The following is a 72089-nucleotide window of genomic DNA, read 5'->3' on the forward strand; positions in this document are numbered from 1 at the left end:
ATTGGCACATGTGGCATGGCATGCCTTGGCGCGGTTTGGCGTGGCCAAAACTAGGGTTTTGGGCCAAAGGTTACCATGCATTGTTTGGCGACCTTGGACTGTTAGGATTTGCATCTAGGATGGAAGGGTGGTCGTTGATCGTCGCCCGCCTTCGTTTTGGTAGCCGCATGGGGAAGGCCGGCATGGTATGGCGCGACAAGGTGGTTGGCGTGCCATTGGCACATGTGGCATGGCATGCCTTGGCGCGGTTTGGCGTGGCCAAAACTAGGGTTTTGGGCCAAAGGTTACCATGCGTTTTTTGGCGACCTTGGACAGCTAGGATTTGCATTTAGGATGGAAGGGTGGTCGTTGATCGTCGCACGCCTTCGTTTTGGTAGCCGCATAGGGAAGGACAACATAGTGGGGCTAAGGCCAATGGCGCGGATGGCTTGGCATAGTCGGGGAAAGGGTTTGGTACGGACGGCTTGGCATGGTGGGGCCAAGGCAAGGTGCGGTTGGCTTGGCATGGTGGGGCCAAGGGATTGGCATGCCATTGGCGCATGGTGCGGCTAGCATGGTTGGGGCCAAGGCAAGGTGCGGTTGGCTTGGCATGGTGGGGCCAAGGGTTTGGCATGCCATTGGCGCATGGTATGGTTAGCATGGCTGGCATGCCTTGGCGCGGTAGACGTGGCTGGCATGGTTTTCCATTGGCACAGTGGTGCGACTGGCATGGTTGGCATGCCTTGGCGCGGAGATGTGGCGGGCATGGTTTTTCATTGGCACAGTGGTGCAGCTGGCATGGTTGGCATGCCTTGGCGCGGAGATGTGGCTGGCATGGTTTACCATTGGCACAGTTTACCATTGGCACAGTGGTGCGTCTGGAATGGTTGGCATGCCTTGGCGCGGAGATGTGGCTGACATGGTTTGCTATTGGCACAGTGGTGCGGCTGGCATACCTTGGCGCGGAGATTTGGCTGGCATGGTTTTCCATTGGCACAGTAGTGCGGCTGGCATGGTTGGCATGCCTTGGCGTGGAGATGTGGCTGGCATGGTTGGCATGCCTTGGCGCGGTAGCATGAGAATTAGGGTTTGGCATAGATGATGTCGGTCAATGTTAAGGGTTCTGCCGTGGAACATGACACATAAAAAAAAAGGTACCCTGGTAATTCTTACGTAAGCATGCTGATCGATTCAATAAACGTGTTAATGTTCATAGTGACGTTATGTCAGTTGTACGGTTTACGATTTTAACCCTAAGCTAAAAACCACCATCAACACCCATATATATCAAAAGTGAAGTACATTGTGTTATTATGCAAATAGTGATGGAAAATAGAATGAACTTTTGAAATGCAAAGATTAAGTGTATGACATCATTATGCAAATATTGATGAAATATAGAATGAATCTTTGAATATTTCGCAGTGTTGATCTTTACTTGATCCACTTCTATGTGAAAGTATTGTATGGCTCCGTAAGTTCTCTTATGTTGAGCATTTCCGACTAAATCAACCATGGATTCTCTTGTGGTTAATTTAATTGAGTTTTCTGGATACAAATTCATGTTTCATGTAATTTGTTAATGTCCAAAGAAATCATTCTTTTCTTGTGAAAGTAAGGTCGCTCTTGTTGTTCCTTTCGGGAATGACATTTGATGGGGAAGAGTTCTTATTTGAACATGTGTTTAATTGCCAAATCTTTATGGGGAATGCGGTTGTGGAATATTGTAGGAGTTTTCTTGTATCTTTATAAACTCCTTGATGAATACACTAAGTTTTGACTATGTGAAATCATCGAAACAAAGTTGATGTGTTCTCTTTTAGTCATGAAATATCTCTATGAGAATTTCATTATGATCCCACTGGTTTTCGTACCTTTGCCAATTTATATTGACAAAATGGGGAGAATTAATGTGTAGTTCACACTACAAATACATATGGTTTACAGATCATTATGTAGGGGAGGGGGGTTCATTGTGAGATGAAGTATTGACTAAGGGGGAGTGATACATATCATCGTAGTATTATTGTCAAAGTTGTGATACAATTGAACTTTGATACTGTGTAATAATACTATGACACTGTATAACAATAAGAAAACAACGTTGTGGAATTATTGTTATGGCTACGAATCTTCAACAACTATGATGCTGAGTTGAACACGTTCAGATTCACTGGGGTACTTGGAAGTGACGAAGATTTCGAATAATGTTGAAGAACCAAGGAAATCAAGCATTTGGATGAGAAACTACAAAATTTATTTATTTTGTAATCCATATGTATTGATAGTTTTTTCACTAAAATTGATAAAGGGGGGGATTGTTAGAGCATTGCTCGGTCGAACTCGCAAGCATTGTTATCTCAAGCTTGTTTTTCAAGTTTAGTTGTCAAAACTATAAGTCTTGATTTCTAGTCTACTTATATCTATGTCTCAGATTAGGATAAAATGTGTAGCTGAGCTTTAGACTTCACGGTGTTCATCGATTGAAGACGAAGAACTACTAAAGGTATGTGGAGACCTGAACTCATATATCACTCAGAAGTATATTTCTATTCTATTTCCTTCATCAACAAAAGGTATGTGGAGACTTGAACTCATATATCACTCAGAAGTCTATTTCTATTCTATTTCCTTTTGAGATAAAAATCGTATAGTTATATAGACTTTATATTATACACATTCGATAATTCGAGCTGAGTTTAACTCGCTTACATATTTCTCGAAATATGTATTGGTAAGCTTTCGTTTTAACAAAGTTCAACTTTATTCTTGACGAAAGTCAAAAGATGATCATGTGAAAATCTCCTGGTAACATCTTACATGATTTGTATGAGACAGTCATTTGATGTAGACTCAGAATGTTTCGTATTAATCTATTCATCACTTGAAAATTAATTTGAAGCTAATAGTTTGTGTGAGACAGTTATTCCCATCTTCCAAGAATGCTTCAATGATTAATATAGAGTATAGGACGATTAACCATTGATTGGATATAGCACATTATGCGTACTTGTGTGCTAACTATTGCAAGTTAGTCAAAGTCCGTGAACCATAGTATGCTTACCTATATGCGCACTGGTTTGATAGTTAAAGTCCGAAAACTTAGTATGCATACCCATATACGTACCAGATTAAAGTTTAAGTCTGGGATTCTAACTGAGTTTGGTCACGTATGATAGTATGCGTACCCGTTCGTATAATGGCGAACCTAGACCAAGTCCGGAACTCTAAGTATGCGTACCTGAAAATGCGGGGGTCTAACAACCACACCCAATAATTCGTTTGGCAATCTGAGAGGACTTACTCCAATACACTTTCCAGAGAATCAACTAGACAGTCAAACTCAATCTAAAATAAAGTATATCAAAGAGTTTAATATCTCTAACTATTAATTCAATCCGCAATCACCACATAGAAATTTGCGAGCCCGATTGAATAAGAAGAGTAACTTGAACGGTACCAAAGACCAATGTTCAAGTGTCAATCAATATAAATCAACAACCAAAGGTTGGATATTCTAATTGTTTGATATTAACGCACAACCTGTGATATTTCAATTATATAGCAAAATATAATGCGGAAAAGAAATAACATAGACACCAGAATTTTGTTAACGAGGAAATCTCAAATGCAGAAAAACCCCGGGACCTAGTCCATATTGAACACCACATTGTATTAAGCCGATACAGACACTAGCCTACTACCAATTAACTTCGGACTAGACTATAGTTGAACCCTAATCAATCTCACACTGATTCAAGGTAAAATTGTGCTCCTTACGTCTCTGATCCCAGCAGGATACTACGCACTTGATTCCCTTAGTTGATCTCACCCACAACCAAGAGTTGCGATGACCCAAAGTCGGACACTTGATAGACAAATCCGTCTCACACAGAAAAGTCTATAGGATTGAATAAATCTGTGTCCCACAGAAATACCCAAGAGTTTTTGTTCCGTCTTTTGATAAATCAAGGTGAACATGAATCAACTGATAAACCAGACTTATATTCCCGAAGAACAACCTAGTATTATCAATCACCTCACAATAAACTTAATCGACTAGCGAAACAAGTTATAGTGGAATCACAAACGATGAGACGAAGGTGTTTGTGATTACTTTTCTATCTTGCCTATCGAAGATATAAAATCTCGAGCGAATTATTTCAATTGTACTCAACACGATAGAAGCATCAAGATCAGATCACGCAACTACAAAGATAATAGTTGGGCCTGGATTCACAATCCCAATGAAGTCTTCAAGTCATTAACCTACAGGGTCTCGAGAAGAAACCTAAGGTTAAAGGAGAATCGACTCTAGTTATGCAACTATTAAAACACACGAGGTGTGGGTATTAGGTTTCCCAGTTGCTAGAGTTCTCCTTTATATAGTTTTCAAATCAGGGTTTGCAATCCAAGTTACCTTGGTAATAAAATATCCAATAATCACCGTCAAACGGAAAACCTGATTCAACCAAGCTAATATCTTTCAACTGTTAGATCCAACTTAGCTTGTTACACACAAATGAAATGTACCCTTATTTAGGTTTATGTAACCGTACCTAAACATGTACACCATGTTGGTTCACAAATAGTTAACTGAGGTTAGCCATATGATTACTCTCATATCAACCTTATTCATCTCAACCATAACTAGTTCAAATGACTCAAATGAAACTAGTTAAAGAGTTGTTCAATTGTTATAGAAAACACAATTGAAACCAAATCGGTTTGATTCACTTGAATAAATCATGAACATTATAGCCACGGTTTGCAAAGATTGCATTCCTTATGATTTAAATGTTTAAGTCCATGAACTGACCGATTTGACAAAGTAACCATCTTAAGTATGTGTACGGGTATGCGTACTTAAGCAACCAGTTTTGAGTTTGTTAAGTTTCCAAACTCAGCAGAAATTTTTGGTTCGAAAACTTCCGTTAGTATGCGTACGGTTATGCATACTTAAACTGACTAGTTTAGGAGTTTGTAATTCCCAAACTCAGCAGATATTTTCTGTTCGAAAACTTCTGCCAGTATGCGTACGGGTACGCATACTTATCTTGTCTCCTTCACCATATGCATACACTTGGTTCCCGATTTGTGGATTTATACACTAATGTGCGAACACACTATATATGCTTATATCCAAACATGGTTACATTCTCAACTCTTTATTTCAATCATTGAAACATTCTTCTATAATGACAAAAATAGCCGTTTTCACACATTATTAGCATCAAAGAAATTTTCAAGGTATTGAAATAATCATTATCGAAACATTCCAAGCATACATCAAATGATTGTATCACACAAACCATGTAAGATGTTACTCAGAAATTTTCTCATGATATAAGATGAACTTGGTCGAAGCGAAAGCTTACCAACACATATTTCGAGAAATATGTAAGCGAGATCTACTCAGCTCGAAATCTCAAATGTGTATAGAGAAAACTATACTGTAACACGACTTATGTCTCAATATAGGAGATATTAGAAATAGACTTTCCAAGTGATAGATGAGTTCAAGTCTCCACATACCTTTTGTCGAAGAAGTTCCACAAGCTCCCCTTAGTAATTCTTTGTCTTCAAGGGATGAACTCTGTGAAATCTAAGCTGAACTACACTATCCATGTCCTAGTCCGAGACATCTATAAATAGGCTAGAAATCAAGACTTATAGTTTTGATCACTAACATTGACAAACATGCTTGAAATAGTAACGCATGCGAGTTCGACCGAGCAGTGCTCTAACAGTACCAATTTGCATACTTGAGAGGATTGAGTTCTAAAATCGGTTTGTTCATGAACAAATACATTTATATATTAAGGAATGCAATTTTTGCAAACCCTGGCTATAATGTTCATGAATTGATTCAAGTGAATCAAAATAGGTTTTGTTTAAATTGTGTCTTGTATACTTTTATGATAATATAAATAATTGAAAAACTCCTTAACTAATTTCATTTGAGTCATTTGAACTAGTTGTGATTAAGATGAACAAGGTTGATATGAAAGTGTTCATATGGCTAACTTCGGTTACCTATTGTTGAGCTAACCATGTGCACATGTTTGGGTACGGTTACTCATACCTAAAGGAAGTCACATTTCATTTGTGTATAACAAGCTAAGTTCGATCTAACAGTTGAAAGATATTAGCTTGACTCTAATAAGGTTTTCATCCAACGGTGAATATTGAATTCTTTGTTACCAAGGTAACATTGATTGCAAACCTTGATTTGAAGACCATATAAGGGAGAACTCTAACAACTGGGAAACCTAATCCCCACACCTCATGTGTGATACTAGTTGCTATTAGAGTCGATTCTCCTTTAACCTAGGTTTTTCCTAAAACCATTATAGATTAACGACTTAAAGACTTCATTGGGATTCTGAAGCTAGACCCAACTATTTTCTCCGTAGTTGCGTGTTCTGATCTTACTTTGTTCTATCGTGTTGAGTACTATGTTCTCTGAGATTTTCTTGAGATTTAGTCTCCGATAGGTAAGATAAAAAGTAATCACAAACATCTTCGTCTCATCGTTTTTGATTCCACAATATCTTGTTTCGCTTCCATACGATTAAGATTATTGTGAGGTGATTGATATTACTAGGCTGTTCTTCCGGAATATAAGACCGGTGTATCAATTGGTTCATGTTCACCTTGATTTATCAAACGACGAACAAAAACTCGTAGGAATTTTTGTGGGAGACAGATTTATCAATTCAATGGACTTTTCTGTGTGAGACAGATTTGTTTATCAAGTCTTCAACTTTAGTTCGTACCAACTCTTAGTTGTGAGTGAGATCAGCTGAGGGAATCAAGTGCACAGAATCCGACGTGGTTCAAGAGGCGTAAGGAACACGACTGTACCTTAATCAGTGTGAGATTGGTTAGGGCTCAACTACATTCTAGTATGAAGTTAACTTGTAATAGGCTAGAGTCTGTAGCGGCTTAATACAGTGTGGTGTTCAAATCTGGACTAGGTCCCCGGGTTTTTCTGCATTTGCGGTTTCCTCGTTAACAAAATTTCTGGTGTCTGTGTTATTTCTTTTCCGCGTTATATTTTTATATAATTAAAATATCACAAGTTGTACGTAGTTCAATCAATTGATGAATCCAACCTTTGGTTGTTGATTGAAATTGATTGACGCTTGGATATTGGTCTTTGGTTCCATCCAAGTTATTTCTCATATTAATCCAGCTCATGGATTTCTATCTGTTTGATATCAGATTGATTTGAGAAATTGAGATATAACTCTTGGATGTAGTTTCCTTGATTTATTCTGACTGTCTAATTGATACTCTTGGAAATATATTGGAGTTAGTCCATACAGATTGCCTAAACGAAATATTGGGTGTGGTTGTTAGACCCCCGGTTTTTCAGGATTAATACCCAACAATTCTAATCACACTAAAACTTCTTCCAATTCCAAATTACAAACTTAATGTAGTAAGCAATCACACAAAACCTCTAATTTTATAAATGAATATGAAGTGGTACCTCAAATTCAGTTTCAGCGTCTTTCACAATTCCATCTCTTAACAGCAGCAATTATATTTTCATCATCAAAATTAGATTTATAAACAGATCCAAATCCACCCTCACCATAAATATTACTCTCATTAAAATTTTCAGTTGTTGTTTTCAATAACTAATAGCTCAATCATTGAAACATATCCCTTTTTGTCACACATCTTCATTTAACCAAACTTACCCAAAACAGGACCTAATGATAACACTTTCATGCCATCCTCATAACAAAATTTGCAACAAAGAAAATGTAATGAAATCGGAATCATCAGTGAAAATGTCTTTTTTTTTCAAGATTAGGATGAAAAAAACCCCTTTTGGGTTTTTTAGGATCAGAGTGTTGGGATATATGCCGCTAAATCCGCAAACAATAAGAATGACACAATTTCACAAAACACAGTAGACAGAATAATCGGTGTTATTAGCATTTTGTTGTTTAATGGATAATCATGTATTGTATCTCTTAGATTCGGATGAGGAAGAACGAGAACGATTAGTTTCCCTTGGTAAAACTTGAATACTGGATTTCTAGTTGGCAGTGATCATGCAGGTGGACTGATGGAGGAGTTTCAAGGTTGTAATGGAGGTGGGTGAAGGAATCTGGAGAAAAACTGAAACAGAACTTGACGGTGGCATTTGGGCTTATCTGGTCAATCTTAACCATACATGTTTTCACAGAAAGTAATGACAAAGTTGGTAAAATAAAAGGAAACTTGAGTTTTAGTTGGACATTTACGTATTTAACCTATTTATATAACGGTCATGGCGGTCAAGTTGGAGCCTGTGACCCAAACTCTAATTAAAAAAATTTGTGATCCAAATGCAACTCTGGTCACTTTTTTGTGACCCGAAGTCAAAATATCCCTTAAATTAACATCAAATTGCTTTTAGTTCTTTAGAATACTTGCCAAACCAAAAAATTATTATACACGGTTCCAGAACTGGTCCATAGTATATATTTTTTTATTGTATATTCAAGACCTAAAAGTGTTTGTTTGATTCTCAAGATATCTTAGCTTGAATTCGAAGCAACCTCTAGCCTTTGAAAACTATAAATTGAGAAGCTCTTTTAACTTGGAAAATCAGTCCCAAAAGATTTATGTCTTAGTTGATTCAATAGTCGTCCTCTATAGACCTAGGTTTCCTTTGAGAAACATAATTAACTCTACGACTTAAATACTTCGCCTTGGGGATTCGTGAAGCTAGGTCCGACTATCTTTACTTTGATAGTTCGTGTATCCTGGTCTTGTTTTTCTATTATCGAGATTTTCTTAGTCTCCTTCAGGCAAGATAGATAGTAATCGCAAAGTTCTCTTCATCTCAGATTTTGGGATCCCTTAAGATAAATATCTGAAAACTGATCTTAGTTGATCTTTTAAAGATTATTCTTGAGAGGTGGTTAAGAATCTAGGCTGCTGTTGGGAGTCGTAAGTTCTGCATTTGTGAGGTTTACTAACTTTGTATATCACAAATAGATTTCATTTCCTCACCTTGATCTTTGATTTAAACGAAAATAAAATAAGCTCATCTGTTAGAGGCAGATTGGTATCAAAAGTCTTCACTTCGTCTGAAACAACTCTTAGGATGTAAAGGACGTCCGCTAAAGGAATCAATTGCGTAGATCCTTACGAGGTTCGAGAAACGTAATGAGCGAATCGCTTAGAGGGTGGATTCGTCTCAACTACATTCCAGTCCGAAGTCTGATAGTAGGCTAGTATCTGTAGCGTCTTAATTACAGTTTGGTGTTCAAATCTGGACAAAGTCCCGGGGTTTTTCTGCGGTTGCGGTTTCCTCATTAACAAAACTTCTGGTGTCTTATGTTTTTCATTTTTCGCATTATATTATTTATATTTATAATTGGATTTACGCTAGTTGTACGTATTCAATCCTAGTAGATAGGTCCATCTAATTGTGATCGATTGCGAAACTCGTTTCTTGTAGAATTCGTATCTCGAAAGATAGATAACAAGTTTAATTACTTTGTAGAGTTCCGATTGGATTATTTGGATATGACTAGATTTATCTTGGATATTGATTTTTCAGATCATCCAAGTACTCTTTTCTTAACAATCAGGTTCGCAGACTATTGTCTATATACATACTGATTGAGAAGCAATAGAGATGTAAACTTTATATTCATATTTTCAAGGATCATTCAGTTGGTTTACTTGCAATTCTATTAGGTTTGGTCCATAAAGGTTGCTGAACGAAAAAGTGGTTGATAAGTGCATATTTTACATATATTTTAGTGTTCATTCCATGCCAGTAATTTCTTATTTTATTGCGGATTATTGTATATTACGTTTTTTTTTTGTGGTTCATTAGGTGAATCATCCAAAAGAAGTGAATTGGCACTTAATTGTGCAATACAAGAATTTAGCTACAAGTGGAGAAAGGCCAAAGGAAAAGTGGAACTCGTAAGAATCTAGAAGTTCTCACTATCGTCTCGAAGAGAACGGAAAGACGAAGCTAATGGCGAAAGAATGAAGTCATTCCGAAGTCGTATGAAGATTTTATGAGTGTTTGAAGCAAAGCAAAGTTGCGAAATTATGCACACGCATAGAATTAATAAGCGTACAGGTTTGCGTTACTCAAGGCAGCCACAAAAAGAAACTGAATTATCAGTCTTGCAAGACTGACAGTTGAATTGGGATGTTAAAGGCACCTGTACTATTGTTCAAGGCACTTCATCTTCTTCCAATTATTATCACAGTCGGTGCAGGGAGTTTATTCAAACCCAGATAAACTGGTATAGTGGAGATGGCTATCGAAGAAGAATGTCTGCCATTGAGGTGAAGCATGAAGAAGCTGTTGAGGATCTCCACCGATATAGAGAAGTGAGACAAGCTCGAGATAAAAAAATAGGGAAGGAAAAGTCTGTTATGGGATTGTGGTGGTGTTTGTTATACCATAGTCTGGTCAGTTGAGATGATGGAAAGAATTTCAGGGGAGCTTCAACTGAGTGGGGCAGTTAAGAAGAGATGGGAAAAGAGGTTGGGAATAAATAACAAGCTAGCTTGGAGCTGTATTTGTACAACGAGAATATAGAGTAATGTGATGATGGTTCTCGGCGACGAAGGTTGCTTGATGATGCTATTATACGATATGGATATGAGTGATGGAAGTGAGTTGTCTGCTATCAATGAAACTCGAGTAGGAAAACATGGATGTGTATTGTTTTACTAGGATACGAGTCAGCGAAGGAGTATGAAAGATGGAGTGAGAGTTTGAGCTCGACTAAGAGAAAATACTGAGGCTGCTGTTTATGGACAAGTAAAAGAAGAAAAGTCAGGAAAGCATATGTACGGAAAACCCAACCGTATTGACTCTCAGGGAAGGAAAAGAGGAGTAAACTATTTTGACAATGACAGTTTTTGATTTCTCAACGATTACAATTTTTGGGAATAAACTGCTATTCCATAAGATTTTACTTAAGGATCGACTTACTTCCTTGATTGTATTGACTAAGGGGGAGAACATATCACCGTAGTATTATTGCAAACTTGTGGTGCAATTGAATTTCGAGGAAGGCAACAATACTATGTTTCTATATAACGACTATGGGTAGAGTGTATTTACCTCATTTATAAAATATCTAAACGAGTATTTCATAAATTGTTATCGTTATGGATCTTCAACAACAAAGTGTTGAAATAACACTTGCAGAACATTAGAAGAACTTGAAATACGAAGAATTCAAGAATTATGTTGAGGAACCAAGGAAATCAAGCATAGTGGGATTGAGTTGAAAAGTTTATTTATTATGTCCATATGTATTGAATAGTTTTGTCACTAAAATTGACAAAGGAGGAGATTGTTAGAGAATTTCTCGGTTGAACCCACAAGTTTTGTTATCTCAAGCATGTTGTCAATGTTAGGTGATCAAACCTATATCTTGATTTCTAGTCTACTAAGTCAAGTCTCGGATAGCTTAGAGTTATAGTTTAGTATCAGAGATCACACTTAAAGAATGAAGATCGACAAAGACATTAGGAGAACTTTTGTATCAGGTCTGTGAAGATTGAATCATTCTATTTTACTCACTATACCATCGTTCTATCTATTGAGAATATGTCGTATGACTTATGGTAAAATTACACAGAAGAAGTTCGAGTCAAGCTTGTCTTGTGAAAAATCTCGAATATGATTTAGAAATTAGATGTTCAAAGGTCCTTAAACAATATTAGTTCTATGAATTAGTTTGTGGATCAGTTCAAAATTGTCGATGCAAATGATCATATCATTTGGGAATGTTTCAAACATCATAAAAGAGAGTGAAAAGACGAGGGTACCCAAATATACCTCAATCTAAAACTTTTCCACCTATAAGTCCTTTCTCCGAAAAAGTGATTATTTATGGACTGAGTCGAGACAGTACAACTAATCGGTTCACACTTCGTGTGATCGTCTATGGATACAAGATCGAGACAACACGAGAACAAGATAACTTGTGTGATTGACTATGGATACAAGATCGAGACAATACAACAACGAAGTATGTTTACTTGATAAAAGGTTCGGACTTAACCAAACATAATAGGATTGCTATCAAGTAAATAGGAATGAACGTTTGTGTAATTTACTTTAAATTATAATAACAATAATTATAATTGCAGAAAATAAAAGTAAATGACACGGCAAGATTTTGTTAACAAGGAAACCGCAAATGCAGAAAAACCTCGCGACCTAGTCCAGAATTGAATACTCTCAGAATTAAGCAGCTATAAAAAATCAAACCAACTTTGTATAGTTGAGACCAAGAAACTAAACCTATAGTTCACCAAGTTCCCTCAGTATTCCTGCGCCCCCAACTTGCAATGAGTCACGCACTTGGAACAATTCCTTTGGTTCGTATTCCAAACAGTAAAGAAACAACAAATCTATTCGGTAAAAACTCTTTTCAAACAACGTGATATGAGTTTGACAAAAGGCTCTTTCGTTTATCCCAATAAACTCTTTTGTCAAGTTTTTCAACAACTACCAAAGTAATTGTTAAGATTATGCAATCAATACTATTAATCACCAAGAATTGTATTGATGCCGATCTACTCAACTAATCAATCCAATCTATCACAAAGATAAACCGATTATAGTTTGATCCCTTTCCAGCCGAAACAAGTTTTGTGCACACCAATTTATGAACCCAAATATCTTCTTTGTCTTCAAATCTTCTTTGATCTTCAATAAACACCTGCACACAAACAACTTGAATCTCTTGTGATCAATCACACACAGAACGGAGTCTGTTAACGATGGATTATCACAAGACGTCTTTAGATCTACAAACAGTTCTAAAGATCCCCGTCGACACTTCGATCTAGTTTGAGCGAATCTTATATCAGAAGAGAAGATTCTCAAGCATAAACAAACTAGGTGCAATCAAAGTTCAACAACCGTTAGTCAATCAAATCAATCGAAAACTAATAATAAACTGCAATTATATAGTTTCCCACCAACGGTACTCGTAGAGCTTCGCAATCCCAAAGAAGTCTTTAAAACGAGCGGTCGTAAGAGATTTCGCCTAACTAGGGTACTTTCCTCTCCGAATAGATGGCTCCACCATTAACAACACAACTAGGTAGTTTTGCTGGCTCTGAGGATTAGTATGCTTGAAATGCAAACTTCAGTATTTATAGACAAGGAAGTTTGGACACCAAGGAATTTCCAAAACTGAATATTCTCAAAGATATGCAATAAGGGGAAAAACGGTTTTCATAATTCCTGGAAATGTTTTGCCCAAATATTGATCGAAATCTCAGTAGAAAATCTCCAACTAGTAAATGCACATTACTAATTTTTACTTTCTAAAGATATGCATTTTAATTGCTGAAAATTAAAAACATATAAAACTAAAAGCCTTAATTAAAAGATTCTCAATTTATTTCGATCCGGGATTCTCCTTTAGCTATTAAGGAATATCTTTGAACAATAAAAGATAAGAGTTATTGCATATGTTCAAAGTATATCGACATCTTTACTTTGTAAATCCTTTTTCATATTTACAATCTTGGAACCGATTTTCCACACTTCCAAACAAGTTTAGAATTGGTTCATCTGACTTCCAAGAACTATGTGATTGATTATCCTATCAAATCACCATTAATGGGTTTCACGGTTCTACCTCAAAGTGGGTACTAGGATCGGTCACACTAGTTACCATAAAATGGCTAACTAAGTACTAGGATCGGTTACCACTTCTTATGGTAAAACTTGTGATCAGTTGACCAAGTTATAGGATCGGTTACACCAACTTACTAAAACTTGTTAAACCTCCTACAAGGATTGATTACACTCTCTTGTGGTCGGTCACACCTCTTACTAGGATCGGTTACCCAATGGCTAGTATTTAGTCACACCAATTTCAAGATATCGATCTTACCATCTTAGGTGATTACTTAAAATCGGTTTCACTAATAAAAGTCATACCAATACAAAAGTCAGGCCTTGTGAATAGTTTTACCAAGATACATAAACAAGTTATGAGCGGCTATACTAAACACACATATTGGTAATTCAAAAGATTTGTAGTGAATAACAATACCAATAACCCTAGCGATTTCCCTTTCGATTCACAAAAGTTTATGAATTTACTTCTTTTAAAAGAATGTAAAACATTGTTTCCTAGGACGAAATCTTCACCCATACCCATACATAATCACAATAGCATTCATACGATTATGTCGATGTCTTATATACGAAGTTCAAAAGATAGACGTTATACTTCGTATTGTAATTCCTTAATATATGTCTAACTAGAGTACAATATTCACATCTTCGCAGTTATGTTTTCAATATGCACGAATTGAAAGATACGTTAGGAATGAAAAAGTTCAAGTCAAATATTACTAACCTCAAGAAGAAGGATGAGCGTCGATGTAGCTCTTTACTTCTTCATATTCTTCAAGTCTTCACATAATACTTGTAGGTCTCATATCCTAGTAACTTTCTATCTAGCCTATACGAAATTGACTCTAGCATATAATCAAGCGACTCTTTAAATGAGTTTTGGTTCACTAAAATATGACAACCAAACTTGACATACCAACGCTTGGTGGGTTCAACCGAGCTATGCTCTAACAGAGGAAAATATGTACTTACTGATATTTTAACTCAGGGTAGGTTGGAGAGCCAGTTCGCGAACCATATATATCTGGATATATAAATACAAGAAGGTTGGTGAACCAGTTTGCAAACCGCAAGTGCAGTTGGGAACACAATTCACGAACCAGTTGGCGAACCGTGATGAAATTAATTTTATAAGTTGGATAAATAGGCTAGCAGTTGGCGAACTCGGTTCACGAACTGTGGTCAACTGAGTTCGGTAGTCTAGTAGGGTTGGCGAACCCGATGCACGAATCGTAGTACCCCGACTCGTGAATAAGCCATGCAGTTGGCGAACCATTGTACAACTGTCCCGATAATGTTTAACAGATGCTCAAAGACTTATAATTTTAATATGTTTAACATTGCTAGAACTCTCTTAAACACTTCTATGACTTCATTGATCACTTAAACACTTATGTGTGTGTGTCATGATTAACTTCTTAGGTGTTTAAATGAACATTAAATAACTTTCAGTTCTAAATTTAGCTAACTTTCCAAACCACAATCATTATACGCGGTTCCATAACCGAACCTATATGTATAGTCTTCTATTGTATTTTGAAGAGATAAAGTATCTGCTTGATTCTCAAGTTATCTTAGCTTAAATTCTATTCTAACCCTGGTATTTGAAAAGTACAAATAGAGCATCTTTGTCAACTGGGAAAATCAATCACCGACACTTTGTCTCCTAGTTGATTCTAGAGATCCTCTATTGACCTAGATTTCCTATGTGAAACGTTATTAGATCTACGACTAAAAGACTTCACTTTGGATATTCGTAAAGCCAGGTCCGACTATCTTTATCTTGATAGTTCGTGAATCCCGAAATTACTTTTCTGTTATCGAGGTTTTCATAATCTATTTCAAGCAAGATAAATAGTAATCTCAAAGTTCTCTTCATCTTATACTAAGTGATTCCCCAAGATAGATATCTAAAGAATGATCTTAGCTGATCGTTCGAAGATTATTCTTAAGAGTGGTTAAGAATCTAGAATGTTCTTCGCGAGTCGTAAGTTCCGGATTTGTGAGGTTTGCTAGCTTTGTCTATTGTAAACAGATTTCCACATCTTGATTTTTTGATATAAACGAAAATCGAATATGCTTATCTGTTAGAGCCATATTGGTATCAAAAGTCTTCACTTCGGCTGAAGCAACTCTTAGGTTGTAAAAGACGTCAGTTGAGGGAATCATGTGCGTAACGCTTTGCGAGGTTCAAGAGACGTAAAGAGCGCGACTGTAACTGAATCGCTTGGTGGATGGGTTTGGTATCAACTACATTCCAGTCCGAAGTTTGATAGTAGGTTAGTGTCTATAACGATTTACTACAATATGGTTTTCAATTCGGACGAGGTCTCGGGGTTTTTGTGCTATTGCGGTTTCCTCGTTAACGAAAATTTTGATATCTTGTGTTTTTCCTTTTTCGCATTATATTGTTTATCTTTATAATTATATTTACACAAGTTTGTACGTATCCAATCTAAGTAGACTCTTCCGTAAAATTGTAATCGTTTACAAGACTAGTTTCTTTTAAAATTCGTATCTTGAAAGATAGATAACATGTTTAATCATTTGGCAGAATTCCGATTGAATTATCTTTATACGACTAGATTGATCTTGGATATTGATTTTTGGGATCGTCCAAGTACTCTGCTCAACAATCAGGTTTACGAACTTTGTGTCTATATACTTACTGATTGAATAGAGGTTGAGATATAAACTTTATATACATGTTGTCAAGGATCATTAAGTTGGTCTACTTGCTATTGTATTAAGTTTTGTCTATACAGGTTGACGAACGAAAAAATTGTGTGTGTTTGGTATCCCCTGCGTTTTCAAAACACACGCGGAAGCAGATGAGCTGAAGATGTATAGTCAAGCAAATTCAAAGCTAGTCTTCATTATAAACACTATTTGCATCCAGTGCGGATGTTTACCTTAGTGAATCAAATGTATTACATATAAGTGATTCCTAATTTATATCTTGTATCACGACATAAGTAAGAGTTTTTTTTTTTTTGGTATTGTATCGGCCCAAAATCTCACTAATTGATCTTTATGGCGTTTCCTTTTCAAGTTGTTCCCTGTATCCAGAGATATATATTACAAACTATGGCCGGATGCAATTTTAGTTTGGACCTTATCATATTTGGTAGAACAGATTGCGAAATACAATTTGTTTCATTCCACTTCTCATAAAAGCAAAATTTGACTTATCTAGATACGAGTATCACATGCATTTTAATTTATTTATCCGGGAAAAAAAATCAGGCAAACAATCGACATAGTTGCTAAACTATATTGTTTAACTTTCACAATCTAGTTTAAATCTTCTCGGAAATCGCTAAATTTAGCCAAAGTGGCCTCACGGCAAGTCATCAAATTTAATTTTGTACACTGAAAAATGTAAATTTTAACATTTTTATTTGATTTGTCAAGTAGTTAATGGATGATCCTACTACCAGGCGTGTCAAAAATCTTAGCCTCGTTAAATGATTACGAAAATTAAATCAAAGGATGATATAAAATCACGTGAACACTTGTTAGAGAATGTGCACAAAATCAGATTTCATAACATCTACCATCGTTCCTAAAGTCTGTAAATTACCCTGAAAACAACTCGACTACATTGTTAATGGAAAACACATTCCAACAAGATTTAATTCAACCGTAGGCTATATGTTATTATTTTTAACTTTGCTATATCAATTTAAATTATTGCCATTTTTTTCCAGACAATATGTACAATAACCACCATTATGCTTGGCACTTCCGAATCTCTCTCCCAATAAGTGGCATTATCTTGGACCAACAAGTATTCCATCCCTAAGAAGAACATGGGACACATTTTTATGTGCTTTGTAAGTTGAAAAAAAAAGTTGGGGAACGGATTGGGGGTATGTTGCAGTAAACATATAATAACCCGATTTTACTGCTCAGGATTTTTGCGGTAATATTTATGGGTGTTGTTGCATCACTTTATATACCCACAAAAAAAGGGTAATGATGCATCATCATTTATCATTTTACATCAATTTATCGCAAAGTTTAAAATCCCGGTGGCATCGTAATTTTTTCCGCCTCAAAATATTTGTTTTCCATTGGAAAAAAAGAAGAGAAAGCTCGAATTAATAATATATTTGATAGATAATTACTGTTGAAAACAAATACTGTCACGAAATGCCATAATTCAGAATTCTGACCGTTTAATCTCCGCCCTTCCTTCCTTATCATACCCCCTTCTCTCTATATTTCCTCTCGTTTCTCACTTCACTTCTCTTCTCCTCTTCCTTTCTATCTCCTTTTTTTCCCCCTTCTCTCTCAATCTTATTTCTATCTTTCCCTCCCTAATGAGAGCTCGAAACGTAATTTTTAATGGTGAAGTCTTTGTTATCCTCTTTTAGTTGAACAAAGAGCGACCCTGCCTAAGTTTGCAGTTGTACTCATAAGTAACTGTTATTAATTGGGTATTGCTGTTACTACTTATTTCAGAGGTTTAATGGTGGATTTGAATATTCATTTCTGTCAACAAACCTAGTTTTTATCTAAAAAGCTGCAACCATTTCTGACTTTTATCCGGTAATTTCTTTCTTCTCCTTCTTCTTCTTCTTTTTTGTCCTTAAACTCCAACGAGGTACTATTGCATTAAGTCTTTTCTTTTTATCTACAACTGCAACCAAGCAGTTTGTTTTCTATTTTGGGTACTAGTTTATTTTCTTCTTTCCTGAAGATAAGGTTACCCTTTTTGGTTGTTTTCATTTTTGAAGTCTCTGCACACGAATCCCCCCATTAGTACATGAATCCCCATTAAAGAGTTGAATTTATTAAATGGGTTCTTATAAAGATTCTCTTTCAATTCACTGGTTTCTTTCCAAATATAACTCATAATTATCGTTAGATAGTTGACTCATGAAATGGGTTCCTTCAAAACTCTGTTTTTGCTCAAAATTTTGATTCAGTATTGAAGATAAGGGGTTTCTTAAACCCTGTATTAGTCATAAAATGAGTTCAAATAAAATGGGATTTTCTTAAACCTTGTGTTAATTCAAAATTTACATCAAATAAATCATGCTTAATTCATTAACTATAGTGTGAATTAAATTGAATATATTTAATATAATAAATCCCAAATTAGCTCGATGAACTAATTTACCTAGGGGTGGATACTAATGCACAGGTCCGGTGGCTAGTTACTTGAAAGTGATAAGCATTAAATATATTCACCATGCATATTCATAAATACATCAAGTGATACCAATTACCGTGTCTCTGTTGCAGGAAAAAAGTATAAAGCTAGATTAGTTAATAGCTGAAAATGGCGCCAAAGGCGGGTAGGGGAAAGTCGAAAGGCGAGAAGAAGAAGAAAGAAGAGAAGGGTAAGTTTTGACAAGTAACTTTTAAATATTAAAAACTTAACTTTTAATAAAAAACTGTAATTCTTATTATATATTTTTGCGTGTGAATGTTGTAGTTCTTCCCGTGGTAATGGATATTACTATAAATCTTCCCGACGATTCACGCATCGTTCTTAAGGTTAGATTCTGATGGAATTTTACTAGATTAATTGATATTCCATTTCTTGTTTTTTTTCTTCCATCGAATGAGGCTTTCTTATGCAGATTTATTATCAGTTCAGGTTGGACTTGGCAGGTGATTTATCATTTAAAAATAAAAAATACTTACAAAAAAAGAAAAAGAAAAGAAGCAGGAATATAATTTCACTAATGTATTTATTTTTTATCAATTTTTTTTAAAAAATGGCACAGCAAATAAGTGGACTTTTGGTGCATTTTAAATCCATTGATAGTACAAAATCAAATTTAAATGAATTTTCACCTAAAAACAAATCAACTCGGTTCAGTTGAAATACTTAGTATTCAGAATGTTACTGCAGTTAATGACCAAGTTTGAACAAAAAAGACAATTTGAATCAGCATTAAATACCAATTTGCTAAATTTAGGATATCTTTAAGACATGATTTAATTAATTACTGAAAAAGGGTATTAAAAGATTGTTGTCTTTTATATAGGAGTATTTTGAATTTTTTTATAAAAGTGAAGGACAGTTTGGTACTTAACGATATTTTGAAACAGGGCATATCAACGGACAGGATTATAGATGTTCGTCGGCTTTTGTCTGTCAATACGGTCACGTGTTGTGTTACCAACTTCTCGTTATCTCATGAGGTAAACTTCAAGGCGCATCTTAGTACAACCAAAAGTACTGTATCCAGGTTTGGACGCGTGGCACGTGTTCCGGACACGAATGTGTCAATTTGTTTTCATATTCCGCACGGATCTTAAACACGGTTTTCTCAAGATCCAAGTTTTAAGATTTACACTGGAAATTAAAAAGGAAAACTATTCCAATAACATCCGATTCCAAGTTTGAAATTGAAATATTCAATTTTTTACTTCCCGATTCTAAGAGGATATGCCAGCAGTAATCGGATCCACGAATTATCATATTATTATCTTCGCGAGACAGAATTAGCTTTAAGATTTCCCGGCATCTAATTATGGATCATCCGCACTAGAATCCATTTTGTGCGTGTTTATTTTGTGGTCATCGTATCATATAAGTTTGTCTAGAAAACCATGTGTGAGGTTGATTTATATCATGGTTTACGTGAAGCGGTTTAGTGGGACTTTTTTAATCAAAACGTATAAACTTGTTCAACTTCAATGTATGTAGATGTAGTTGATGGAACATCTTTTTCTGTATGTATTGTTTTTTAGTCTGAATTTGCGGAGCAAACCGTGATTACCATTTTCAAACTTGTTGGTTTGTGGTCTATGACTTCTTCTTTTACACAGACAGGTGCTTTTAACTGCAAGCATCACAGGGGACCACTATCACTCAAAATGACATTTTAGCTTGTTTAAGATTCACCTAATACAGTTCTGTCTTTCTTTTTCAGGTTAGAGGTCATCGATTGAAAGATACTGTCGACGTTTCTGCTCTGAAGCCCTGCGTGCTAACCCTAGTTGAAGGTAAAAAAAAATACTTATCTGATATCCCACTCTTGTCCATTGATGAACTTGCATTTCATGCCAAATTTGGGGACACAAAGTGTTACTTTCCTTTTACATGCATTGTAATTTTGAAAATAATAATGGTAAAGAACAAAGAATTTACAAAGGAGATGGGATCAATCAAAACCGAAAGACAAACAAGTGGAGAAATGGGGATAGAGAGCTAGTTGAATTTCTATATCATATCATCCTAACATAAACAACTATTAAACTTTATCGGACACAAATAATCAATGATACTACTTCGGTTTCATTTTAGCCTATTCCAGAAACCGATGGAGTATGGTATAACTACTGTCGTTGAATTACTTTTATTTTATTTTTTTTGCCCACAGAGGATTATGAGGAAGAAGAAGCAGCAGCACACGTTAGAAGATTACTGGATATTGTGTCATCCACCACTTGTTTTGGTCCATCAGGAACGAAAGAAGTGGTGGCGTCACCGCAAGGAAATAAGGATTGTAAGTGTGAAGCTTCTGGGAAAGTTGGCGGAGGAGGTGGTGCACAGGATAAGACCAGTACTGCTGAGCCACAATCTAATAAATCCCAGACGAACAATAACAAAGAATCTCTATCTTCGTCTCTAGGGAACGATGGTTCTATGGAAGCTGAAGGAGAGATGAGTAGTGCTTGCCCTAAGCTTGGAAGCTTTTACGAATTCTTCTCTCTTTCTCATCTTACTCCTCCCATTCAATGTTAGTCTACCTGTTTCTTTACTTGATTTCTTGTTTGTTTAAGAGTATGTCTGGTGATTTCAAAGTTAGTGTGATGTACGTTATGCAATTTGGTGCATTACTCTTTGTATGTTTCAAATTACTCATTACTAAACCTTATGCTGTAAAACAAATGCAGTTATAAGGAGGAATACGAGACAACGAGTAGACGGTGTATTGCTGGATGATCATTTGTTCTCCATGGAAGTGAGATTTTAAACATCGCTAGGATTTTGTTCCATGTCACTGCTACTTCTTAATCTTTAATGATATTACTTTCCAATTTTCACAGGTGAAACTCTGCAGCGGGAAGCTGGTTTTGGTCGAAGCATGTAGAAAGGGATTTTATAGTGTTGGGAAGCAGCGGATGTGGAGCCATAACCTTGTTGATTTGTTACGGCAGCTTAGTAGAGTGTTTGATAATGTTAGCCTTTTGCTCTTTCAAGCTGAATTCTTCTGGTTTTTGCATTTTGCATAGAGGGTCTTTCTTTTCCTTGCAGACTATTACAATTTTCTTGCATTTCTAACCCTTGACATCGAGAAAGAACTAGGTTATTGTGACTCAAATAACCCAAAAATATATGCAGCCTAGTTTTCTTGTTGATCATTAGTTTCAAAACCATCCGCTATCTATCATCTTCAGATTTTTGGTAGAATGTAGTTTGAAGAAGATGAAATGCACTGTCGGTATCAGTATTGTTCATCGTTGCTGTTCAAGTCTAAACCACCAAGACACCAGGGTTTTATGGATGCGTTGCTCTATCCTCTAAAATTTAAATACTACACCATATATGTGATTTCTTGCTTTACTGTTAATTTTTTTGACGTATCTAAAATGCCTTCACCTCTTATACATCAGGCGTATGATGAACTCATGAAAGCATTTTCAGAACGCAACAAGGTAATAAAAACCTCTTTACTGTTTCATCCTTATCTTTTGTGTTTGATACTGTTTAGTAGGATACGTAATTTCACTTCTACTTTCGGTACGATGTCTTTCATAATAGATACATACTTACACCTGCTTCCATTATTTCAGTTTGGAAATCTTCCATATGGTTTCCGTGCCAACACATGGCTTGTTCCTCCTGTTGCAACCCAACTGCCGTCAGTGTTTTGTCCGCTTCCCATGGAGGATGATATATGGGGAGGAAATGGTGGTGGCTTAGGAAGAGATGGCAAAAGTGATTTGATTCCTTGGGCTAATGAGCTGTCGTATCTGGCATATATGCCTTGCAATACTGCAGAGGAGAGGCAGATCCGAGATAGAAAAGCCTTCCTCCTTCACAGCTTATTTGTCGATGTTGCGATATTCAAAGCAATATCTGCTGTACGCCATGTAATGGAGAAGTTATCAGCGGCCCATTCTGTCAGAAGCGGAGTAAGCCTGCACAGTGAGACAGTAGGAGATTTGATCGTTACTGTCACAAAAGATGCTTCTGATGCAAGTGATAAGGTAGACACTAAGATTGACGGAAACCAAATGACAGGGGTTGAAACTAGGAACCTTGTCGAAAGAAATCTGTTGAAAGGAATCACAGCCGATGAAAATACAGCTGCCCATGTACGATCCTTATAAATGAACAATACCAATTCATTCTTGAGAATTATTATCTGCATTTATGATGTTTGTTTAATTTTTATTTGTTTTAAGTCTGTGTGCATTTCTGTTTTTCGCTTGCAGGACATTGCCACTTTAGGTGTTGTTAATGTAAGATACTGCGGATACATTTCAGTTGTCAAAGTTGTAAGGAAAGAACATACTGAAGAGGGTCATCCATTTGAGAGCAAAACTGAGATCATTGATCAACCCGAAGGAGGCGCTAATGCCCTAAATATAAACAGGTTTGTGTAGCCAGAAGTACTAGAAAATTTTGCCTCCCCTATTGGCCATTAAATTTTTGCCTAACCTTGCTCTTGGAACTTGCTAATTAATAATTATGCCGATTTTTGCATTGTTAATGGTTCCAGTTTGAGGTTGCTTCTTCACAAAAGATCAACTTCAGAACACAACAAAACACCATCAAATTCTCTAAGCTCTGAAGGCGATGAACTAAATGTAGCCCGGGCTTTTATTGAAAAAGTTTTGGAGAAGAGCTTAGAGAAGCTTCAGGAGGAGGAAGCTGACCAGGAAATATTTGTGCGGTGGGAGCTTGGTGCATGTTGGCTACAGCATTTGCAGGATCAAAACAATGCTGAAAAGGATAAAAAACCTTCCACAGAGAAGGCTAAGACTGAGACAAAAGTTGAAGGCCTTGGGAAACCTCTTAGGTTCCCTAAGAATCCTAAGAAAAAAACAGATGGAGCCAATCCGAAAGTGCCTGATGATGGGATATCAAAAAGTGAAGTTGTTGGAGATGCTGATAATGCCTCCACAGTAGAATCTCTGGGTGAAACCAAAGCCAGTGAAAATGAGCTTGCACTAAAGAGTGTGTTATCTGATGCAGCTTTTACACGGCTGAAAGATTCTGAAACAGGACTTCACCGCAAGGTACAGTAAACTTGTTGTTTATTACTACGTTTATATTTTACTAGTGTTTTGTCTTTTTGAAATATATGATCAAATGAAGCTTCTCGTACTAACATCAGACATGTATAACAGTCTCTGCAGGAACTAATTGAGATGTCTCAGAAATACTACAATGATGTTGCTCTTCCGAAGCTGGTAATTACTGAATATGCTTGTAATAGCTTCTGTGTTAACGAAATATATCGCAGTTATGTCTATATCCAGATTTCTGGCTGTCTAAATGTTTTCATTTGTACATACATGTGTAAATATATATGTAAATAGGCTGGAATTTTATCTTACTGGTACTCCTAAATTATCCATTACAGGTTGCTGACTTTGGCTCGCTAGAACTTTCACCAGTTGATGGTCGGACTCTAACAGATTTTATGCATACTAGAGGTCTTAGGATGCGCTCTCTGGGACAAGTTGTAAGTAGCTTCTCTCCCCATTCCTTTTGCTTCTATACCATGCAGTTATGTATATCCAAATATTGTTTTTAAATATAACACCAAGATATTCATACTCCTGGCTGCCCCATTCAATATTAGACGACGTACATTTCTGTGCCTATATCTGACAGTTTGAGCTGTCATATCAAGTGATTGTTAGCAAATAGATGCAATTCAAATATCTGTGGAACTCTCAAAAAAGGTGCATTTAGGGTCCTAATTTAATTGCTGCTTGCCTGTATATCTTCTCTTTAATCAGGTGAAGCTCTCAGAGAAGTTATCGCATGTGCAGTCTCTGTGTATTCATGAGATGATAGTAAGAGCTTTTAAGCACATTCTTCAAGCGGTGATATCTGCTGTCACTAATACTGAAGATATGGCTGTGTCAATAGCTGCTGCTTTGAATCTGATGCTTGGTATTACAGAACAAAATGCTGAAGCCAATCTCTCGTTCAATGTGCATACCCTTGTACGCAGATGGCTGCAATTGTTCTTGTTGAAGAGATTTGGCTGGGAGTTAAGCAGCATAAATTTCCGAGATGTTAGAAAATTTGCCCTTCTTCGGGGACTTTGCCATAAGGTAATTCTTTATCCAGTTACATAGACAGCGCAAGAAATATAAGCACTTCAACGTTTGAGATGGTGTTTAAGAAAGCTCCTGCAGTAAGTAATAGAAACTAAATCTGTCTCCTTTAGGTGGGGATTGAGCTGGCTCCTAGGGATTTTGATATGGATTCTCCAGATCCTTTCCGGAAAATAGACATTGTTAGCTTGGTACCAGTGCATAAGGTAATAAATCTTGTCATAACTGTAGTGATATAGGGGCTTTTAAACTATATCCAGATTCACTCATCGTCTCTGATTTTGTTTGCAGCAAGTTGCTTGCTCATCAGCAGATGGGCGACAACTCTTGGAGTCCTCGAAAACGGCTCTAGATAAAGGAAAACTTGAAGATGCCGTCAGTTATGGAACTAAGGTATTGGGTTCTAGAGACATTTCTTTTTAGAATGTCAATACTTATCATATGTTCATTTAGTCCTTAATCTGTTATGAATCTCGTGCGATCTTTGAACGGAATTAAATGCAGAACAGGATGTCTATCCCCAACCCTAAATTTATTGGATATGGAATCGAATATGATGTGCATTAACTCAAAAAGATTTTTTTACTGTATAAGAGAAGATCAAAATTTGCGGTTTTCAAATGAACTGGTTTGAATATGTGGTGTCTGCAGGCACTAGCTAAACTGGTAGCAGTTTGCGGACCCTATCATCGGATGACAGCTGGAGCCTACAGTCTTTTGGCTGTAGTTCTCTATCACACTGGGGACTTCAATCAGGTATAGTTAATTGAGGAGACCTCTTCCATGTTAAAATAATAATAATCTTACATTCAGTTAACACAAGTACACTCAAGTCATCTTTTGACTGTCCCAGGTACTTTATGTTAATTCCCAATCTTGGAAAAGTTTGATTTTATTTTTAGTACAAGTGCAGTGGATGTAGAGTAATTTAGAAGGTGTTCCATTCACAGGCTACAATTTACCAACAAAAAGCATTGGATATCAATGAGAGAGAGCTTGGACTTGATCATCCAGATACAATGAAGAGCTACGGAGATCTGGCAGTGTTCTATTACCGTCTTCAACACACTGAGCTGGCTCTCAAGTACGCCTCTCTCTCTCTCTATATATATATGTGTGTGCGTGTGTGTGTGTATGCGGTGGGTGCATGCGCGGGTGTGTGTTTGTGTTTTTTGTTATGAAGAATTTTTAATTTCCATTTGCATAAAAGCTCTAAACTTAGTTATATGCCAGGTGTTTGAATGTTCTCTTTTAGTTTTTTATTTGTTCTCACACTTTTATTTTGCATCTGTTGGTGATCAGGTACGTTAAACGTGCACTATATCTTCTACATCTGACTTGTGGTCCCTCTCATCCCAATACTGCTGCTACATATATCAATGTTGCTATGATGGAGGAAGGCCTAGGAAATGTGCATGTTGCATTAAGATATCTCCACAAAGCGCTGAAGTGCAATCAAAGATTACTTGGCCCAGATCATATTCAGGTCTCTTCCCTTCTGGCTAACCTTTCAATCTCATTTCATGCAATCCCAGTTACTTCTTTGGGTGGGATGGGGTTATATGTGCATTGCAGTTTGGGAATGTTTAGACCTTATTGGAGCTAAGCTCTTTCGTTTTCAATGCTCTCCAGACGGCTGCAAGTTACCATGCAATCGCAATTGCACTTTCCTTGATGGAGGCCTACCCGTTGAGTGTTCAGCACGAGCAGACAACTTTGCAAATTCTCAGAGCCAAGCTTGGCCCAGATGACCTGCGTACTCAAGTATGCTCTCTCTCTCTCTCTCTCTCTCTCTCTCTCTCTCTCTCTCTCATATTTACTAGTAAACTACTTTTACCTGTCCTCATTCCTAAAATTCAATAAAAACATTGTAAAACAACGTAGGACGCTGCTGCTTGGCTGGAGTACTTCGAGTCTAAAGCTTTTGAACAGCAAGAAGCTGCTCGCAATGGGACAAGAAAGCCTGATGCATCCATAGCTAGCAAAGGCCACTTAAGGTTTACTATCTATGTTGTCACTAGTTGAAAAGTCAGACATCTTGGTTGAACCTGGGTATTGTTTGCGTCTTTTTTGATGTCATCCTTTTTTATTTATTTGAACAGTGTATCAGATCTGCTTGATTACATAAACCCTAATCAAGATACTAAAGGAAGAGATGCTGAGGCGATGAGAAGGAAAAGTCTTAGTGCGAAGGTAAGGGGAATTTATCCTTTTCTTGCGGTTCTGTCCATCTATATTGACTGAACATCAAATACCTAATTAATGTCCTGGCTACTATTTTTCTGTTGGGTCGTGAAGGTATTCATTGTTTCCCTGTCTTATTATTCATGGACTGATTATAAATGAATTTTGTGTTGTGTTGGTGTTTCTCTATTGAAAGTTGTCCTTGAACTTCAATTGTTTTTGCAGGTTAAGGTACAGTCCCCCCAGAATACCAGTGTGGCAGGTTCCGATGAATCTCCAAAATATACTCCTAAAGAAGTTTCAGATGAAGAGAAAGAAGTCCTTGAACCTATCAGAAATGAGGTGGTCGCTCAGGAAATTGGCAGTCCGCCAGCTCTGCATGAGCAAACTGCTGTTCAAGAATCTGCACAAGAAATCCACAACGTTGTCCATGAAATCTCACCAGAAGCAATTGCTGGGGGAGAAGAGGGTTGGCAGTCTGTTCAACGGCCAAGATCAGCTGGATCATCGGGCCATCGGATAAGGCAAAGACGTGCAAACATTGGCAAGGTGCATAACTATCAGAAGAAAGATGCGGTTGTGGATACAGATCATTCTAAAGTGAAGAACGTTCACCCAAACAGCCGGCACTACCTGTTAAAGAAACGGGCAGTAGCTCCTGGAAGCTATGCAGAGCATCAACCTTTAAAGAGCCCGACATCAAGTGCTAAATTCAGCCGCAAAATAGTTAAGACTGTTGCTTACAGAGTCAAGTCGGTGCCACCTGCTAGCAATACTGAGATAACAGATAATCCCAAGGCTGGAGGTGAGAGCAAAAATCTTCCTCAAGAACCATCTGTAACTTCTGCACCAAGTGAACCAGCTCCTCAAGTAGCGGGTCTTGGAAAATCACCATCTTACAAGGAAGTAGCGCTGGCCCCGCCTGGCACAATTGTTAAGATGCAGGTCAGGATATCACAGACTGATCTTCCAAGGAACGGGGAGCCGAGTCATGATAAACTGGGAGAGACTATAAATGAAGCCAAGGATGTGGAATCTGTGACCATGGAAATGGAAAAGGTCAAAGAAGAGAAAGGCGAAAAATCAAAATATAAGCCTGCAGTTGACAGGAAGCAAGAAGAAAGTGGACCCCAGGATGTGAAGGGAGATAACCATACTGAGGTACCATCTTTAGAGATCAAAATTCTTGCACCTGGTGCCAATGAAAATAACAAGGGGTTAAGCATCGAAATTGCTAATAATGATCCGAGTTCGAATAGAGTTCTCATCGATGAGCGATCTGAGAGTTTCATGTCCAGCAGCGTCGATGCCACAAGCACAATTTCTAATCAAGGGGAGGATCTTAAAGAAAAGTCCTTGGATTTGGGTTCAGCAGACGTCAGAGATATGCCGAACAAGAAATTATCTGCATCCGCAGCTCCATTCAGCCCATCTCCAATCATTGTACGTGGTCCTCCCATTCCCATGATGAACATCAGTATACCTCCTGGTGCCTCTGTTGTTCCAGCTGTCACAGCGTGGCAAATGACCATGGGCCTTCATGCTGGATCCCCAAACACTGCGGGTCCTGTGTGCACCTCTCCTCACCACCCATACCCACCCCCATCTCGAAGTCCAAACATGATCCACCCTATGCCATTCATGTACCCTCCCTACTCTCAAGGCCAAGCAATACCGACAAGCACATTTCCCATCACGAGTGGACCATTTCATTTAAATCATCATTTAGCATGGCAATGCAATATGAACCCTAATGCTTCAGAGTATGTACCAGGAACTGTGTGGCCTGGTTGCCATCCAATGCATTTCTCTGTAGTCCCACCTGTCATCGAGCCTATTTGTGATCCTATTATGGGATCAAACATGCAGTCTGTGGTTCCCGAGGGCCCACCTTTAACTTCACCCGTGCCATTAGAGACAGAGAGCGGGGTAGTCAAAATGGAACCTGGTGCTGCATTGTTGGATTCAGTGGATACAGGGACCACGATAGCGGAAGTCGACCCAGAAAATAAGTCAGATAATGGTAACTCAAGATCTTGTAGCACTGGTAGAATGGGGAGTGAAATACATTACAAAAAAGAGAAGGTCGAAAGCAGTCATAATAAGCATCATGTGTTAGGACACAGTCGGAAGGCTGATGATGAAGGAAGTTTCAATATTTTGTTGAGAGGAAGAAGAAACCGGAAACAGACACTTCGAATGCCAATAAGTCTATTGAATAAACCATATGGGTCACAATCCTTCAAAGTTATTTATAACAGAGTAGTGAGAGGAAATGAAGTTCCAAAAGCTGTGGTGGAAGATCATTCGTCACCAAGTAAAGACATAAATGCTACTGTCATGTAAGAGGATTTGCCAAAACTGTTAGAAAGTAGAAGATACATTGTTGTGTTTCAAGTAAAAGAAGAAGAAAGCGAAAGAGTCTAAAGTACCAAGTTATTTCGAACAAGTTAGGCCAAAAAAAGTGCAGGTAAATTGGCTTTCATAGATTTATAGACTCAAGATATTACTGCCCTCCTGTCTTAATATGACTTGTGCTATTCTGTGCACAGTTTACTGTGTTTGTGGCTTTGAACTGATACCTGCTTTCTAAATCAATGGCGTAGGATTTTGGTGCTTCAACCCCTTCTCGACTGCACAATCTACAATGATGTTTTTTTTTTTGGTGAAGCAGCAACACTAGGCTAATCAGGTTTTTCCATTTTTATTCCATTCTTTGGCACAAATACAAACATGCTTGCTAGTATATATACACTTACAGTTTTACAACATCACATACTTGTTCTGAAATCAGCCTTTTTCTGAGGGTCCGGAGTAATTTTTTTTTACTTTATTAGCCGAATTGTTGCTAATTTCTTGAGTTGCAGTCTGTACACGATTGACCTATGTTTCCAATTGATCTGCAGGTTCACAACAGTAAATTCTTTTTTTCTTATTTGCTATCGCGAGAAGTTGGAGGGAGTCTGAAGAACCCATTTGGGTTCCCAAGGGATGGCGATTTTTTGATATCAATATGATTAAGGTTTATTTTGAACTTCCACAGTAGAATATTTTTGACAGGTTTTTTGCAAAATTAAACTAATAAATCTAGTTATTCATATTAATTATTTACCGCAACAATGTTGCCCAAAAGAAATAATGTTGAAACAGTTTAGTTTATTGAAAGTTTTCATTGTCTATTTATAAATGCATCAGAGAACCCACTTTTTTTGTTACTGTTTCTGCAGTTACAGGCATGATGAAATGTCCGATTATTCCATTGTTAAGTTCCACAAATGGCACATTGCTGATTTTGAATTTGTTCCAAATAAATTTGCAAACTGAGTCTGCTTTGTTTACACCTGACTTTCTTCTGCTGCTATTATACACCAACCTGTTGATCTATAAACAAATGGTTGATCCCCTTAACATACAACTCAGATGCCTTAATATTTATAGGTTGCGGACTTTCTTGTTGGTGGTTGGCCATCTTGCTTAGTGTCACACCCGCAAATGCACCTTGTAAATTTCTGGCACGGATGTACACGGCAGCAACGTACATAGTTCAGTGAATCAAGCTTCACCTACTATTATTTCAGCCTTTTGCACCAGTGCAAATAACACTCACTTACATAGTTCTGCAACGGAAGTCTTTAGTCTTCTTTCACTTCTCTTTTCTTCTCAAATGCTTACCATAAAGCATTACTTACCAATAAAAAGAAAAAAAAAAGAAAAAAAAGTTTACCATAAAGCATTCAAACATCGTCGTACATTCACTAACACAATCAGCCAACCAAGAACACTTAGAACATGACACAATTAACCCATTTTATTGCACCAAAGGGAAGATATATAAAACTTGTCCACTTAGAAACTTACACAGACTTGTTCCTCTTGAATCAAGCATTAACCTTCACAAAACTCTCTCAATCTCCTATGTAAGCATTAACTTAACAAAAAAAAAAAAAGCCTGCCGATTTTCCTATGCCTTTGTACTATTTATACAACAGATACAATGGCCAAAAAAACCATGCACAACACTTGTACACGCATGGGACATCCATCTGTCCCATAGGGTAGTTCCATAACTGCCAATAACTATGTCAACTGGCCAGTTTCTTCTCTAATTCGAGCCAGCCTTCTACTCTTGTTCTCAAGCAGTTATAAACAGTCGCTCACGCTTATAAAATTCCTTTATAACCATTCTCCTTTATTTCACACATTTGGCACACTTGTAAAGCAAACAACCAACTCCTAACCGTCACTTGAGCTTGGCATTACTGAACTTGGTCTTGAATCAATGCTCAGCCAACATGGTCCTGTAGTTGTTTTGGCCTAAGAAAATGTACAACTAACATTGCGCTACAATCCTCTCGGCCATTCTTTTAGCTCATTCTGGTTATTCATGCGTCATATGCTTCACTTAGCCAATTTGCTCGACAATAGCAATGCCTACTCTTGCATTACTAGTCTGTTTGCACTGTCCAAGCTTTAGCCAACCTTGAACTAATGCATAGGCCAACTCTTGGCCTATTCTACAATCTTGCATCATCCTTGAGTTTGGGCCAACTCAATTCCATGAATATGCCTTATGCCAACATCGCATGTTGCATTTGTCACTTTGGCCTTGTCTTTCCTTTCCCTCAATGAAGTTTCATTGTGTCGGCCAATAAGCTTCATTACGTGGAAAATATCCTTACAGTGTAGCGTCATCTTTTCACTTCACTTGCCATGCGGGGTACCATATCTTAGCGCTTAACAGTCTATGCAGTGTAGTGCCATCTTAGCCATTTACTGACTAGGCCGCTATGCTATAACGCGCCATCTTGGATGTTCATTAGCCTGACCGGTCATAGACCTATCCCACCCAATCTGTTCAATGTACTCGTTGAACACGACCTAGTATAAACACTATACTTGTCTTAAACCTTCGATGCATGCATTCTCGGAAACCTCTCTGAAATTCAGCAATCTTTGTTGACTTTCGCAAAGCGACCTTAGCCAACTTTCACGCCTTAGTATCAGCATCACTTAGCTTTAATGCCTTGTTATTGATCTCACATACTTGCGCCACTTCTCGGCATCGTGCACTACGCTTCAACTGCTACTCAAATCATGCATCAATACCCAATTGCAAACTTGAAATTTCTTCTTATCCAATTCCTTTACTAGGATTGAATTTCATTTGAATCATTTACGCCTAAGTGCACGCACGAAATTATTCTTCCCAAACTAACCACTACGATCATTGACATAGTCTCGCCTCCCAACTTTTCCTTCTCCATCTAACTCAACATGACAAGGACTTATAAACGACTTGGACTTCATCTTCAATCAATTTTTCTGGCGCATACCTTGGACTGTTTTCCTCTATGCCCTTCGTTAAGCACGTCACAAAGTGCACAATGGTTTCCTTTGCATAGTTACTCGAATCTTACACTTCATGCCTCGCAAATTCTGATTATGAAAAAACCATTCAAGAACTCATTTCTCTGAATGTGGCCACTAAGTATAAACTCTCTATACTTAGGCCATTTTGCATACCCGAATCAGAAACGTGCGAGTTTTCTTTGCCTAACTCGCTAAAGCAAAACTATTGAGTTGGACATCCCATCTGCACAACTGTGACTAACTATCTTTGGGCATAACGTAGCTAACCCTTTAGTTTGTCCATACGCCATGTCTTCAAAGCCAATATGTCTCCAACTATTCCTTTGAACTGCATTGCTACGTTGCCTGGAAAAAGTGTGTCTTTCTCTAGGCCATGAGGAAGATTCCTAGACGGAGAAGAGAAGGAGGAAGAAAGAAACGAAGTCTGGAAAAGAAAAACCCTAAAATTCAAATTCTGAGTACTTGAATGATCTTCAAACTTCTCCATCATGTTTCATGGTTTGTCGTCTGTGGAAGGAAAACAGACGAAGACGATGGGAAATAAAAGAGGGAAAAGAAAAAAGAAAACTGTCCGTCAAAAAAGAGTAATACGAAATTCGATGAGTGAACCTCCGTTTCTCTATTTGACAAATATACCCTTCACGATTTCGAAATATTACGCATCATATAAAGTACTCAGACTTTTAATTTGAGGGTTTATCTTGTATTATCAAGTAGACACCAAGTTTGTGACCAACCAAAAAAAAAGGCTTCAACAAAAATACCTCATTTCTTTATATTAGTAAGATAAATGCATATATTTATTGAGTTCAGCCAGGTGAAGCTTGCAAATACAGCCACATACATATGTATAAGAAGTGAGGCATAAGAATTCTCTAGGTTCCCATTATATATCTTAAATCCCTTACGGAATGCAGATACATCAAAGTATAATATTATGAATACTGGAGTAGCAATATTGATTTTACGGTTTTCACCCTAAGCTAAAAACCACCATCAACATTAAGTCTCATGCTTAGCACGTAACAGTGACATTGTTGCGTGGTAAGCATTAGATGGTGACAGACGAAAAATAAATAAATAAATACTTTTAGCTAAGTCGTAGGATATTACCACAAAGGCAGGCTTGAACTTCCTTAGCAGTCGCGCTGGTGAAGAAGCTATCAATCCGCAAGAGGAGAGGTGGCAGCAAGCATGTCAGGAGAGTCCATCATAGGTGGCACGGCTTGTTAGGGATTTCTCAGGTGTGCGTACGTTAAATGAAAACCTTCTTTTCATTCTTGGATTAGGAAATCAGTTTGGCATAAAGATGCACTTGTATTCCTTTATTTATTTAGCAAAAGTCTTCCAAATCATGTAACGAAAGTATGGACGCTGCTCTTTTACGACGAATCGCGTAGCTGAGATATCGCCTACGATAGCTGAGATGTGTGTTATGGCCATCAATTAAGAGATGATGGTAGATCAAGAGTACCACTTGCAGGCGGTATCAGGTAATTTTAGATAAAATATGGAATACCAAATGACTATGGGATAATGGCTCAAGTTGTAGCTCCTCTTATTGTAACGGTAAGTAGTACGACGATATATATGAATTGAGCGATTGAATCAGCAACAACAGGCTTACATGATGGTAATAACGTCTTGTTAATGTTCCCGTGCCCCATCGCTCCTTTACATCTAGCAAGTATCTTTTCATTTCCGAGTCGTGGGTATCCATCTAGGGTAGTCCTCGTCAGATATCATCGTCGACGGAGTAACTAATATAACAACACCAACTAGTTGTCCCATAAAAGTAGTAACGGGTAATGGATATCGTTCATCTTGTTTCTTAGAGCTGGTAACGGACAAGCATTGAACAACAACAACGACACGAGATGATGACTTGATCCATAGTGGGTTAACACCAATGCAGAAAACAAGAGACGCCGGAAGAAGATGGTGGTCATCTTAGTAACCTTCTTGATGTAGACCGAGGCATATAGGACTCTGGTGTAGAAATTTATTAATATCTTCTCATGATGTTGATCAACAATTGTTAGAGCACTGCTCGATTGAAATCGCAAGCGTTTCTATATCAAGCTTGTTTGTCAAATTTAGTTGATCAAAACTATATACTTGATTTCTACTCTACTTATAGTTATGTCTCGGATTAGGATAGAATGTGTAGTTGAGCTTTATACTTCACAACATTCACCAATTGAAGACGAAGATCTATTGAGGAGCTTGGGGGAACTTCATCAACAATAGGTATGTGGAGACTAAAACTTATCTATCACTCAGAAGTCTATTATATTCTATCTTCTAATGAGACTAAGTCGTATAGCTATATAGACTTTTACATTATACACATTTGATATTTCGAGCTGAGTTTATCTCGCTAATCTATTTCTCGAAATATATGTTAACTTGGTTAGAGATCAACTGCATTCCATTCCGAAGTTAACTTGTAGTAGGCTGGTGTCTGTAGCGGCTTAATACAGTGTGGTGTTCAAAGCTGGACTAGGTTCCGGGGTTTTTCTGCATTTGCGGTTTCCTCGTTAATAAAATTTCTGGTGTATGTGTTATTTCTTTTCCGCATTATATTTGTTTATATAATTGAAATATCACAGGTTGCGCATAGTTCAATCAGTTGATAAATCCGACCTTGTTTGTTGGATATAACTTAATTGACACTTGGGCATTGGTCTTTGGTACCGTCCAAGTTATTTCTCATATCAATCAAGGTCACGGATTTCTATTTGTTCGATTTGTTGATTGTATTGAGAAATAGAGATAAATATCTTAGATATATTTCTCGATTGAGTCTCGCTTTTAAGTTTGTGATCTCGGAATTATATTGGAGTTTAGTCCATACAGATTGTCGAACGAATTATTGGGTGTGGTTGTTATACCCCCGATTTTACAGCAAAAAATATAGATATTGAAATTGAACAATGTAGTCAATATCAGCAGCAGGCTTAGAGCAGATAGATAGAAATCACAAATATCCAGAGTCGTCCTCTCCGGAATCCCTTTTAGGGTTTAGCGACTATCAAAAACTTCATTGGGATTCGTAAATCCAGGTCCAATTATCTTTTATCTTGATAACTTGAGTATCCTTGTTCGGTTGTTGACTTATCAGTTGAACAAGATAAATATTAATCATCAAATTTCTCTTCGTCTCGTACTTTGTTGATTCCACAGGTTTTATACTTGTGAGGTGCATAATAATCTAGGCTTCACTTCGGGTTGCATAAGTCTGGATTTTGAGGATAGCCAGACTTCTGTCAAGTTGCTATCGATTTCCATCACCTGGATCTTTCATTTGATCTGATCATCCGTTTAGATCGTAAATCAGGAAATCAATTATAAGCTTAATATGTGGGAGGCAGATTTGGTTTCAAGTCTTCAATTGAGTTGAGGCAACTCTTAGTTGCTAGGACTCCTTCTAAGGGAATCAATTGCGCGGATTCCTGCTGGGATTCAAGAGGCGCAAGGAGCGTGAGTGTATCTGAATCAGTGGTATACTGAGTTCGGGATCAACTACATTCCAAACCGAAGTTAATGGTAGTAGGCTAGTGTCTGTGGCGGCTTAATACAGTTTGGTGTTCAATCTGGACTAGGTCCCGGGGTTTTTCCGCATTTGCAGTTTCCTCGTTAACAAAATTTCTGGTATATGTGTTATTTCTTTTTTCACATTATATTGTTTATCTCTATAATTGAAATATCACAGGTCGTGCATTGATCAATCAAAGTAGATACGTCCGAGCTAGTTTGTTGGATAAGACTTGATTGATCCTTAGATATTGGTCTTTGGTACCATCCAAGACTCTCTTTGTAGTTAGGTTTACGGATTCAGTTCTGTAAACGTTCTAACAACAAGAGAGAGAGATATAACTCTAGAAACTTTCCTTGATTGAGTTTTAACTCTCGGAGTTGTGTTGAGTTTGTCTATACATATTTGCCTACGAAAAAGTTGGTGGTGTATTTTGGTACCCCCAGTGTTTTCAACTTTATCCACATAGTAGCTTGTGACCGGTTACACCTTGCTTCCCAAATGTAGCTTGTGACCGATTACAACTAACTTCTCAATTCATCTTGTGACCGGTTATACCTTGGATCCTAAAGTAACTTGTGACAATTTACAACTTGCATTCCACTATAGCTTGTTATTGGTTACACCTTGATTTCCAAAGTAACTTGTGACCGATTACAACTAGCTATATTGTATAGGCTATGACCGGTTATACCATAAATCTCAACAAGTTAGGATAGGTTCAACCTTGTCATCTTCTATTGGTCATTCAAAATATATTCAATAAACAACCTGACCAGTCATGATTTCTTTTCGATTATGAAACAAGTTCATATATGTAATTCCTTTAAACAAATGTTATAAAACATTGTTTCCTAGGGTAAAATCATACGTACCTATATCATGCACACATAATCAAGCAACTATATACAATAGATTATGTCGATGTCGTATTTACGAAGTTCAAAAGATAAGCGTCTGTACTTCGTAATTCAATAAATTCCTTGACACTTTGATCATAATGTTATGACCAAGTCTAACCACTAGAATATTATTGTATATACAACTTCGCATGTTATTTTTTTAATATAATCCTACTTGAAAGATACGTTAGGAATGGAAACAAGATCAAGTCAATATTACTAACCTCAAGAGGAAGGATGACGTCTTTGTTGTAGTAATTACTTCTTCACTTTCTTCAGGTCTTCAGAGTAATACTTGTACGCCTCAACATTCCTAGACTTTCTAGTCTAACCTAAACGAAGTTGCCTCTAGTATTTAATCAAGCGACCCTAGATGAGTTTTGTTACTAAAATATGACAACCAAACTTGACATACCAACGCTTGGTGGATTCAACCGAGCTATGCTCTAACAATAATAATGGTATAGTGAGTAAAATAGAATGGTTAAGTCTTCATATACATGGTACATAATTTCTTCAAATTTCTTCGTCGATCTTCAGTCTTCAAGGGTGATCTCTAATAGTCAGATACAATTCTAACCTAGTCTGAGACTTGACTCAGTAGACTAGATATCAAGATATAGTTTTGATCACCTAACATTGACAACAAGCTTGAGATAATAAAACTTTTGGTTTCAATCGAGAAATGGTCTAACATTCATAGATCGATTTAATTGTTAAGACTCCATCGTTGTTTAGGGGCCAAATCAAATTATCAATTTGACCAGAATTTTTATTGAGGTCAAGGCTGGCTATGTTTTGTACAATGTTAGGAGGGAAAACTCCATATAACAACATTTTGGATGATTTTTATGCCATTCCATAATCCTTTCCATAGCCAGTAACAATTGATTTTAGGTTTTTGGATGCATAAAAGAGAAGTTTACTTGAAGTACTTACCCTTAAGGACTCTAGAGCACAACGAATTTGGATTTTAAATCATTCTCCACGCCATCTTTGCAAGCATGACATGATTGAACTTTTTAATTTTCTTAAAACCGAGACCCCTCACATTGGTTGGTTTGCAGATAGATCCTCAAGATTTATGGCAGAAACCTTTGTTGTTTTTCTTGGAATGTCCCCGCCAGAAAGCTCTGTTCAAAGCATCCGTTTTTTTTAAATAGCTTTCGGGATGACAAAGCACGACATTTGGTAAGTGGCTAGAGAATCAGCTACATGGTTAATCATAACCCCTCTTCCAGCTAGAGATAGCAAACTGCGCACCCAACCTTTGAGTCTGACCTTTAACTTATCTATGAGCGGTTCAAAGCATTTTATTTTCGACTTATGGGTAAACATAGGGACCCCTAAGTACTTGTCACCAAGTCTTATTCTGCCAACTTTGAGAATTTGAAGGATTTCCCTAGCTTCTCTAATAGTAATATTGTTACTAAAGAAAATACCAGATTTTCTATAATTTGTGAGTTGACCTAATCCCTGGCTAAAGAGGTCGAGGGTCTCAACAAGATTTTGGACTCTTTTTCCCAGCCTTCGTGAAGATGAGACAGTCAACAAGTGAGGTATAAAAGGAGAGGTGTCAGCGAATTTAATTCCATTTATGAGCTTTTTTCCCTTTGCTTCTAATAAAACTCTAGAGAGACCCTCCATACAAATAATTATAAGTATGGTGAAAGAGGGTCTTCTTGTCTTAGTCCCTAGTGGGTTTAAAAAACTCCGTTGGGGACCCATTCACAAGGTCAGCACTAGATGTTGTTCCTATGCATTGTTGAATCAACTCAATTCATTCTTTAGAGAATCCCAACTTTTCCATGACTTTGACAAGAAAGGGTCATTCTACCCAATCAAAATCTTTAGACATATCAATTTTAATCTCCATATATCCTCCTTTTTTTTTTTTTTTTTTTTTTTTTTTTTTTTTTTCTTTTTTCTTTTCTTTTCTTTTCTTTTCAGTTCTCATAGTGTGGAAGACCTCGTGTGCAATAACTATGTTATCAGCTATCTACCTACCAGGGACAAAAGCTGACTGATTGAGGCGAAATGATCTTATCAAGGAACAACTTTATTCTGTTAGCGAGAAGCTTAGAGATAATTTTGCAGATAGATTGCACAGAGATATAGGTCTAAAATCTTTAGGAAACTCTGGCGAGTCTTTTTTGGGAATTAGGGTGATGAAAGTGGAATTGATTTCCTTCAGAATATGTTTTGACTCGAAGAAGTCTTGGATCATTTTTGTTAGTACACCCTTGAGAAGAAACCATTTTTTTGAAAAAAAGAAGGTCGGGAAGCCATCAGGCCCTGTGGATTTATTAGCGTGCATATCAAATAAGATGAGTTTTATTTCAAGATCAGATGGTTGTGTCATCAACTTTGTATTATCCAGATCATTAATGCAATTTGGGATAAAATTGATGATATGGTCAGAAATACTAGATTTTTATGTTTTAATTCATGTTACATAAAGTTTCAATTATGTTTAGTATATAAGTAAGTTAGAAAATGTATACATACGTGCATAAGACTTATTCCGACCCTAACGCTTTGAGTGTGAATCTCTATATAAGTTTAACCCTGGTCCTAAATTCGGGGGTGTGACAGTTCTTCTGTGGAGGAAAAAAAGATCAGCTGGGTGGTTTGGGAGAAAATTAGAGAAACAAAGCGATATGGAGGATTGGGAATAAGAAGTCTAAAACTTACGAATGAAGCACTGCTGACAAAGTGGACTTGGCGGCATTCCAGAGAAAAAACTAGTTATGGATAAAAGTCATTAAAGATAAGATGAAGGGAGAATATGATGATATATATGTGGCTAAAGCCTAAAAGACAATGTGAACCTCAAGATAGAGGGTTGCGGAAAGGAATTCAAAAACAGAAAAAAGTATTAGAAGACATGACAACAATTAAAATAAAAAGTGGTGTAGCCCAATGTAGTCAATATCGGCCGTATCGGCCGATATATCGGGGATATTTCGGATATCGGCCCATAACGATACGATAAGAAGGATATCGGGGATACGATATTCGCCCGATAATATCGGCCGTATCGGTCGATACAAAATTTTTCTACATTTCCCGATATGAGACGGTATTGGTCGTTTTCTATAAAGTTTAAGGGTAATTTTGGCGAAGAAAGTCTTCCAGGTGGTAGTAGAGGTGCATGTAGCTCTCGAAGCAAGTTATTAAAGTTACTTTTTTGTTTTTTTTGATAAAATTGATGTTATCTATTATATCTTATCCGAAAATGTGTGGAGAAAATGTTTAATATAAAATTATACTCTCTAAATCTAGAACCGATATTTCAACGATAATATCCCCGATATAAAATCGTACCAGCGTATCGGTCCCGGCCGAGATAAACCGATATCCGATATTAACTACATTGGTGTAGCCGTAGGGTGGGACAAGTGGAAGGACAACCAAACTCTCAAAACAAGATTCCCAAACATCTTCAAAGTTTCAAAGTAAGAGATCGCAACAGTAAAGGAAATGGTGGAAAATGGAGCATGGAATCTTCAGTTAAGGAGAAATCTAAATCCCCCCTTAATCCTAGAAGTAGTTGATCTATTTACTCCGCTAGGTGCCCATCCATCTATAGATGAAGAAGCAGATGAACTAAGATGAAATGGGAACGATGTATTCAGCACCAAGGCTTGTTACAACTGGTTATCGGCACAAACCCAAACCTCTATCTCAGAGGTGGAGGCAGTTAAAAGCAATTGCGCACCCTACTATACCGAATCTCAAGCCTAAATTTTCTGAGATTTTGGGATCCTAAGCCTATTTTTGTTATCTTGCAGCCCTAAAAATATTTTGCTTCCCCTTAATAGAGTTTCTGGCTCTGCCCCTGCTCTATCTCTCTAGTTCCAGTTAACAGTATATGGATGAAGTTTGTCCCTCTCAAAGTCCAATGTTTCCTGTGGGCTGCTTCACAAAATGCGATTTCAACAAAAGACAAATCTTATGAGAAGAGTTCAAATTCCATATGTTGTTTGTCCACTATGCAACAGTTTAGATGAATCTATGACGGGAATCACCTTCTGTTACATTCTAACTATTCCTAACATTGTAACTATTGCCAAATAATCTGGAACTATTTCATGAATGGATTCGATATAAGATGGGTGCAGAGCTTTTCAATTACAGCTCAACTAGAGGAAACTTTGGCCTTTGATAGTGTTTGCTATCAGCTGGCAATCTGGTGTTTGCCAACAGAACGGTAATAAATGAAGTCAAATCTTTGAAACACCTTTGGGGTTCGCAGGAGAAATGGTTCAGAACCACTCCATTCAGGGATTTAATTATGCACTAGGAAGTAGTTATTATTGATTATCACGTAAGCTTACACAAATCTTCCAACTGGTTATCAGATGCTCCTTTTGACATCTCTATGCAGTCCTACCCATTTCATCTACCACTTTAACCTTGGAGCTGAGGCTTTCCTGTTGCCAAGAAGATCGAGTGCTGCATTCGCCTATCCTGTATGTTGCAGATCTTCTACTTTTTAATCCTCCGACTAAAGTCATCAAGTTTTTAATCCTCCGAATACATAACAGGACTTTTATCTCCCACTTGGTGACGGGCTCTTGACATGTTTTAATGTTGGTGATAGTTTTAATTATTTATACAGATCTGGAAGACTCAAATCAGAACACCTGATCGAGGTTGATTGGTTTTTTTGTTCACTCGGGGAACACTGTTCTGCCGAAAATCCTACCCTTGCGGTGAGTTACCAGAGAAAACATTCAACCTTTCCTGTTCAGACAAAACAGATGCATCTCAGCTATCAGAAGAGTAGATACAACCTTACTAAGTGAAAAGTGCTCGAGCAAGAGGAATACCAATCTTTTGGAATCACAAGCTGACTACGAATTTCCTCAAGAGTGCTGATTGCTGTTCTTTTTTCATTTCTTTATCATACCATCTCCAACACTTTTATACTTCCAATAGAGTTGGCTGCAACGAGCATATTTGACTTCCCTCGCCAACAGACACTTGCGACAAACTGCCCAACATCACTTCCAGTCTCTTGGCCAGTTACCGAATCAGTTGAACCAAACTTGTGTGAAGTGATTGGCATGGGGAGCGACTTGTAGTAAGAATAAACCTGAAAGACGTACAAAAATTGGATCACTACTCTATTTTTGTGAACTAAAGTTTGTTGAGGTGAGGTATATGCCAACGTTGATTTCTGACCGTTTAAAACTTTCCTGGTAATCTAGCTATTAAAAACGAGGAAAACAAAAAGAAGAAAGATCGACTTGTTTGATTATTCGAAAGAGCTGATATACTGAGATACACCAGAGATCCTAACGTGGGAGTTATCCGCTGGAAGGGCTCAAGGATTTGGTTCTGGTTACTCATCAAACTCAAGTTCAGTTTGGTTGGTTTCAGTGCTCAAAGTGGTGGAATAAACGAGATACCTAGGTTCTTGATTTTCGATTATTTACTTGGGCCCAAAATGACACATAATGAAGGATTCATGATTCTGCAGTCTTAAAAGTCTTAAACGCATCATGTTGGACAAAACACACATCCAAATGGAAAAGGGTACTCCTTGTGTAAAGTTAAGCTACTTATTGATCAAAACAAACAAGTGCAGCAAATTTGGTGTCATAGAGAGGCATACCTCATTTGTTTCTGAGCCACATGCTATGTATCCATCGGAAACAGATAAGCCAACAAAGTTCTGAGAAGCAAAAAGGTTGGGATGTAAGGAGAAACTATATATTCACCACACTTGATAGAAAAGAAAAAAAAAAGAACAAATAATAATAATAGATAGATAGATAGAAATGAACCTTTTCGTTAGTATGACCTCTAAAGCTTAAGCTGCAAGCACTGGTAGAATCCCCATCGGAACTTGTTTTGTTGAGGTCCCAAAGCTTGAGGGTGTTATCAGTGGATGCAGAAACTATAGTATCTGGACTTAAAAACTTAACATAGCTGACAGCTCTGCTATGCCCAGACAAGATACACCATGGTATTCTTGTATACCGAAGATCGTAGCAGTAGGTCTTATAATCAGCAGAACCAAATGCCAACAAATAAGTCGAATGAGCAGAGAACTGGACGCAGCAGACATTGGCAATACTCTTGATTATGCTATTACATTTTTGCTGTATAAATGAAAAGCATGAGATAACAATCATTTAACCTTGCAGGCAAGTATTTGACTGGTTCTTTGAAATACAAAGAAACTGTGAACACGTTGAATAGAATGAACATTTAAGATGACATGCATGTAATTGCTGTTGTTTTTTGTGTGTGGAGAGTGTTACTTTTCAAAGATCAATCCGTTGCATATGAGAATAGAATCTAATCTGTAGCTTTTATAGTGCATTTTGGTTCTTTGCTACCCGTTACACAATTAATTATGCTGCGAGAACAAGATTACAAATGAATGACATACTAGTATACTAACAGAAGGCCCCCTATTTAAACATTATGCTCAGATGCATTTTCTGGGTTTTCTGCGGATAAAATAAGAGGCCTCGGGATTTGAAATGTGATCCCGTAAATGTACTTCTCTTTATTGTTGTTCTTTCTCGTGTTCTGTCCAGACTCACCAAGACACCAACAAATCCTCGCGAGATTTACTCAACAACGGACACTTATATGCAACAATGACACGAGTACATGCATCAGCACCCGACACTGGATCAAGCTGTCAGAAACTGAGTCATGAAGAAAGGAAAGACCCTGACTCTTACCTCATTTATGGTCCATAATTTTACAGCACAATCATCACTTCCACTGGCTAACTTCGTAGGATCTACTTTAGAGAAGTCAACAGACCAAGCCCGCTTTTCGTGCTCTCTATATTGAAAAATCCCTTGACCAGTATTTACGTCCCATAGCTGTATCCGTCACGCACATCAAATAAAACCATGCAAGAGTAACAAGGCAACTCTTTATACACATCATACAAAAACATGCAAGAGCAACAAGGATACTGTTTATAAACATCAAATAAAACATGCATGACTAACAAGGATACCGTTTATATTATATACTCCATGATTATCAAATATGAATGTTTTGGTGACTTTTTACCTAAACTCACTTCATCCATTGTGAACCAAATGAGTATAAAGGAAACTACTGTTGAGTGAAAAGTCACCTTAAAATTAGTACACAGTAGTTCATACTGTTCCAGAAAATACAGATATTTAGAAATATTTGCTCGACAATAATCTTGTGCTCATATAGGCATATAAGCAAGGATAACATATGAAGTAACTAGAACAGTAATTAGTCAGACCAACATGCATCAATAACTGTGTGGGCGACGAATCAAATCAGGGGCACAAACAAGTTGAGTATTATTAAATTCTCCGAGGACTTCTTACGGATGTGCAGGTTTATAGCAACCTGTACCTGTGCAGATAGTCTTATCAGGGCTAAGACCCTTGGAATACCTCCGTTACACCAAAAAGATAGATAGATACATACATAAATAAACATCATAATGCAAAAGAAAGACCCACCTGAACAACACCATCGTAATCAGTTGAGGCCAAATAGTTCTTGATGTAGTTATTCCAACAAACACAACTCAGCTTAGATTTGCTTGACATCTCAACTACCGGATAGTGAATATCGACTGAATCATTTAAAAGGGCATTGAACTCAAAGATCTTGATCTTCTTTGATACACCAGCAGCCGCGAAGTATTCCTCATCCCGATCAAAACCCAAAGAGCAAATTACATTCGAAGAGTTAAGTAGATCTGAACTTCTCAATGTAGCCCGTAATTCGAGCTTATCATAGCGGGCATACTTGCACAGCCCATAAAAAAATGACCCGAGGCGATGGTCCATAGTTTTTTGTTTTGGAAGCGGCTCCTCATTCTCATTTTGTGCTTTATTTAGTAAATCTATATCCGCCCGTGTGGAAGAATCAGTTTCTGAAAGCTCAATTTGGGACCTCATAGAGAAGTATGCATTCTCTAACTGATTAATATTGCTCATCAGTCTTCCTTCGTTCATTTTTGAAGACGGTGATAACATACAGAGCGCCTCAGAGCCTCGAGATTCTTTCTGATTTAATTCTTCGCCTGCTTTGGATTTCTTGTGTGGCTCAGAAAGAAATTCATCAGCTCCTAGCATGTACCTCTTCTCAACTTCCTTGAAATCTGCTTTTAAGCACCCAATCTCTTCAACTAATTTAGATGCCTGCTTCACCTTTTCCTCCTTCAGTGTTGCGAGAAAATGCAACAGTAGATCCGATTCAATGTCATCTTCATCAAAAGATGATGGTGAGTGACATTTAGACGACAAGTCTTCAAACTCGAATATTAGTTCAGAATGTAGTATTACCCTGTAAACACATATCATAGAAAAACTTGATTATGATAGCCTGGGGAACCACAATAATTCAAAACTCAATTCAAAGCAATTTTGTGATTAGGTCGTACTTAAAACTCTCTTCTTCTCTTTTTCGCAGGAGAGAGAGAGAGAGAGAGATTCATATTTCAAAATGATTATGTTGTTTCTAGCGAGGACTAAATTCACATGTTGAAAGAAAACCCAGAGATGTGTTTATATAAATTACCGAAATCAGGAGGAAGCCATCATTATATGGTGCTGACAAGATTAACCAATACTTTTAAGTTTTTAAGTCTATGGAACCTCATAGTTGAGTTTCCATCCTGTACTCCATCATGTCAAGTTGTAGGTTATGGATATCAAAGAAATGCAACAGGGAGCTCAAACCGCTGAGGGAGAAAGATCCAGGTTTTTCCCTTTTATGCTAACTAATTATTAAAGACTGCATACAGTACCTTGTTGTTGGTCGTGAGGAAGGTTCTGGATGAAGGAGCCAGAGACAGGAGCCAGCCACTTTGGGACTTTCTGACAGAAATTTTGGAGGAAGAATCCGATGGCGTAAATCCAACATTGCAGCAGCATGCACTTCTGAAGACTCGAACCAACAAAGCAGCTGACAAAAATGCCCCAAATCAGTAAAAACTTACTTGTATACAAACATGGGTGAGAGATAAAAAGAGAGGGAGAGAGTGAGAACTAAAGTAAATTTCTGACCCAAAAAAACATTTGTATGTTAATTTTCTTATCATTCTTTTCATTAAACACATATATAATTCTTTAACAGGAGATTATCAGGCCTAAAAGGATAATAAGTAGCAGCAGGTGTCCTTACATTTCTTGGTAGAACACTTTATTTTACCACTGACAGACACCAATTTTTAGATGAAGCAATAAAGTGATATCTAGAATATGAGGCATACGATCTTTCCTCATTTAGTGTCGTCATCAGAACTGACACGCACTTTTTGGTACCAAATGATTAGTTAGAATTTTATCCTAAATAAGAATGTCATACATATTCCTTATGCCTCTCTAACTATATAGCCTATAGACTCTGAGTGGCTTTTAGTATGAATTGGGATTGGTTCATTGGGACCACTAGCCTGAGGAAAGCAAACACAACCAATCACTGGTAAAAGGGAAAACTCAGATGCGTAACCAAAACATTGTGAAAATGGTGACAAAGTGATCAATAAGAATTTTGAAGTAGCAAAGCTAGAGGCCACAAATATCTGGGCATTTCACTTAGAGCATGATGCATCACGGAAACAGCACCCACAGCGAAGCGTCTATGCTATTTTTTATGCAACTTCATTCTGAGGTGGGGTGTCAGAGATTCATGTAGGAAATTCATGACACACTATCATACTTTGTGCTCTTTTCTTCCTCTTCCCTTGTGCTTCTTATAGTAACACTTAGCTGAACAGATGACATTCAACATGCAACTTATTGATTTGCATTCCTCATTTCCTCCTTCCTATCATACATTGTTATGTGTCAGTTTATCCCCTATTTAGTGTATGGGCAGCGTCTTCACACTCTTTCTCAAACAAACTGAGACAAGCAACGGATCCTCAAGTGAAGTTTTGCATGTTGGGATCTCTAGAAAAGGAATAAATTGTTAAATACAAAGCATCAATCTGCTCCATCAGATGGGAATATGAAGCAGAATATCAACAAAGGTTAGATGCAGAAAAATTGTTTCTAGAGGTTTTTCGCTTGTTGTAAAGATGAGCAAGACAAAAAATGAACTTGATAGCTTGTCTGGGGCTGCAAAGTGAGGCTGGTCCATGTTAGAACTTGATGTACGTAACTTATTCCTTTCCAGCTGAGAGAAAATACTGAAGAGAAGTTACGCAACCATACTATTATGAATCAGGATCTCTATACGTACCAACAGCAAACGATATGGGGACATAAGAGGGGGTTCAGACCTGTTAGTGTTGTAGACCCACACTCAATCATATTCACCTGACCACTATCTATATACATTTACCCTATAAATCATTACTTGGTACAAGACCAAAAGAAGGATAGATATATCTGTACTCTGTGTCATTGTGCGCAAGGATGAGAAAGAAATTAAACAAAGACATGCTCTTTGAGTAAAGCAGATTGAATGAAATTGAAACACATACAATTATCTAGAAATAAATAAGAACCAGTGTCTAGAGGTCCTGTGTTAGGAAGAAAAAAAAATCTTGTCTCGATGTTAAACATGGGGCAGCTAGTATCTCCTAATATTAAAGAGAAAGCAATATCAACATGATATTGAGTGTGACGAAGTCACACGGCTTTTCTCGTAAGTGTGACGAAGTCACATGGCTTTTCTAGTATGAGCTAAAGAAGCAATTATCTGGTATACATAGAACAGGACAGTCAAATTATTCTGCAGGAAAGTCGCAAGACTCGCAACCTTAATTGTCTGTAATATGCTCGTACTAACAAAGAAAAGTAAGAAGTGCTACTAATCTATCGGTCTACCCTAACCCATACATATCGGAGCGGCCTTTTCAAGGAGACTAATTGATAGCTAGTATTATTTCAAAACACTACCGTAGTCCTTGTAACACTTGCATAACAATAAAAAGAAGATAGGAAAGAATAGAAAATATAAGAAAGAAATATCCCGTGATAATGTAACATAAACTGCCAATCTTCAAACCTCAAACAGAAGAACCCCAAGACCGTAGATGTTTGACAACAATGTCGGCCTGCTACCATGGAGCTCCTCCGGACTAGCATACCACTTCTCTTCCAATTGAAAGTTTGGCGAGGTCAACTGCTGCCGAGCCGTATAAGATACACTTGTACTGACACTCTTATCCTGAGTTCTTATTGGCAGTTTACTTTTTTCTCTTGTATGAGACCCATATTCTTGTGTCCCAGAACTGATATCCACCTCTTTATCTGTTTCAGATTTAAAGACATATCCAACAGGTAATAGGGGATGCGGCTGACCAAATTTAATGCTCTTGCTTCCTTTTTGACTCTTTGAGATCGCACTACTGTTGTAATGTGCACATTCCAAGTATCGTTTTCTACTCGAATGATTCTCGGAGGAGGGTTTACCCTGATTCACTATGCTATCCAACCAATCTCTCCTGGCGATAGAACCGGCATATTTCACTTGATGTGATGGAAAAATCATGAAACTGGATGGTCGAACATCCAAGGGAACTTCCTGAGTGTGTGCCAAATCCACCAGCTCTACAATCTGTTTAAATATATTCAAGCTCTCAGATTTATTACTTTTCCACTTCCTGTGCTTCAACCAATCTCTTAAGCTGATTCCGTCATGAACCATACCATGAGCAGCAGAAGATGTTAGTGACGCATCAAAAGACTTCAAGGCCGGATCACTGGTTTTTGCTCTTAAATTTAGTGACACGTCAGAAGACTTTTCAATAACACAAGCTCCATCTTCCTTCTCCTGGTCTTTGATGCCAACAGCATACCCACAGTCATAAGGTTCTAGATATCTACTTGAAAGCTCCTTCTCCTTTTCGACCTCCCCTCTTAGGGTCAACTGACAGTTCGAAACCATTTTCTTTTCTTTATTTATTAAATGTCCAGAGATCTCCGCTTCACCTTGATTTGATTGTGTAAGGAATTGTGGAGTTCGAACCCAAAATCCATTTCCGACATCCTCTACACCACTCAACATAACTGGCTCCTTATCCTTGGACATACAAACTCTATCCGTTCTCCCATTTCTAGACCCACCCGAAAGCTGGTATAAGTATTGCCAACTTCTAGGCCTACTTTGAGTTCTTTCCATGACATTTGAGCTACTTCTCGGCCTACTTTGAGTTCCTTCCATACCATGTGAGCCCCCAACGACTGATAACTGTGAACTTTTATATTTTTTAAGGGTCAATTCTTCAACCATTACGCCAGCATCATTCACAGGGTACAAGCTAGTATACGGGATTTCAGACCCAGCTATAGAGATCGTATCTCTATCACCAGCATGATCAGTAAACGGCTGAGGAATATTTTCCAACCAATTGTTTCCCGACGTAAAATTTCCCCTTGAAACCATTGTATCAAGATCGTTTGGTTTCAGAGAAGGATCACTCTCTTTCCTTTTGAATTGCTCGCCTTCTGCTGCATTAACCATCTTTTCTCGTCTGTTTTCCATAAAATCTAATTCAACTTTCACATAAAACTTCAGTCATAACTTTAACAAAGAACCAATCCGTAAAACGAAATTCATAACCCAAATAAGAAGACAAGGCAAACTTCAGCTGTGTTAGTCATTCTCTCCCCCCTATCTTCCACATTTCAACTTCACCCGATCAAAGAGTTTACCCCTACTCTGGAGAAGTAAGAAAGTGGTTAGCTTAGTACAAAAACTGATGCAGCGATTCCAATTAAGATCTCATGACCCAATACAACTGAAAGTGAGGAATCAGAATTAACTTTCAAAAATGAGGGTCTAAGAGGGACAAAAATCAAACACTTTGGTCATTCTCTATTAGGAAATAGAACTAGTTCACAACACTACACTGATTATTGATGGAAGAATAAAATCCAACCTCTAATAAAATAATTGAAATTCATTCCAGAGACAAGGAAGACAGTATCAAATACAAATTTATAATGAAAAACACTATCAAATCGATCACTAATTGGTATCTGAGTACCAATTTAACTAATCACTTTACCAATCAAAAGCAAGAGATTTACATTAAATTTGATACTTGAAGCAACTTTACAGTCATAATAAAAGCCAGAAATTTGTACCTAATCACTTTATTTATTTTTTTCAATTCTCAATCTCAAAAATCATTTATAAACAAACTTCACGCTTTAGCAAATAATGGATACAAACTAGTAGAATCAAATATACTCTGATCAAGATAAAGCTCAAATGTCATATAGAAGCTCAAAATCAGTTTAAATCTAAACGAATAAATATAAAGGAAATAAAGGAAATCCTATATATACTTACCTTGTTTACAAATTTTCTCAGCTGTGTTTCTTCCCAGACTCCTTCGGTTTCAGACGAGAAGCAAAAGAAAGATAGAGAAATAAAATCTGCTTTGAAACTTATGGAGCAAAAGAAAAAAAGATAGCATGTGGGAGAGAGCTCATATTTTTATACGCCACGCTTGTATGTTTTTTTTTTTTCATTTTTTTAAAAAAACTTTTGTTCACGAATGTTTTTTTTAGTAAATTTATTACGAGGAAGGATTGTTTTTTTTTTTCTTTTGTAAATTAGGTATTTCATTAAGAATTAGGACTCAAAGGAGCCAGCATTACAATCAAAGTTAAGAATTACATGAAAATAAAAGAGAGAAATTAAATGAATTACATAAAAATAAGAGACAAACAAATGGAGGTAAATGACAAATCCACCCAAAGGTGTTGGACACGCATATGTTGCTTCGTTAAAAACCTTGACAAGGAAAACCCATAATCAAAAAGATAAAATATTGACGAACGAAAAGAGCACAATGCGGTAAGTCCTAGAGGAGATCCTAAGACCAATCATACAAAGATAACCAAACCAGTTGTAATTCTTCAATAATATAGGAAACATTCGTTCTCCATCATTACCCAATGAGTAGTCTTCTAATACTGGCAATATGTAAGGATCCACAAACGAGTTGTGAAGATGTGATAAAACTATCAAGATGGATTCCTGAGCCCTTCTATCACGAGCAAGTCGAAGATTTTGATGATGAGAGATGTATCTTCGGAAAAATACAACCAAGAAAAACATAGCCAGTATTGATTTCAGCATCATGTTGTCTCACATGAGCTTTCATTTTCCTATACAAGAAGAAGCACAAATGCAGTGTAAAATACACAGTAACCGTGCGAATGAAAAATACATATTAAAGGAGAAGCTTAAAAACAGGGAATAACTAGTGAATATAACTAACATCGATAACAACATAAAATTATCCTAATTATAGATCACTAAAACGAGCCAATAGACTTGGAGCAAAGGCCTGAGAATTACACAGATTAAATCACCGCGATTACTAAGCTAATTAGATTTTTAAAACGAACTCATCACAGGGAAAATATTATAATCCTAATGTTCATTATAGATTCATGCTAGTGAACTTGAAATGTTGTCATCAAGAAACAAAAAAGGAATCAGTAATTATCAAGGAAAAACCAAAAGCAGAGAAAGGAGAAATATGTCCCTTAATAGCCAACCCAAACTAACTACGACTATGGCCTGTCCCTTGACTTGAGCTCGAAAACAGTTACCCAACTAGAAGAATCTTTAAACCTGAACACAAAAGCAACTACAAAGGAAATTAAAAGACACGGATTCTTCTTTGAAGAAAGGGGATTCAAAATGCAAATTAGAAAACTGAATGAGAGGGGTGAAGTTAATTAGGAATTAAGTTAAGTGGACTTACCTGGGGGTTGGTTTAATCAGAGGAGCAGTGGTTTCGAACTGATGATTACTCTTCATATTTGACACAGACTATCGAAGGGGTTAAGGCAGACTACTTTAGACAATCTACAGGGGCCTAAAGAGCTAAACAAGAAGACAAAGAAAGGAAAAGAGAAGATAGAAAGACACATAGATATACCCAATACATATAGAAGATACACAAATCCGAAAGAAACCAAAATAAAAATCCTAAATAAAACCTAATGCATAAGAAAAAACACAACTGATTAATCATCAGAAATTCAAAGGAAACCAGAAGAGAAACAGGCAGATCGGATACATTTTAGCCACAATTAGACACAACATTAAGCCACATCACCAGAAAAGGTTACATCAACACCCATGGAAGCATCTAAAATAAACAGAACAAGCATTCTCATCCCAAATAACCCTACATCTATTAACATAGAAGCAAGAAATCGGGAAGAGAAATCCCAATAACAACAAAGAGACATATAGGGATGAAACCCATTCGAATCAGAAGTAAAGACAGATTAAGAAAAAAATCAGAAGCAAAAATAAAAGTAAGACAAAGAGAAGAAACCCCCTCAAATCATCTGTGTTACTCCATCAGTTTATCAGATCGAATCCCCCTACTCTTGATCTACCTTCCCCCAAGCGGTCCTAATCTTTACTCACAATCGGGGTGAGCCTCCATTAGAGGTTTGGGATTTTTTTCTAGGATTTTCAGAAGGGAAGAAAAGAGGAGCGGAGAAGAGAGGATTTTCCCTTGTGACATCTTTTCTTGTTGGAAAGATTATTACGTGGAAGGATACTTTCACATTTTTATTCTCACATTATCTCACAAGTAGGACGTTATTTTTATAAATAAAAATCAAACCGGCTAATATCCTGGGGTTATGTTCCTCATACCAAGTTCTACATGAGCACATTCCGAAATATAAAACTTCACCATTTACCGATCTTAATATCAATGGCTAAAAATCAGTTGATTTGGCTCATTTTCAAAGTAGTAGATAGTGGTGTTATACATCTCTAAATACACTCATTTTCAGTATAAAAGTCGAGCATTGTAAGAGGAACATATCCCCAAATATTAGCTTCAGATCCATTATTGTTTGGTTTTTATTCGAAAAAATCACGCCCAGCGTGTGAAATAGTGTGAGAAAAAGTATGAGGGGATCCCTCATTCATTATACATGAAACCAGCCTATTATTTTAAAACCGGGGGAATATTAAAGAGTTATTATACTAGAGTAAGTCATCCCCAAATAGTCCTCGGTTACAATTGGACCGGGAAGCCAAGAATCTTCAGTAACATGATAGTGGAGCAGAGATTAAGCATCAGTCTCCGGATCAGAATTGCATTTGGGCTAGTTGTTGTAACTGGTGAGGTGGGTATGGTTGAGGTTGTCGAGGGACCGTGAGCCTTCGAAGAATACTTTCCACAAGAAAAGTTGTACTGTTGTGCCCAAATGAACTTGGTTGTTCATAGAGGGTTCGACGCAATTGATTCGAGATGCTAATCAGGCCTTTGTATCCAGATGCTGAAGTGAACTGCCCATACGTTTCCTATTCATCTTCTATTTTTCCGCTTGATCCATACTGAAAATTTTGACTTTTTCTTTAGCTGGAAGGTCTAAATTAACTATCTAGACCAAGCCTAAAAACTACATTACCTAATCTTGTAGACATGCATTATGTTTATTAGAGCTGTGCTTTATAGATATATATATAACTTACAGAATGTGTTACAAATAAAGGTTCCTACGAGAACTCGGTTATAGTTAATGAGAAAATACAAAGACGCAATTTAACTAAGAAAACAGATAAGGTCATATAGATTCAGTAAACTAATATTGGAGGATTATCCACCGACCGATAAGCATGTCATGAGGTTAATTGGCTAATAATGCTAAATTGTGATAGAGGGACTTTAAAATCTTCAGTTAGTTCATAAAAGATCATGATTTTGAGTTTGGTGTTTCTGATGCTGAGCATTATTATCCTTGGGTAATATTGATTGAGATCACTATTTAATAGATGATAATCGGAAATTATTATTTCGAAGAATGAGAACCTCAAGAAATCATAGGGACCAAAAACTTTATTCATTGTCATCTTCATAGAACTACTTTACTCTTCATCGGACTTGGATTTGATAAAAATGGAGGACACCATCTAGCATCGGGATGAAGATCTATTCCATGATGATATGGTTCAGCCTTCCCAAAGTGTAGCAGATACAGGTTAAGCAAGGAAATATCAAAGACATAATAATTATTTTTTTTAATCCTCAATCTCAAAAATCATTGATAAAAAAACTTCACGTCGAAGCAAATAATGGATACAAACTAGTAGAATCAAAGATACTCTGATCAAGATAAAGCTCAAATGTCATATAGAAGCTCAAAATCAGTTTAAATATAAACGAATAAATATAAATGAAATAAATAAAACGCTATATATACTCACCTTGTTTACAAATTTTCTCAGTTTTGTTTCTTCCCAAACTCCTTCGGTTTCAGAAGAGAAGCAAAATAAATAGAGATAAATAAATAATGTTTTGAAACTTATGGAGAAAAAAGAAGGAAAAATTAGCATGTGGGAGCTGGGTAGCACGTACACTTCTAAAATGGTCATGTGTTCGCGTCTGATGCTTAGACGCGCATATCTCCGCGTCAAACACATTAGTGACATCATATTCATATGTCACTTACTATTTCATTATAAAGTCGCATTAATAATGCCTGAAATTTTTGTATGTGTGCTATTTTATTAACATATATACTTATTCATTCGAAAATTTGTTATTTATCAACAACTTATTAGTATTGTTAAGAAATTGCATTCATAATATATACGTTTTAATGGAAAATATCACTAGTTTCATAACGTGTCCGCATTCTAATTTTTTTTAGAATTTGTTTGAGTCCGCGTTGCCTTGAGTCTGCATCAGTGAAACCCAGTGTAGGAGAGAGCTCATGCTTTATAGCCACCCTATGCATATTTTTTCCCTTTAAGCATGATATTTATTAAACTAATAAAGGACTATTATACTAGGGTAAGTGATACCCAAATAGTCATCGGTTATTAATCTTCAGTAACATGATAGTAGAGCAGAGAGTGAGCACCGGTCTCCAGATCATAATTGCATTTGGGGTAGTTGTTGCAACTGGTGAGGTAGATGTGGCTGAGGTTGTCGAGGGATCGTAAGCCTCCGAAGAACGTATTCCACAAGAAAAGTTCCAATTTTGGTGGACGCTGTTGTGCCCAAAGGAACTTGGTTGTTGGTGGAGGATTTCGATGCAATTGATTCGAGATACTAATCAAACCTTTGTATCCAGATGCTGCAGTGAACTGCACATATCTTTTATTTTTTCTGCTTGATGCCTTGATCCATACAGAAAATTTTGACTTGTGTCTTTAGCTGGAAGGTCTAAATTAACTATCTAGACCAAGCCTAAGGACTACATTACCTAATCTTGTAGACATACATTATTTTATTAGAGTTGTGCTTTATAGATATATCACTTACAAAATGTGTTACAAATAAAGGTTCCTAACAATTACGAGTTCATAAAGGGGGTATGTTTGAGAGAATTACCAGTAGAGTAAACTAGAAATATAGAAAGACGCTACACTAGGACTCGATTACAGAAAATACAAAAACGCAATTTAACTACGAAAACAGATTAGGTTCTATAAATTCACCAAACTGAAATTGGAGGATTATCCACCGACCCATAAGTCGTGAGGCTAATAGGACAATAGTGCTAAATTGTGATAGAGGAACTTGAAAATCTTCAAATTGTTCATACAAAGGATCATGTTTCTGAATTTGATGGCGATTGGTGCATCTGATGCTGAGCATTATTATCCTTGGGTAATATTGATTTCAATCACTATTAATAAGTTATAATCTGAAATTCCCAAAAACTATATTCATTGTCATCTTCATATAACTCACTTTACTCTTCATCAGACTTTGATTTAATATAAATGAAGGACACCGACTATCATCAAGATGAAGATTCATTCCCTAATGATATGGTTTAGCCTTCCCAAAGTGTGCAGATATAGGTTAAACAAGGTAATATCAAATCCATAGTAGTAAATTATAAATAAAATATGATTTTTGGAGGTCTCGCAGTGGATGGTATGCAAGGCTTTTGGTATGTGTGTTGTCGTATCTGCTAAGGTGTGGTTGTTACCCTGAAGGGTTAGAGTACCTAAACAAGAATCAAGAGTTGTTGATGCGGTCTTTGTCATGCTTCTGCGTTGGGAATTTATTTATGATTTTTGTTAGAGGGAGAGCAAAAAGTGATCCGAGGAAAGCATAAATCGTGGTCGACTCGCTAACTAGAACCTAACGAATATATTATTCTAAATCGGACCAAGTTACCCATGCTAAGTACACCCACTAACCTAAAAGAACTCAGTCCCAATCTCCAAACAACTCTAACGACACCACCACCGACTCTGCCACCAAAATTTTCTAATGAATCTCAAGTAAAAAAGCTCCATTAGAGTACCCAATAGCTTCCTAAACTATTCTCCAATCCGGCAACAAGTTGTACATCTCTTGTATAGTCCCATTCTTCCCGATAGTCTTACCGCAATTCCACTTAATCCCGTTTCCGACATCACATCAAATAAAAATCCATTTTAGAAATAGTTGGAAAATGGAACATTAAATCCCACATAAAATAGAGAGAATCAAAGAGTAGAGTCGATGACGAAAAAATAACATAAATAATTATTAAAGGTTGGATTACAAAGAATTAATTAATTTTGATATTGATTTAATATCGCATCAACAAAAATATATCTACGATCTACTGCCGATCTTTATCGTCAATAATGAAAATCTTTAAAATCTATAATAATGATTGAGCACTGTGAGGAAGTATTTTTATTTATTCTATATCAGAGATTTATTGGTACAATCGTTATTTATTTGTTTATATTTTGGTTTCTACAAATTCCTGTCGGAGTTCATCTTCCATTGGAGTTTAATCTAAAAATGAACGAGTTTTGTGTGGGTATTGAGCGTAAGTAGTATGGATAATTTGGTCAGAGTTCAAATAATATATTGATTAGCTCCTAGTTAGCGAGTCGATCGCGATTTATGCTCTCCTCGAATCACTTCTTGCTCTCCCTTTAACAAAAAAGGATTAAATCAAGGCAACAATAACCGATTAGCCTCACAGATATCAACTTCATATTCAAAGGGATGCTGACGGATTGAAAAATGGTAGACACATGACTAAATAAAATTATGGACATACTAAAGTAGGCAATTACATGAGGTGAAGGGGGTAACCAACATGTTTACATGAAAAAACACAAACATGGTTGAATAATTAGGGTTTGAGTATAAGAATCGAAGTAATAAGATTGTGCAATTTTGGATATGTATTGAAAGGTAGCTAAAGGAGATTCATAACCAACTTTTGAAAATAAGGGAATAACATGATTAAAGGGTTATTAACAGCAAGGACACTGAAAGAATAAGGGTATTCATTTGAAAATATAGGGAAAGTCCATTGCTGCAATAAGAATTTGAGTCTTCTAGAAGAATAATACCCCGTTGTCTCTGAAATAACTCAAGTATATGAATACGAGATGATCAAAAAAATACCTGTCTTAGCAGATCTTGAAAACGAATGTTTCAGAAAAAATATTGATCGAAATTCGCATAGACCCAAAAACTACACCATCACCATGATCCAATTAAGGCAGTCACCAGCATCAGAAAGTCAGATTACCAGGGTTGAATTAAAACCATCATAGCAACATAAATCTAAATGAAACATGGTTTCATCACAAAATTAACAACTAATGAAGTCTACAACCTTGCTAGGGCCGGTGGAATCGAAGTAGAGATATTGTGTATGCTTTATATATGTATTCTTTCTTTATCTGTAAAACAACATAGTAATATTATATCACTTGAAAAACTTTCATTTATATAGTATCAAAGATTTTGGGTTTGTTCAAGTTTACCTTATGTAAATATATGGTTCTTAAGATTGATAATCTAGATTTGATGCTTCAATTAGGTTGTGATCCTATTAGCTAAGAAGGTTTAATATTTTAGGCGTCACAACAACAAAGTTTGGTTTCAGATATTACGCCTAGCAGATTATGTCATCACTTTTCTGAGTGTCAATCACTTGATATAACAAGCTGGTAGTAATATATAATCTGGATTTGATGCTTCAATTATGTTGTAATCCTATTAATTAAGAAGGTTTAATATTTTGGGTGTCACAACAACAAAGTTTGATAGGAGATTAGCAGATTATATCATCACTTTTCTGAGTGCCAATCACATGGCAACAAACTGGTGGTAACATATAAACCAAACCCACTTCTTGAACATTGGAGGGAAAGAACAACCCGTTGTTTAGTAGATATGAGTGATTGGGAATTTTTGGACAACAATGATGAAGCCTATCCTAACTACATGAGGTATTATCTCGATTACTCACATTCTTATGTTGTACTCCCGCCTACCAGTCCCCCCACACCACCCCTGGGAAATCCTCCCATTATAACTTATTATCCACCTTCTACTGAATCTTCAAATGTCGGACTTCATAAGATTTTTTCCTTGGTGGTACGTATTGTTTATCGCTTATTCTTTTTGATGTACATATTATTATATGAACAGGTATACTAAATATTTTTTGTATTGAATGGAGATAGCGGAAGTGACATAGCAAAATGGGAAAAAATTTAGTTGCATAGTGGAAAAAAGAGAGGTGTTGACCCCCAAAGGAATGAGGGATGTCGATGAAAAGATAAAGCATATCAAGATCCAAATGCCAAAGATTTTCCCGGAGAAAGGAAGAGGAGGCCCGCCAAGAAACCAAGGTTGGGGGTGATCGATGATGTTTTTTTTTTTATGTTTTTTATGGTTACTAACTTTAGAAAAATCTAGAACATGTTCACTTTGAAAATCGGTTAAACTCTGGTTGTTTGGTTTTTGTTTGTTTTGCGGTCATTTGTTTAAGAACAATGTCGAACATGTTTACCTTGACATTTAGTTATTTAGATTGTTTATTAAACTTTGGTCAGTGATATGATTTGAGTTTTCTATCTGCAATTAGTATTCAGATAGAATTTTATGGTTACTTTATAACAATATCGGAAGTAGATACATCTCGTTCTTCTACAGGAATACCCACAGATTGCTTCTCCTTGATATCTTCTTGCGCCTTCTTAAGCTGATCCTGTAATGTCCATTATAACACTTTATAAAATATAAAATTGATGACTAGTGGATAGTTTAGGAAGACATGAAACACAATCTGACTCACACAGTATTGCTGCACACTAGGTAGAATTATCCCATCCTCTTGAGTATGATATTTAATACATACTTCGGAGGTAGTAACTGTCACTTCAGGATTATCGCGCTCCTACATTTTCAAATACGATAAGTCGAGTAACATTGATCATTTGACAGAAATATGAAAGTAATCATGCTAGATCATAGCTCGGTTGAACCCACCAAGCGTTGGTATGTCAAGATTGATTGTCATATTTTAGTGAACCAAAACTCATTTAAAGAGTCGCTTGATTATTTACTAGAGTCAACTTCGTATAGGTTAGATTGAAAGTATTGGGATATGAGACATTACAAGTATTACGTGAAGACTTGAAGAATGTGAAGAAGTAAGGAGCTACAACGATGACATCATCCTTCCACTTGAGGTTAGTAATATTTGACTTGAACTGTTTCATTCCCTAAAGCATCTTTCAAGGCGTGCAAATTGAAAACATAACTGCGAAGCTGTGAATGATTATACTCTAGTTAGACATGGTATTAAGGAATTACAATACGAAGGATAACGTCTATCTTTTGAACTTCGTATATACGACATCGACATAATCATACGAATGCTATTGTGATTATGTATGGGTATGGGTGAAGATTTCATCTTAGGAAACAATGTTTTACATTATTTTAAAGGAAGTAAATTCATAAACTTGTTTTATGAATCGAAAAGGAAATCACTAGGATTATTGGTATTGTTATTCATTTGAAATCTTTGGAAATACCAATATGTGTGTTTAGTATAACCGCTCATAACTTGTTTATGTATCATGGTAAAACTATTCACAAGGCCCAACTTTTGTATTGGTATGACTTTTATTAGTGAAACCGATCTTAAGTAATCACCTAAGATGGTAAGATCGATTGAATTTTGTGTGACTAAATACTATCCATTGGTAACCGATCCTAGTAAGAGGTGTGATCGATCAAAAGAGAGAGTGTAATCGATCCATGTAAGAGGTTTAACAAGTTTTAGTAATATGGTGTAACCGATCCTATAACTTGGTCAACCAATCACAAATTTTACCATAAGAAGTGGTAACCGATCCTAGTACTTAGTTATCCATTTTATGGTAACTAGTGTAACCGATCTTAGTACCCACTTGGAGGTAGAACCGAAACTTTATGTTGAGGTAGAACCGTGAAACCCATTAATGGTGATTTGGTAGGATAATCAATCACATATTTCATTTAAGTCAGATGAATGAATTCTAAACTTGTTTGGAAGTGTGGCAAATCGGTTCCAAGATTGTAAATATGAAAAAGAATTTACAAAATAAAGATGTCGACATACTTTGAACATGTGCAGTAACTCTTATCTTTTATTGCTCAAAGATATTCCTTAATAGCTAAAGGAGAATCCCGGATCAAAATAAATTGAGAATATTTTAATTAAGGTTTTTAGTTTTTATATGCTTTTAATTTCCAGCAATTAAAGTGCATATCTTTAGAAGAAAAAAAATAGTAACGTGCATTTACTAGTTGGAGATTTTCTACTGAGATTTCGGTCAATATTAGGACAGTGCATTTCCAGGAATTATGAAAACCGATTTTGGCTTTATTGCATATATCTTTGAGAATATTCAGTTTTGGATTTTCCTTGGTGTCCAAACTTCCTTGGTCTATAAATATTGAAGTTTGCATTTCAAGCAAACTAATCCTCAGAGCCAGCAAAACTACCTAGTTGTCTTGTTACTGGTGGAGCCGCCTATTCGGAGAGGAAAGTACCCTAATTAGGCGAAATCTCTTACGACCGCTCAGTTTAAAGACTTATTTGGGATTGAGAAGCTTTATTAGTACCGTTGGTGGGAAACTGGATAATTGCAGTTTATTACTAGTTTTCGATTGATTTGATTGACTAACGGTGGTTGAACTTTGATTGCACCTAGTTTGTTTATGCTTGAGAATCTTCTCTTCTTGTATAAGATTCACTCAAACTAGATCGAAGTTTTGACGGGGATCTTTAGACTGTTTGTAGATATAAGGACGTCTTCTGATAATCCATTGTTAACAGACTCCGTTCGGTGTGTGATTGATCACAAGAGATTCAAGTTGATTGTGTGCGGGTGTTTATTGAAGATCTAAGAAGATTTGAAGACGAATAAGATTTCTTATTTGGGTTCATAATCTTTGGTATGCACAATACTTGCTTCGGCTGTAAAAGGATCCAACTATAATCGGTTTATCTTTGTGATAGATTGGATTGATTAGTTGAGTAGATCGGCATCAATACGTTTCTTTGTGATTCAAAGTATTGATTGCATAATCATAACAATTACTTTGGTAGTTGTTGAAAAGATAGATATAAGGACCTGACAAAGGAATTCATTGGGATTAAAGAAAGAGCCTTTTGTCAAACTCATATCACGTTGTTTGAAAAGAGTTTTTACCGAACAGATTTGTTGTTCCTTTACTGTTTGGAATACGAACCAAAGGAATTTTTCCAAGTGCATGACTTATTGGAGGCGCAGGGATACATACGGAACTAGGTGAACTATAGGTTTAGTTGCTTGGTCTCAACTATACGAAGTTGGTTTAGATTTTGTATAGCGACTTAATCCTGAGAGTATTCAATTCTGGACAAGGTCCCGGGGTTTTTATGCATCTGCGGTTTCCTCGTTAACAAAATCTTGTTGTGCCATTTACTTTTAATTTTCGCATTATAATTGTTTTATTATAATTAAAGTAAATTGCACCTTGTACGTTAACATGGCACTTGATATTGAACCCATTGGTTTCGGTTATTTCTGTACCTTTTATCAAGTGATCACTTTGTTGTTGTACTGTCTCGATTCCATATCCAAAGACAATCACACAAAGTTTATTGGTTTTCTACACTTGCCTTTGATATTTAATTCACGAGTTAGGCCAGTTCGGACTAACCCTATATCAAGTGGACACTGTGTTGAAATATTCCTTGAGTGATTGTATCTCCAAGAGGTTTATACACAGTGGATTTTGTATAGGTTGTGATCAAAATAAAATATTGTGGTGTATTTGGGTACCCTCGTCTTTTCAATTGGTATCAGAGCAGGAAAACACGAAAAGATCTAACAATCTGTGTTTGGTGCGATCCAACCTATAAGAATTGAATCTATATCTGATTCAGTTAACGTAATAACAGGATATGACATCCCCAATGTCCCATGGAGGAGGACAAAAATAAAGAGTACAATACTCTCATTAAAGGAATCGTCTAGAAGTTGGTTGAGAACTTACAAATTCTCAAGAAAGCCTCTCTTATATTTAAGAGACAACTCACTGATTTACACTTTTGATGGATACCTCAAACAAGGAAATCAATACAGTTCAACAAGGTTTTTTGTTGACCTAAATGGGTTACAAAATATCTCCTCAGTTGTTTCTATTTCTCATTGTGATCTCTTCACCCAGAGAAATTGCTATGCCAAAATCTTAAATTTTCTGAATCTTACCTTTGGTCCGGTATCAAGTATATTCACAAATAATCCGGTTGGATTAGATTTTAGAAGCAACCATATGGGAAGATATTTACAAACAGAGAATCACGTAACTAGAAACGTAACTAATAAAGTAAGAACTCTTACTATATTAAAAAACAATATCGTAATAAAATCCTATTACAATATAAGTCGAGTTAAGAAAATACCTCGAACTTATGAGAACAAGAAGTATCTCTTCTATCTTCTCCATGAAAAGTAGCCATATGCACTCACCTCACAATGGTTTCTTCGAAACCAGTGTCAGGCTAAAAGATATGAGTAATCTAGATGAGTCGAGCCGTGTTATAACCCACAACTCATGGGTTGATCTTCATCTCTGTGGGATATTTCGCTTCCTAAATATCCATGAATGGATTGGTATCATTCCTATTGAAAGCATTTGTTGCCGAAAATATGTTTTCTTAAAAATCGATGTCTCTTCAACATCAGAAATAAAAACTTGGATTATTATGTGAGTTTTTATAATATTTTCGGTCAAGGTAAACTTTTTGATTTCTCAAAATATTTATCTTGAGGCTCTCATAAGCATACTTTCAAGGATGATCCGAATGAAGATCTAAGGAGAAAACTGATAACAATGATTCACTCCAAGAAACTTGCTCGAATGTTTAAGGGAAAGTGCTACCAAATTCTCTATGTGGTGAATGGAGTAAACCGTGGAGAAATTGTTCGTGAATACTATATTCACGAGATTGAAAAATATCTTGATTCCCAGGAATCAGACAGGCTAACGTTGTGCAACAACACATGCTATCATTGTGCATGCATCCAGTTTACTAGATGGTGTACTAGACCTAATCGGAAGAAGAGTTTTACTTAACAAAAGAGTGGATGTTGAATGGAAACGAGTACTCTACTATAAGGAGTTGATAAAAATAGCCCATGAGAACTCCTCAAATAATGCTATGCATCTTACCATCTCTCTTAATCATTATGAGGATGTCTTGTGGAAGTTTCAGTGCCTACTCGATAAGATTTCGTCATAAACGGAATTACTAGTGGGAAGGAAGTGGATAATAATAAAAATACCACTAGAGATTAAGGTACTTGTTGTAATACTTAATCAAAGAAAATAGACATTAATTGTTGATTATTTCAATAAAGTCTATTTTGAATAAAACTATTTTATTTATGAATAAAATTATTATTTTATAATTTTTCTTGCGATAGTTTTTGATTACATAGCATGTGCTTGAATGCTTTATATTATTGCTATGTATGTTTATGGGATGTTTGATTTTGGTTTTCATGACCTTAACATTCGATCTCATATGTGTGAACCCTTATGGTTTGGATGACTTTTTGATTTAGCGAGATTGAGTTCTATCCCATGTTGGTAGGCTTTATCAAAAGATCATGAGACGTTCCGATTGAAACTATATGTGAAAAAGTCACAATATGTTGAATCGTTTGGTTTAGCATAAAAGTATATGTGTTTCGGGTTTCAACTTTTGTATTGCATTAGTTAAAACCGGTTTTCTACCTTTCTCTGGTAAAGGTTGGTTGTTATTGTTCTTTTGTCTTGTGAGAGGATGACAACATGATGATATTCTCCCCGGAAAGATATGAAGAAAAGGAGAAGAGGATGCGGAATTTGAGGTAACGAATTTGTTAGTTAATCGTTTTCCTGTTTAAGAAAAGCCTGATTTTATTGCATATATTTATTGTTTTTGCTTAACAAAATTTCGGTACGATTGATGTTTTATTCCATTGCTTGTGTATGGATGTGTGTGATTCAATTGTTTCCGGTTAAGAAAAACTATTGTTATCTTGTTTTATTGTTTGGTATCAATTGTTTAGGCTTACAAAATTTCGGTGCATATTGTGGTACTTTAATGTCTATGTTGTTTCAATTGCTTCCAGTTGAGGTAAATAATTATGCAAGTTGATTTATTTGGTTTGTATGAATTATTTATGGCTTAACAAAAAAGGTTTTCTGGATCAATTATTTAGTCCAATTGGATACCGGATAAGAGAAACTAAGTTAATTCTGATCTTAGTTAAACTTATCAAAGTGAAGGTTTCGGTTATTCAAATCTAATCGAATGCCTTAACAAGAAATACTAGTTAACTAACCTAGTACTTGTCTTGTTTAAAAGTGAAAGGTCTAAGTTATTTATGAGAATAACTAGAGCCTGATAATAAAAATAGAGTTAATTCTGATCTTTATTTTAGTCTTATCGAACAAGAGATTGTATTTGTGCAATTGGTTTAACAAAGGAACTAAGGTGCTTAGTCGATTTTTGGTTTGCTAAACTATCAGGGAAAATTGCTTCGGGCAATTGTTTCCTTGGTAACATATCAAAACAAAATTACTTTGTAGTTTCAGTTTTGATATTGGTTATCAAAAATTGTGTGTGGAACCCTCGTGCATAACTCTTATAGATTTTGTAAGTCTCTTTGTAAGATTTGTAAGATCCTTTCGGCTTGTACTTTATTTGCTCGTACCTTTGTAATTTTGTGACAAAAAGAGGGAGAAATATATGGAGTAAACAAGTGATATTGATATTTATTTGTATTGATTTGGTATTACTAAGGAAAGGACAATGGTGCTTAAACGTTATATTTAACGAAAGAGTAAAGCATAGACTAAGGGGGTATGATGATGGAAATCACAAAGACGTGCGGATTAAAAATCTACCTATCTTACCTTTAGGGTGAGTATTAGCTTTGTTATTATAATGTCAACAACGACATTTAAAGGATTGAATGTATACAGGTTATTGTGTTGTTGAAACTTGGAATCAAGCGCATGTGTAATGAATTTTTGTAATTTGTTTATCCATATGATGTAAGAGTTTTGTCACTAAAATTGACAAAGGGGGAGATTGTTAGAGCATAGCTCCGTTGAACCCACCAAGCGTTGGTATGTCAAGATTGGTTGTCATATTTTAGTGAACCAAAACTCATTTAAAGAATCGCTTGATTATTTACTAGAGTCAACTTCGTATAGGTTAGTTTGAAAGTATTAGGATATGAGACATTACAAATATTACGTGAAGACTTGAAGAATGTGAAGAAGTAAGGAGCTACAACGATGACATCATCCTTCCACTTGAGGTTAGTAATATTTGACTTGAACTGTTTCATTCCCTAACGTATCTTTCAAGTCGTGCATATTGAAAACATAACTGCGAAGCTGTGAATGATTATACTCTAGTTAGACATGGTATTATGGAGTTACAATACGAAGTATAATGTCTATCTTTTGAGCTTCGTATGTAAGACATCGACATAATCATATGAATGCTATTGTGATTATGTATGGGTATGGGTGAAGATTTCGTCCTAGGAAACAAAGTTTTACATTCGTTTAAAGGAAGTAAATTTATAAACTTGTTTTGTGAATCGAAAGGGAAATTGCTAGGATTATTGGTATTGTTATTCATTGCAAATCTTTTGAATTTCTGATATGTGTGTTTAGTATAACCGCTCATAACTTGTTTATGTATCTTGGTGAAACTATTCACAATGCCATACTTTTGTATTGGTATGACTTTTATTAGTGATACCGATCCTAAGTAATCACCTGAGATGGTATGATCGATATTTGTAATTGGTGTGACAATTCCTGGTCATTGGGTAACCGATCCTAAAACTTGGTTGAGACTAATCACAAGATGTGTAATCGATCCTTGTAGTAGGTTAACAAGTTTTAATTATTGGTGTGACCGTTCCTATAACTTTTGCAACCGATCACAAGTAAGTACCATAAATAAGTTGTAACCGATCCTGGTACTTAGTTAACAATATTTTGGAAACTAATGTGACCGATTTTAGTAGCCACTTGGAGGTAGAACCGAAACTTGTTTTGGTAGAACCGTCAAACCCATGAATGGTGATTGGATGTTTTTGATCAATCACATAGTTCTTGTAAATCAGATGAACCAGTTATAAACTCGTTTGGAAGTGTGGTAAATCGACTCCAAGATTGTAAATATGAAAAAGGATTTACAAAGTAAAGATGTCGACATACTTTGAACATGTGCAGTAACTCTTATCTTTTATTGTTCAAAGATATTCCTTAATAACTAAAGGAGAATACCGGATCGAAATAAATTAAGAATCTTTTAATTAAGGTTTTTAGTTTTATATGCTTTTAATTTCCAGCAATTAAAATGCATATCTTTAGAAAATAAAATTGGTAATGTGCATTTACTAATTGGAGATTTTTTACTGAGATTTCGGTCAACATTTGGACAAAGCATTTCCAGGAATTATGAAAACCGAATTTGGAAGTATATTGCATATCTTGAGAATATTTTCGGTTTTTGGAAATTCCTTGGTGTCCAAACATAACCGCTCATGACTTGTTTATGTTCTTGGTAAAACTATTCACAAGGCCTGACTTTTGTATTGGTATGACTTTTATTAGTGAAACCGATCTTAAGTAATCAACTAAGATGGTAAGATCGATATCTTGAATTTGGTGTGACTAAATACTAGCCACTGGGTAACCGATCATAGTAAGATGTGTGACTGATCACAAGAGAGAGTGTAATCGATCTTTGTAAGAGGTTTAACAAGTTTTAGTAAGTTGGTGTAACTGATCCTATAACTTGGTCAACCGATCACAAGTTTTACCATAAGAAGTGATAACCGATCCTAGTACTTAGTTAGCCATTTATGGTAACTGGTGTAACCGATCCTAGTACCCACTTGGAGGTAGAACCGAAACTTTATGTTGAGGTAGAACCGTGAAACTCATTAATGGTGATTTGATAGGATAATCAATCACATATTTCATTGAAGTCAGATGAATGAATTCTAAACTTGTTTGGAAGTGTGGCAAATCGGTTCCAAGATTTTAAATATGAAAAAGGATTTACAAAGTAAAGATGTCGACATACTTTGAACATGTGCAGTAACTCTTATCTTTTATTGTTCAAGGAGAATCCCGGATAGAAATAAATTGAGAATCTTTTAATTAAGGTTTTTAGTTTTTATATGCTTTTAATTTCCAGCAATTAAAGTGCATATCTTTAGAAGATAAAAATTAGTAATGTGCATTTACTAGTTGGAGATTTCCTACTGAGATTTCGGTCAATATTTGGACAGTGCATTTCCAGGAATTATGAAAACTGATTTTGGCTTTATTGCATATCTTTGAGAATATTCGATTTTGGAAATTCCTTGGTGTCAAAACTTCCTTGGTCTATAAATATTGAAGTTTGCATCTCAAGCAAACTAATCCTCAGAGCCACCAAAACTACCTAGTTGTGTTGTTACTGGTGGAGCCGCCTATTCGGAGAGGAAAGTACCCTAATTAGGCGAAATCTCTTACGACCGCTTAGTTTAAAGACTTCTTTGGGATTGAGAAGCTCTATTAGTACCGTTGGTGGGAAACTAGATAATTGCAGTTTATTATTAGTTTTTGATTGATTTGATTGACTAACGGTGGTTGAGCTTTGATTGCACCTAGTTTGTTTATGCTTGAGAATCTTCTCTTCTGATATAAGATTCACTCAAACTAGATCGAAGTTTCGACGGGGATCTTTAGACTGTTTGTAGATCTAAAGACGTCTTGTGATAATCCATTGTTAACAAACTCCGTTATGTGTGTGATTGATCACAAGAGGTTCAAGTTGATTATGTGCAGGTGTTTATTGAAGATCTAAGAAGATTTGAAGACGAAGAAGATTTCTGATTTGGGTTCATAATCTTTGGTACGCACAATACTTGTTTCGGTTGGAAAAGTATCCAACTATAATCGGTTTATTTTTGTGATAGATTGGATTGATTAGTTGAGTAGATAGACATAAATACGTTTCTTTGTGATTCAAAGTATTGATTGCATAATCCTAAAAATTACCTCGGTAGTTGTTGAAAACATAGATCTAAGGACCTGACAAAGGAGTTTATTGGGATAAACGGAGGAGACTTTTTTCAAACTCATATGACGTTGTTTGAAAAGAGTTGTTACCGAACAGATTTGTTGTTCCTTTAATGTTCGGAATACGAACCAAAGGAATTGTTCCAAGTGCATGACTTATTACAAGTTGGAGGCGCATGGATACATACGGAACTAGGTGAACTATAGGTTTAGTTGCTTGGTCTCAACTATACGAAGTTGGTTTAGATTTTGTATAGCGGCTTAATCATGAGAGTATTCAATTCTAGACAAGGTCCCGGGGTTTTTATGCATTTGCGGTTTCCTCGTTAACAAAATCTTGTTGTGCCATTTACTTTTGATTTTCGCATTATAATTATTTTATTATAATTAAATTAAAATTTTCTTTGTACGTTAACATGGCACTTGATATTGATCCCATTGGTTTCGGTTATTTTCGTACCTTTTATCAAGTGATCACTTTGTTTTTGTATTGTCTCGATTCCATATCCATAGACAATCACACAAAGTGTATTGGTTTTCTCCACTTGCCTTTGATATTTAATTCACGAGTTAGGCCAGTTCGGACTAACCCTATATCGAGTGGACACTGTGTTGAAATATTCCTTGAGTGATTGTATCTCCAAGAGGTTTATACACAATGGGTCTTGTATAGGTTGTGATCAAAATAAAAGATTGTGGTGTATTTGGGTACCCTCGCCTTTTCAAATCATATACTTTGTAAGTGTTGAGATTCATAAATGACAAAAAATTGATGAAATAATTACACGTACAAGTTCAGCTTTTAGCAAAGAGTGAGGTATACGACTGGAGGTATGAGATTAATCATATTGTTGTCTTTTTCTCTTGTTACCAGCTCTAGTCTCCCCCTGTTTGGGTTTCCTTTCATTCTCACATAATTTTATCCAGTCTTCTTCTTTTATATTTGGAGGAAATGGGATATCCTTTCTTCGTGACTAGGATATGGATCAAGATAGTATCTTGGTAACTCATACTTAAGTCTCCTACATGGAGCATACATATCCTTGACCATATTTATCTTAGAAGTCTCAGGTAAATGGTATGATTTTCTGGAAGAAGAAAATAAGAGTTAATGGCTTACTAACTTAAATAAAGTTAACAAAAATGTGAAAAGAAATCAGATTGAGGCAAGTTTCGATACCTGTAGTTCAGTCCAAACATCATCTTTGTATGTTTCAGGCACATGGTTCCAGGTTAGGTATGAAATCGGAAAATTGGTACGAATCAAGGAGACCTTCATGTGGCGGAGCTGACATGTGTTGCATGAAATGGGAAGTCCATTTTCACCTACCTCCACTGCTGCCATAATAACCTATAAAATAGGCATTAACAGGCATCTCTGTTAAGAAACTAAATATAAAACAACCTTTGTATCTATCCATATAAACAAATCAATCAATCTTCTCAAATATAATGAACCTATCACACAAAACAAACTTATCAGAAAAAGAGCACATATTATAAGATGAATGTGAAAAGTAACACACTGTGATGATGGCAGACACATCATTTTTTAGCATAGAATTAACACATATAAGTTTCTCTAAATTATCATTGTCAGTAAGAGCTGACTGATAAACAGTAGGAATTTCAACACCACATACCAGCCTTTGTCAGAAAGATCCTTCGCGTAAAACACTTGTGTCGCTTTAGATGAAAGAATAAACGGCTCATCCAGTGCTCTATCGATTCTTTTCATTTTAGACAATTTAACCTTTATCAAGTTTGAATTTGTGTTTACCTTGCACCCATTAGTCTTATCTTCAACCTTCACCCAATCACAATAAAAACTGTTTCTACGAATTAGATGTGATTCAAATTGATAATCTTTTTTATTATCCATAATAGGTTATTTCTGCTTCCTAGTAATCTATGTTCGTGAACTTTGCTTTATGACTTTTCATATCTCTCATTGACACACCACTGTATTGAACTATAACCCACACCTCAAATTCATGTGGAGTGAAAACAAATCCATTTACCTGGTATCTCTTATACGACTGCGCCTTGAAGAGAGGTCCCTGCACTAGTCGCCAAAGTGTTGACTTCGTATCTTTAGCTTCTTACAACTGCAGGAGAACATATGTGAATCAGTTACACAACCAATCCTAAAATTTGTTTACTATAAACCAGGACTGAAGCTAATAAGTTACCTCGTTGTGTAACCATTATAAAAAACTCTTTGATGTGTTCTTGGATGAACGATTTCTCTGAACGTTAAACTTAGCGTTGTTGACATAGGAATCATACTTCTTACAATCAAACAATCATTCAAGAACATTATAAACATACAAAGATCCGCAAGAGTCATTATTTAGATGTATTCAATTCATTATTCTTGAAAGATCACTACTTAGAATTCTGAACTAAACATGTATTAAATTCATTATTAAGATTCTAATTGACCTTACTAGATTTTCATAATTCTGCACTTATTAAAAACTAATCAGATGAGAAATTCAGAAGTTACAAAGTAGTAAGATAATAATTAAGATATTACTGAAGTTACTAGGTCTAGGTAAATTTGCGCAGGTGAGGAAGAAGACATCATCGGACTCATTTTACCCTGCTATAAGGACTATTGAATCACAGATAACTCAGTTCCGAAGGATACAAATACACACACGTTGGAAATTCCAACAACATCATACTCTGAATATATCTCTATAATGGCACATGCAAACAACAATGTCTCCCTCAAAAGTGCAGAATGTTTTTAATAACAAAAGATATCATTTTCAACCAGTCAAAGTTCATAAACACGATGTCTAAAAGTTCATATGTGTGAAACTAAAATTTGTACCTTTGCCAGTCGTCTATTCCAACATGCTTAGACAGAACCCATTTGCGAGCTTGTTCAAACTGCACTTGATCATCAAAATAATATTCCTAGCTTTACTTAAAGGAATTTCATCAGCAAACTTGTCGTCGTGATCAAAAAATGCATGTCGAGTATGTTTATGAGTACCATCACAATCCTTTGACAGGTCCTCCATACAATATAAGCTAGCTTCTCGCAGCGTATACCCTCTTGAAATGCACCCATCAATATACCTTCTGTTGCGCACTAGTCCTTTGAAACCTTTCATTAGCCTACAAGTGTCAGTAAGAAAAGTTAGTAGTTCAGTTGTGACAATTCTCAAGTTATACACATAAAAAAAAAAGTCAATTGTGTGATTACCTATCAAAGGGATACATCCACTTGAATTTTACCGGACCGCAAATTAAAGCTTCACATACTAGATGAATTATCAGGTGAATGCTAACAATACAAAACTAATGAGGAAAGTTTTTTTCCAATACACACATTGCTTCCTCCAAGCTTCCTTTTGCTCTTAGCAGATGTTTTAGGTTGATAACATTCGCGCATAGGATGTTGAAAAAGATATTGATCCGATGAAGAGATACTCCTAGATCTTTAGGCAGTGAATTTGCAATGTGAACCAGCAATGGAATCAAATGTTGCATTAGAACATGGTAATCATGAGACTTCATATTCTTTAGCTCAAGAGGATTAACATTGACGCAGTTGCGCAGATTGGTATAAAAACCGGAAGGTACCCTTAAGTTCTTCAAAGTAGTACATAACTTAATTTTCTCCTTCTTCGTCATCTCAAAAGTTCCATCTTCAAATGTAGTTTTACCAGTCTCAGCATCCTCTTTCAACCATAACTTCTTTTTAATCCCCATAGCTTCCATATCTTGACGTGTAGCAGAACTATCTTTTGACTTGCTATTACCCATTATTGTATTCACAAGATGCTCAGTTGTGTTTTTCTCTGT

General features: G+C 36.4%; 2 protein-coding genes across 2 annotated transcripts; one reads left to right on the forward strand and one right to left on the reverse strand.

Moving 5' to 3' along the window:
* Positions 1-17875: 17875 nt before the first annotated feature.
* LOC113358451 (protein TSS-like) lies at positions 17876-30276 on the forward strand. Its single transcript, XM_026602023.1, has 26 exons — positions 17876-18187; positions 18887-18984; positions 19080-19141; positions 19703-19795; positions 20530-20602; positions 20980-21339; positions 21497-21564; positions 21650-21781; positions 22217-22258; positions 22397-22921; positions 23042-23202; positions 23329-23848; positions 23960-24022; positions 24196-24297; positions 24578-24898; positions 25015-25107; positions 25193-25294; positions 25553-25657; positions 25852-25985; positions 26204-26387; positions 26534-26665; positions 26786-26898; positions 27004-27094; positions 27311-29555; positions 29692-29777; positions 29992-30276. The coding sequence occupies exons 2-24, from the start codon at positions 18924-18926 to the stop codon at positions 29429-29431; spliced, it is 5658 nt and encodes a 1885-aa protein (XP_026457808.1). The 5' UTR covers positions 17876-18187; positions 18887-18923; the 3' UTR covers positions 29432-29555; positions 29692-29777; positions 29992-30276.
* Positions 30277-41148: 10872 nt separating this feature from the next.
* Positions 41149-50302, reverse strand: LOC113358452 (protein SUPPRESSOR OF PHYA-105 1-like). Its single transcript, XM_026602024.1, has 9 exons — positions 50177-50302; positions 47885-49540; positions 45675-45832; positions 44380-45211; positions 43603-43749; positions 42691-43008; positions 42519-42578; positions 41731-41996; positions 41149-41644 (listed from the first exon to the last, which is right to left on the reverse strand). The coding sequence occupies exons 2-8, from the start codon at positions 49361-49363 to the stop codon at positions 41805-41807; spliced, it is 3186 nt and encodes a 1061-aa protein (XP_026457809.1). The 5' UTR covers positions 49364-49540; positions 50177-50302; the 3' UTR covers positions 41149-41644; positions 41731-41804.
* Positions 50303-72089: the final 21787 nt, after the last annotated feature.

The sequence above is a fragment of the Papaver somniferum genome, chromosome 3 (genome assembly GCF_003573695.1).
Source record: "Papaver somniferum cultivar HN1 chromosome 3, ASM357369v1, whole genome shotgun sequence".
NCBI classification, from domain to species: Eukaryota; Viridiplantae; Streptophyta; class Magnoliopsida; order Ranunculales; family Papaveraceae; genus Papaver; species Papaver somniferum.

Excerpts from the sequence above, each read along its gene's own strand:
- LOC113358451 (XM_026602023.1), top strand. The coding sequence starts at position 18,924 with ATGGCGCCAAAGGCGGGTAGGGGAAAGTCGAAAGGCGAGAAGAAGAAG. Across the intron at positions 19,142-19,702 it reads ATTCACGCATCGTTCTTAAG|GGCATATCAACGGACAGGAT; the intron begins GTTAGATTCTGA and ends ATTTTGAAACAG. Across the intron at positions 20,603-20,979 it reads CGTGCTAACCCTAGTTGAAG|AGGATTATGAGGAAGAAGAA; the intron begins GTAAAAAAAAAT and ends TTTTGCCCACAG.
- LOC113358452 (XM_026602024.1), bottom strand. The coding sequence starts at position 49,363 with ATGGAAAACAGACGAGAAAAGATGGTTAATGCAGCAGAAGGCGAGCAA. Across the intron at positions 45,833-47,884 it reads TTGGGGTTCTTCTGTTTGAG|CTGCTTTGTTGGTTCGAGTC; the intron begins GTTTGAAGATTG and ends CATTTTTGTCAG. Across the intron at positions 43,750-44,379 it reads ATTACGATGGTGTTGTTCAG|CTATGGGACGTAAATACTGG; the intron begins GTGGGTCTTTCT and ends TGACGGATACAG.